The sequence below is a fragment of the Lolium perenne genome, chromosome 1 (genome assembly GCF_019359855.2).
Source record: "Lolium perenne isolate Kyuss_39 chromosome 1, Kyuss_2.0, whole genome shotgun sequence".
NCBI classification, from domain to species: domain Eukaryota; kingdom Viridiplantae; phylum Streptophyta; class Magnoliopsida; order Poales; family Poaceae; genus Lolium; species Lolium perenne.
Genome location: NC_067244.2, coordinates 9,053,952 through 9,125,816, shown reverse-complemented (window position 1 = coordinate 9,125,816; position 71,865 = coordinate 9,053,952). Strand labels below are relative to the sequence as shown.

The following is a 71,865-nucleotide window of genomic DNA, read 5'->3' as shown; positions in this document are numbered from 1 at the left end:
GTTGAGGAGGCCGGCCGGGCGTCCGGTTGGGCCAGCCCACTGGCCGGGCGGGGCGGCGAGCGTGCTGTGCGGCGGATAGCTCAGGGAGGCGCGGGGCAGGTGGGCCGCGCGGGGAGAGAGGCCCAGCCGGCAGGCGCCGGTCGGGCCGAGCGGCGCGCCGGGCAGGCCGGCACCAGCCGGACCCTGGGCCGGACCAAACCGGGTGGGCCTCAGTAGGCCGTACGGCTGGCATCAGCGCCCGGGCCGGTCTCAGCCGGGTGGGCCAGCGGCTGGGCCGGTCGGCCGGCTCGCCCCTTCCCCCTTTTTCATTTCTTTTTTACTTTGCTTTCTCTTTTCTTTAATAACTAATTCTCCCGAACTCCGATTCACATGAAACCAATTTTGTTGGAAAGATAACGACTCGTCACAGAACATTTTAGATTATTTTAGAGAGGGGGTCTCCTACCGTCAAGAAACGGTGAAGACGTCCAAACTCGAAAACACAATAGAAGATTCATGCGGATTCCGTTTTCGATGAACTTGGGCTTGTTGTAAAGCTAGCAACAAGCTCAATAACCTCGCACAGAGAAACACCAAGAAGCAATAAGGATATGCAAAGTATGCAAAGGATTGAGCTCCCTAAGACGATGTGATCAAGTTACTCAACCGAAATCCCCTCTTAATAGTGTGGCTATCTATCCTATAATCCGGTCTCCCATCAACCTCCTTGAGACCGGTAAAAGGAAAACCTATCAAGGTCATACCTTTGTCTTGCGCATCCCGCTTGATCTTGATGATAACTCTTCAAGCTCTACACAAGCCGTAATGCCACAACTTGATCATTGTTGCTTTGTGAAGACTCACAAATGCTCCCCCATACACTATGATGGGAAAGCTTCATTGATGCACATCTTCACAAGTCCATTATCATCAAATGGACGACAAGCTTCAAGCATGTGATCCACTTGAGATGCTCATCTTGAACTTGCCCAACTCAACCTTCTATCTTCTCATACTCACTTAAGATAGAGCATGGCTAATATTGAGTTCCACATAAGAACTCCATCTTCATTTCTTCTTCTTGATCATCTCACATATATGTCTTCAAACCGATGATCTTGATGCCAATACACAAGGTGTATCTTTATCTTCATGGCATCCATACTCGAATCCAACACATGGAATACAAGTAGTACCTATGGAATATTCCTTCATATAAACTCAATGAAAACATTAGTCCATAGGGGTTGTCATTAATTACCAAAACCACACATAGGGGCAATGTACCCTTATAGTATGCACGTAAACCCTCTAATTCTTTTCATTGCATTATATACTAATATGCCTTGTGTCCATAGAGATGACGTACTACGTCGTGTTTGAGGGTGGGTTCCACGAGTCTACGAGGAGTGGGAGGACTGCAAGAAACAGGTCCACAAGTTCAGCGGCAACTGCTACAAAGGATGCTCGGCTAGACACGAGGCGGTTGCCAAGTGGAGGAACCACCAGTCGAACAAGAGGAAGATGAAGATGAAGATGAAGACCTTCATTTTGCTCTCGCTCTTGCTCACTTCTAGCTATCTATGCGGCCTTTCATCCTAGTGTAGGCGGCGGCCGGTGTTACTTCATTTCTAGCTATCTCGAGATGTGATGAACGTAATTTGCATGGATTATGAGTTGTATGGAGCTATATGTATAACTCGATCGGGCTCTAAGTAATGTGATTATGATCTATAATGTTGCTATATTATATATGTTCATATTATGTCTGTCTAAGTAATGTGATGATGATGTATATCTGTATATAACATGTATACTATGTATTAAATCTGTATAATACACTAGGCAGTAGAAAATCGAGTATACATGTACATTATTCTGTGGCGCAACAAAACTAAATTTAGTGGCGCACATGGGTCATATGCGCCATAGAACCTCTTATTTATGTGGCGCACTCTCCCTGGTGCGCCACAGAAACCTTAATTCTCTGGCGCATGGGCTGGTGCGCCACATAAATCTTATTTTTGTGGCGAAGTTTCTGTGGCATACCACCCATGCGCCACAGAATGTGGTTTTTGGTGCGCCACTAATGAGTCTTTTCCTACTAGTGCACAATGGCCTCGATCTTCCCGAAGTTGATCTTCAAACCAGACATATTCTCAAAACTTTGGAGTAGCAGCTTTCGGTTCGCGATCCCCTGCAACGACGACTCAATAAGGATGAGTGTGGCATCCGCGAATTGCAGGTGGGTCACTCCCCTGGAATGAGATGCGGGATTACCCCTGGATGTGTACCGCGACGCTAGCCCTGGAGATCATTGCGGCCAGCGCATTGACCATGAAGTCAAACAGGATTGGGGATAGGGGATCACCATTGCCATTTACAGCAATCTGGCCTCCCGAGACCAGCTACATCAAATGGTGGACCATCGCCCCGGAAAACCCTTTCCGGGTGAGCACTTCCCTCAGGAAATCCCAGTTAACACGGTCAAAGGCCTTCTCAAAATCCAATTTCAGGAGAAGACCCCACATCTTTTTTCGCCTCAATTCGTGTGTGATCTCGTGAAGGCAGGGCTCCCTCATGCGGGGCTCAACCCTGATGTCTGGCTCCGATCAATCGTCCTATGAGGAAGCGACGCAAGACGGATAACATAGGCTTTAGATATAAACTTGAAGATAACACTGAGCAGAGCTATGGGGCGATATTGTTTGATAGATTCTGCTCCGCTGAGTTTGGGAACGAGACACAAAATGCCAAAGTTGAGCCTCGAGACATCCACCCTCCCTAGGGCGAAGTTGTTGAGTTGGAGAACGGGACCTTTGACAAGCGTCTAGAACTTTTTGTAGAAGGATACAGGTAGGCCGTCCAGGCCTGGAGCGGAGTCCGCCTTCATGCTAAGGATGACCTCTTCCAAGTCTTGCACGGTGAAGGATCTATCAAGCATTTCATTCTCCTCCCCGGAGATGTGTTTGTCCCTCGGCCAGAGGTTGGGTGCAATCCCCAGGACCATGTCTTCCCCGACAGACCCCATGAGGCCTCTGTAGAACTCATATACATGAGCCAAGATATCCCGTTGCTCCGAGACATCTCCCTGATCTGTGACCAGTCTCTGGATGCCACACGTCCTTCTACGCCCATTTGCCACTACATGGAAGAATGCAGTGCAAGCATCGCCCTTCAGCAGCCACTGGGCGCGACTCCGTTGACGCCAGTATTCCTCCTCAATGCGGTCACCCAGGACCACTTGATCCTCGAGGTGGTACCGCAGGGCCAAACCTTCTTCATCCCGGCCCCCGAGATCCGCGACCTGGTCAAGCTCGACCACCTAGGCGAGCAGAGCCATGCGGTTGTCCCTCTTCTCCCTCCCACTATTGCCCCCCAGCCTTTCAAAAATTGTCTGGTGCTTCTGGCGATAGAGAGACGCTACCTCTCTTGTGCCCAAAGTGGACATGAAGAAGCTGATCTTTGGAATAACGGGTTCCCCAAAACCCAACACTTCAAACAGCCAGTTCTGAAACATGAACCTAGAGGGGCGGCAGGGGGAACTATCCCCACTATAATTTTTGATGCTCCATGCTTGTTTTACACCGATTCCACTATGTTTTACTTACACTTTGTTGCACTTTTATACATTTTCTGGCACTAACCTATTAAGAAGATGCCACAATGTCAGTTCCATGTTTTCTGCTGTTTTTGGTTTCAAAGAAGTTATACAGGAAATATTCTCGGAATTGGACAAAACAAAAGCCAAAGTTAATATTTTAATGTAACGAAGCTAGAGTCCGAAGGGGAGTCGAAGAAGGGCAGCAGGGCGCCCAGAACACCCCTAGCCTCCACCGACCTTGCCCTCCTGCCTATTTACTCACGATCTCGGGAAAACCCTGAAGACCCGAGACACCATCCACTAAAAGTTCCGTCGCGGCCGCCATTGCATAACCCATCTCGAGAGGGTTCTGAAGCTCTTCCCGGCACCCTGACAGAGGAGGAGATCATCACCGAAGGCCTCTATATCGCCATGCCCGCCTCCGAAGTTATGCGTGAGTAGTTCTTCCCTGGACTATGGGCACATAGCAGTAGCTAGATGGTTGTCTTCTCCAATTTGTGCCTCGTGTTTAGATCTTGTGAGCTGCCTATAATGATCAGGATCATCCTTATGTAATGCTACATGTTGTGTGTAACATCCCAAATTTTAAAATTTTAAACTCCATGCACTGAATTTATAAGAATCATGACACCATTGCATATAGGGAAAAATCCAAATTCAAATTGTATTTCAAAACCCCGAACCTTAAAATAGCAATATAGCCACGTAGGCATGTATGCCAATTTTTGGTTTTATAAAAGATTTTATTTTGTTTCAAAAGTGTCCTCATAGTGAATGCCTTTTCACAAGGATTCCATCGATACCTTATTCACATTTTTCCGATTTTTTTGAGTGCTCAAATGCATATTCTAGTAAGAGAGAAATAGAAGAAGAAAATTTAAAAACAAAAGAGAAACGGGCCGACCCAAACTGGGCCGACCCGGTCGGACTAACTGCCCAGCCAGGCCAGGCCCCCCGCGCGCGCCCACCGTCGAGCACGTCGTCCTCAACCTCCAGCCCCGCTCCTGCCACGCACGGCGCACACACGCGCAGGGAGCACCTCGCCCAGGCCACGACCTCCCCACGTCCCCCCCCCCCCCCCCCCCCTATAAAGCCGGCCCTCCTCTCTCCGTTCCCCACCTTTTCTCCCTCGCTGCACGCCGCTAGGCCGCCCAATCTCTCGCCGGGAAAGCTCCTCGCCGCGCCGCCTCCAGCCGGCAATCGCCGCCGGAAGGGTACCCCTTAAGCCGCGCCGCCAACACCACCGCGACCGCCACGCCGCGCCCCACCCTGTCCCGTGCTCTCCCCAAGCCGAGGACGCCGGGAAATGACGTCGGCCGCCACCTGAGCCGCGCCGCCGGCGACCACCTCGCCGCCGGCCACGTCACCGCCACACGTCGCCACACGTGCGTCCAGTCAGCGCCACTGGGTATATCCCCTTTTTCCTCTTTTCTTCTTTCCTATTTCTGCCTTAGATCTCGGCCATACATTTTTTGTTGATCCAACGTCCCTGAGCGCTGATGCGCGACGAAGGGGTATCGACCAATAGCAGCACGCCACAGGTCCAGCGTCCACCCTAGTTTACGTTTAAATCGAAATTTGATTGTCCGATCGTATCCAGAGATCCTCTTATCCAAAAATCACAAACTTTATACCATTGGAATCCTAACAATATAAGGAACATTATGGAACCATAAAATGTGAACTTTAATAAGTTTTAAAATCATTCAAATTTAAATGCCTAATCGGAGTACTTTACTTATAGAATGAGATCCACACACTCTTTTTGAATGATTCCTTTTGCGTATGCTCGAAAATGGAACCCTATGATCAGTAGTACCAAAATCATTATTTATCTACTGTACCAAAACACCTTTTACGATTAATGGTAGTTGCCCTTCGCTAGTGCGACATAGACGGTTCGCAGTAAATCAACCAACCGTAAAACTTGACCATGGCATCATGCATATAGTGAAAACCAGAGAACTAAGTGTTTTGGTTTTTAATATTTTTATGCCCATTTAAATGTTGGTCAAAAACAGCGCTTTGACACTTGTAGAGACCCAATTGTCCATGCGCATAATTACTAGTATTATATAATATTTTGTTCTGAAGGGATCAAAGTTAATCAAGGAAGAGAAAATAGATTCTCAGTGCGAAATAGCTCTATAACTTCAATACACAGGAACATTCTGAAATGAAATATTTTATTAAATTCTGGCATGTGTCAACAGAAACAACAAAATGATTTGTTACAAGAATATATGTGGATATAAACGGTCAACGGGCAAGAATGACCTTTCGCAAAAAAAAAAAACTAGATTGACCGCCCCCTGAGTCCTAGAGGCTTCTTTTAATTGTTGTGCGGTAAAATGACTTTAAGCATGCGATGTTTATGCATGGCCGTCTACTCCAACCATGAAGAATGCATGGCTATTAATTTGCATAAACAAAGCTGAACAACACGCCATCAGTCGGGTCTATAAAGTGGAGGGAGTGTGAGTGTCCACATATGCAGCAATGGGGAAGATATATGTTTCAGTTTGAAGCTATGTTATGGGCTTCCAAGCATGGGTAGACTCTTTGTATAGGCTGTAACATTTGTCTCAGAGGCATACATACACATACAATGTGAGATATTAGAGGATAACTGATATGTTCCGGCTGGGCTGACTAGGAGATGCTTCGTTCGGGCAATAGGCTCAATCGAGGCGCCTCACATCCATGGCAGCTAGTTGGCAATTGGGAAGTCATGTTTTGTTCATACCGGCGCGTCACAAGCCGTTTCAGCAATCGGCGGAGAGGAGCTTTGCTAGCAAAAGCACGGACAAGCATTCCAGAAATAGCAACAAAGTGGTGCAAGACTAAGAAATGGCTGTTTGAATAAGCATTTGACGTCATCTACTTGTAAATTTCTGGTAGTTCCAAAACACTAGCACAGTATAGAGCATACGGACGTAGGTATGAAGATTGTATTATGCATGTATAGATGATGTGATTGACTGAAGTATTCCAGCCCAACAGAATGTTCACACAAAGCTTAGCGAGTTTTATGTTGTGCTGTATATGTGCATTCGTGTACAAACTTTTTGTCTTGGTTGTAATGGTGTATGAACATGGACGCTGAAACATTACAGGCTAATTGATATGTTCCATCGAGCTTGACTTCAAGGTGCTTGGACATCCATTGTTGGCTAGCTGGCGTTTGGCCAATCACAGTCTGTCTCGTCAGTGCAACAAGCGGTGAGAAATCACAGAAAATGACTTTTGTTGCCCTAATCAACAAGACCTAATCATAACACAATTACAGGTACAACCCTGAGAAAACACGGGGACCTATACCTATACAATATGTTACTCAACCCCCCCTCCCCCCCCCCCCCCCCCCACAGTCGAAGGGTCGGCACCGACACATAGACTGGAGCGAAACTCAGGAAAAGTCGTGGATGGCAATCCCTTCGTCATGATATCGGCAAACTGCTGAGACGTCGGTACGTGAAGAACTCGAACGCGACCGAGGGCAACTTGCTCACGAACAAAGTGGATGTCCAACTCGATGTGCTTGGTGCGCCGATGATGAACAGGGTTGGCGGAGAGGTAGACAGCCGACACGTTGTCGCAGTGTTCAAACAAGAAGCTAAAGCTTGGAGAGAGCTTATCATAGAAGGAGACATCTGTAGAGCCAGCCCCAGTGTGCAAGGTGTTTAGGCGCATCGATGAGGATAATACACTGACAGCTTCTGCAAGGTACTATGTACATCGGAGTTAGAGGTGATTACCATCCCCAGTCGTGTTTTACCCTGGTTTTACGGTGGGTGTCCAGAGTCCATCAACCTGAAGATGTCCACTGCATGCACCTGGATTGTGGATCTGAAGCAACAAGATGGTAATGTTTTAATGGACGCAGGATGGCCAGAGTTTGTCAAAGCACATGACTTGAAGGTAGGATACCTCCTGACCTTCAAGAAGCTTGACACCAAATCATTGCAGGTGCTCATATTTGGTTACAATTGTTGTGAGAAGGTTATATGGTGTTCAGGTTATCACCCATCGCTGGGGCAACAATATTAATCACAGTTGTATTAAGTTGTCTTACAAATGTTCTGTAGAGAGAGCTGGTCTATAATAGTATACAACTCTCTTTAATGATGCATTGTGGTGAACATGATGGTATCATTACTGGATTGTGGTCACATGTGAGGGGGGATGTTGAACTGTATAAGTGGATTGCCTAGCCCTTTCTATTAGTTCGGACTTTTGGTTGCGTTGGCTAGTGCATGAAGCTTGACATGGTATCAGAGCCTAGGGTCTCGAGTTCAAGACCCGATTTTCGTAATTTATCCTAAAAATTGTTGCTGCCCTCCGTTGCCCTCCTCGGAGTCCACGTATATGCCTCTTGAACTATACCTCTGAGTCTCCTTGTGTTGACCTCTTCCCTTCTTGCGGTCACACGTGAGGAGGGGTGTTGAGATGTATAAGTGGATTGCCTATCCCTTTCCATCAGTTTGAACTTTTGGTTGCGTTGGCTAGTGCATGAAGCTTGACAAACCTTATTTATGTGTACAACTCTCTAGTTGTACTATTAATTATTACTAGATGATACCCCGCGCTTTGCTGCGGAAACTTTGCGTGATTTCTTAGAGTGGTAATCCTATAGTAAATAAGATGAGGTGCATAGCGCACTTCATTAGCATGCCAAGCTGATTTGTGTAGTAAAAACAGAAATAACCAAAAAAATCTATTAGCATAATATCACTTACAAATGAATCTCAATAGCTGATGTGACCAGCAGTTTTGTCTAAATAAGCGAATTTTCTTGATCGGATATCATACAACAAATGTGAGGAGCCAGAGAAATAAGAATAACACACACCTAACACTTCGAAAGCTAATGAACTTATCCTTGTATTAACGTTTCTACGGAGCTTACAAAATACTTTCCTATTGAAAGAAGTCCAAATAGCCCCCATAAGTTTGAGGATCCGGACGCTACCCCCTAACTTTAAACTGGAGCAAATTACCCCCCTAACTACACAAAACCGGACAAATTACCCCCCCCAGACACTAATTGGTTGTTTTGACTCTGGTTTTGGACACGTCGGACACTGGTTTTGGTCCACGTCGGATACTGATCGAGCCGAACCAGGTCGAGGCGCACTCCCCTTCCAGACGCGCGCGATCGAGCGATTGAATCGATCAGCACCTGGTCGGCACCTTCACGCAGCCCTGCCCCGCGCAAAGATTGCGGAACTGCCATCGCGAAGCGCCGCCGCCGCGCGAGGTGGATGGCAAGGAGGTGAAGTCTGCGCCCAGCACGTTCGTCCGCCCTATCCTCTGTCGGCTGCATCTCTAACTCTGGCTGGTTTCGACAGCAGCTGCGTGGACTGGACCTCTTGGACGGCGGCGACGGTAACTTCTCGACGACAGCGACGGGGACGATCGGCGGCATGATCTTCTGGTTGCAGTGCGGCACGAGCCGTACAAGCAGGTATTCACTTCCCCAATCCTGTGGCACAAATGTTTCAGCATGCCAAACCATTGCATTAGCCGGGCACTTCTGGTTTGTGATTCGGTTTTTATTCTGTATACACGTATGGTTACAGCTTGTGTCTCCTAAACATAGTCAGGCCATACATCTTCACCAATTTTAATGGAGGATATGTAGTTCCCTAACCTGGAGATGAGATGAACAGCGAACTGAACTTTAATCTCTGTATAAACTTTGCATCTCTGAACCTGGTTGTCTTCATCAGGAAAATCAAGGTCTAGCGAATCCGGTCCAGCAAGGAGAGTAAAGGTCCACCGGCCCACTCAGCCTTCTCCTACTTGTCGCAGAACAAAACCTCCGCCGCCGCTCCTCAACTCGCCGGCATAGTAGTAATACTGTCAGCAGATGCGCAAATTCATTTGAAGTGATATGTTGACAGTAAAAGTGAGACATCTTACCCTGACAAAATCTGATCTTTTTGTAGGATAGAGACGCTTTCTGTTCGATTCCATTATCGTGGGAGAATGGAACATGATGGGAAGGAGTGGCAATACATAGGGGGAAGGACAGGTTGTTCAACCGTGCCCGTTTTAGGCCTGTCACTACGAGAGTTGAAGAGGCATTTGAGCGATCATATGAAAATTACAGTTGAAGAGTTGGAGAAGGTCAATCTATCTTGGAGGCTAATTGAGAAGAAGAAAAATTTGAAATTCATGTGCAGTATTGATGACAACACACCTGTCAACAGTATGGCTCGATATGTGATAAGAGAAGCAGATGGTTTTGTTGAAATATTTGCAAAAATGCCTGAGAAATCCATGTTTGATAGCTCAGAAGAAGAAGATGCAATTGAGGAGCAAGAAGCACAGGAATTTCAGCAAGAGCAGCAAGAAGAACAAGTAATTGAGCAGGAATTTCAGCAGGAGCAGCAGGTTGAGCATGACCAGCAAGAAGGGCGGCTAATTGAACAACAAGATGCAAGTTTTCAGCAAGAAGATTACCACCATGACCAGCAAGGGCAGCAACTCCAAGTGGTGTAGAGCCAATTTTAGGCTAGGTTCATACTGTGATTCGGTTGAAAATAATCTGTGTGAGTCATTTAACAATGCTATTATGCGAGCAAGATTTTTTCCAATAATTTCATCAATGGAAATCATGAGGAGAAAGGTGATGGCTAGAATAGCAGAGAATAAGGCAAAGTCACAGGGTTGGCATGGTACAATATGTCCCAATATTTTCAAGAAACTCAAGTTAAATGTGAAACGATCCAACATTTGCACAGTACTGTTGACAAGGTATCAACTTGTCAATGCCTATGGATTGTAGGCTAGGGTTTAGTTGGAAGTAGAGGGCAAGTAGATCTCGAAGGTTTCAGCCGAAAAGTACTCGACGATTATAAAAACTAGGGTTTGTAAACAAGGATTCGATGATCTCTGTGTCCCTCGACTCCCCCTTATATAGGAGGCGGAGCCGAGGGATTCGTGTAGTACAAGTTACATAGTCCGGGAAGATTTCTAACTCATCCCGCAAGATTACGAATAACACCTCCTATTACAACTCTATCTTTCCTTAAATACATCTTGGGCTCCCGAATCTTCTTATTCTTCGGATAGTGGGCCTTCAGTAAACCCCGGGTACTATCTTCGGCAGGCCCATTTGGGATGCCTATGTCAGTAGCCCCCGAGATTTTGCTTGAATCGTAGAGTCAGGGAAAATCTCCACTGTTTATTTTTATTCGACAGCTTCAACTTTTCTATATTTCTTCATATAAAATTCTGTGTTTATACAGGGATAATGGTAGTTGGGGCTAGTTCATCTGACGGATCAGGTACTAGTTAACTGCTCTCGTGGCAATCCGCAAAAACCTACTTCAAGATCACGTCCCTGGACATGACCTCGGGATACTGGTGTAAACTTCGACAGGCGCCGCTTAAGGTCTTACCATTCTGTCGAGTCCCAGTTAAATTTATCGGGTACCTAACGCGTCCGTTAGGATTTTTCTTCGTATCTGTTGATACGGATAAAAGTAGCAGAGCGCAGTCTTCGGCGATGCCACGCCCAGCAGAACGGATCTGGGGTCTTACCTTCGCAAATTTGCGGCATTCAGAAATTGACCGCAACTTTGGCGTTCTGAGAATATATTGTCGAGTGCTTTTTCGGCTGTTGGAATGGCACATTTTATCGAGTCAAAGATGACTTATATTGCTCTCCCGATGGGAGTATACGTAGAGTTAGTTATAACTCGAAATATACTCTTTTGCTCTCCTATCTTTCTTTTTTCTCTTTCTTTCTTTCTTTTATAATTTCATCGGGCACGCGAACAGCGTTCCCGATGGGAGTAGCCCCCGAGGCTACAATCAAGGACTTGTACTTGGGTGTAGGCTCCACGCCTTATGCCGACATATTTCCTTTTTTCTCCCGAAATTTTATAATTTCTCGGGTGCGCGAACAGCGCTCCCGATGGGAGTAGCCCCCGAGGCTATGAACAAATATTTGTATTTGGTCATAGGCTCACGCCATTTCTATTTTGTCTTTCTAGATCTTTTTCTTTTTTCCAAAGTAGCCCCCGAGCATTTGATCAGAAACTTGTATTTGATCAAAGGCTCAATCATTATTTTTCCGTGTCGCCTTTTATGAAGCTGTTGAGTCGAATTTTTCCTTCTGTCAAGATGACGTTGTTGCTGACGATAGCCACGATTGCCTGTCAAAAATTTGCGACAGGCCTTTTCTCGCCGCCATGCGGGCCCAATTAATCCACTATCTTGACACGTCGTGCAAGTGGGGGACACACGTCCTCCGCTTTTTCTGGCGCACGCACCGTAACTTCCGCGACGTTGAATTACTTTTTTACCCTTGATGCCACGTGGCTATCATCTGTCACACATTTTCCTTATCCAACGGTTCGTCGTTTCACCGCACCCCTATATAAATTCATCTTCTTCCTCCTTGGACACTTCCGCCCGCGCCGTCTTCCTTCTCTCAGCTGCAAATTTCTCCTGCGATCCACAGCTTCCTAAGCTCTTCGCCTCCCTGCTGTGAATCCTGCGCCATTATTGATGCCACCTCGTCGCTTGACAAGGCATAGCACGCCGGAGTCCTCCATGGCTGCCGTGGATCTCGGAACGGCGGAGTGGGAAAGATCGAAGATTTCCTCTCAGGACGTCAACATGCTGAAGAAGCTGGGGATCAGCAAGAAACCCCAGGCATTGCGCTTCCCCAGTGAGGAAAGCTACCCAACCCCTCCAATGGGGTACCGGGTAAGTTTTGTCGACCACCTCATCCGCGGTCTTTCCGCCCCCATTCATCCTTTTCTCCGTGGACTTCTTTTTGTCTATGGTTTGCAACTCCACCACCTCACGCCGAATTCAATCCTCCACATCTCTATTTTCATCACTTTGTGCGAGGCCTTCCTTGGCGTCCAGCCTAACTAGGCGCTATGGAAGCGCATTTTTTTCTGCCGCCGCAATGGCTCGCCCAATGTCGCCTATAATATAGGCGGCGTTGTAATTTCTGTTCAGCCCACTGTCGACTACTTCGACGTCAAGCTTCCTGACTCAGTTCAAGGATGGCGCAAGAAGTGGTTGTACATTCAGGAGGAGAACCATGGATGTGCAGAAGACAACATCCCTCCTTTTGATGGTGCCGAGAAAATTTTTCGCCGCCGCTCTTGGGACTCGGAGGCCACCGAAGAAGAACGGGTGTCGACAGAAGCCTTGATGGCTCGCATCCACGAGTTGCAAAATACTCGCGGCAAGGAGTTATCGGGTATCCAAATTACTGCATACTTTCTTAGGACTAGAGTGCAGCCGCTCCAGGCTCGCAAATACCCTTTATGGAGATATGCTGGCAACGAGGATGTAGATCGGCTGTCGGTGGATTTGGAGGTCAAAGACTTGGAAAAGCTTGTCCGAAAAATCTCATCTCTCAGCAAAAAAGATCCTGTCCCTGCTTCTTGTCGTGTAAAACCATTCAGCGCCGCCAATCCACTCCCCCAGGTAATCTTTGTCTATTGTTTTGTTGTTGCTTTGCTAACTGTTTTGTAACTCCTTTTCTGACGTCTCCCCCTATTTATTTGGCACAGAATCACCCAGACCTTGTCTCGCTTCCTCCTCTCCCTGAAAGTGGAGAAGTCGAAGAAAGGGCGATTGTCACTGATGACAATCAAGAAGCCCCCTCTTTTGTGAATGAACCCGTAGATTCTCGAAAATCTGCGGGTTCTTCCGAAGGCACTGCGTCGGCAGAATCTCCTCCTCCCGCTGTCTCCCCAAAAGGCAAAAGGAAAAGGAATGATGTCGAAGATTCCGGCACTTCCAAAGCCGAAGAAGTTGATCCTTCACGTCAGAAGGCAGCTTACGATCCTTATCTTGAATCCCTCGTCAGCTCGTAAGTCATTTTTACTTCTCCTTATTTCTGTACTCGAAATGTGTATCTTGTCTTGGATTTTATGCTGTCGATTTTTAATCACAGCGATGATGAGGAAGAAATACCAACTGTTGACGTGGCTCCTCGGACGAGCACGTCACATACTTTACTTGCCTCGGACACGTTAGTTGAAGGAGAAGAATCCTCGCCTCCTCAACGAAACGTCGTCACCACTACTCCGCCATCAAGCCCCCTTGCTCCTTCACCAAAAAGGACAAGGATTGAAACGATCATTGAGCCTGCCCCTCAATTGGGTAGCTCTTCTACTCTGCTCTTGGATGATGTAAGTTTTTTAAGTTTTTTTTTTAAATTTTCTTGCCGATATCTATATTTCCTCTATTTTGCTTTTTCACGCCTTCACTCTTTTTTCATATCGACGTTTCTCTTTCTTTGTTCTTCTTTGTCAGCCCATGATCAAAGAGCTTATCCGCATCGGCTCCCAATTCATTGGGTACCGTGAGTATGCCAGCAGAACCGAAGGTAATAACTTTTTTGCTGTCGTTGTTTTTGACTTCTTTCTCCTGTCATTTGTCGCAACTTTGTTGACCTTTCTTTTTTTCTTTTTTATTTCGACAGAGAAACTTGCAGAGGCCAACAAACGTGCCGACGCACTTGCTCAAAAACTGGAGCAAAATGAAGCGGCCCGCAAGAAAGCCGAACTTGCTGCTAGCGAAGCTAAAGCAGAGGCTGATGAAGCCAAAGCAAAAGCTGCTAGTGTCGAGGAACTGCAGAAGAAACTTGAAGATGCTGAAACTGCTTTAAACGAGCACAAAGCCGCATAGGCTGCTCGTGAGCAGGGGATTCTCAAGCGCCTGAAATCGCAAAGTCGACGCATTCAAGGTAATATTATCGATCCCTTCTATTTTTTAGTGGACTTGCTGTTTCTTGTTTTTGACCAACGTTTATTTCCTGTGGCAGGCCAAACAAACCAAGAGTTTGATCTGGAGAATCCCGACAATGATCCTCTCCTTGACGCACTTTCTTATCTGGAGCTTCATGGATCCGAAATTCGTGAAGGCGTGGCGAATGCTGATGCGGGACTATCGACGCTATTCCCCTACTTCTTCCCGAAGAAAGAGGAGCCCAAGACTTTCCTTGCCCTTGCCCAGAGCTTCAATTCATCAGAGGACCTTGGACTGAAGATGCGCCAGGAAAATATGAAGATTGCTATCGAGAGTACTGTTGCCCTGGTCGCTGACAGCCAACAAACTGTTGATTGGATGAAGGTTGGCGACACCGATCAGATAGAGCAGTCAAGATGGAGGTCGTTGATTAAGGCAGCCAAGCCCAACACGAAGAAAATCCTGGCCTATCTCGGGATCAAACCAGCTTCAACTCCTAGCTCATCAAGGCCGGAGGTCTAGTTGCATGCTTCTTTGTTTTTTCTTTCTCTGTTTCTTTTGCCCTTGTCGCCAATTTAGCTGTGGCGACAATTATCCTAGTAGTCCTTTTGGAGAAACTTTTTTTTGTAATGCCTATGTAAATATTTCTAGAATTTAATGAAATTCCCTCTGGCACTATCATTGATCCTGGCGCTTTCTTTTCCAGTTAATATTTGACAACTATTCGACCAATCCTTGCTCTGCCGATGCTTCTCCTGCTTCTTCCTTCTCGAAGAAAATGCTAACCGATGATAACCCTCTCGAAGGTTCTTCAAGCAAACATTCGTCAGAAGATTTGCAAGAACTTCGACAGCAACTTCAATCCATGAAGAAACAAACTCTTGCGATGATGGAAAAATCACGACAAGCGTCCAAGAGAGAGGAAATTGCTCTTCAACAGGCAAAAGAAGCCATCGCGGCGAAGGATGCTTTCTTTATTCTTTGAAGCTGCTGAAGCTGCTTCCCGCGAGAATTATATGCTTCAACTAATGACTGATGCCAGTTTGGACATGACAGGTATGTTTCCTGCTCGTAACTATATTGGATATTATTCTTCACCATTCGTTCCTTGATTTTTTATTCGATGTGCCAGGCTCGTTTCTGGATGCTGCTGCCGAAGACCAACGTGTTGAAGCCCGAACCACTGTTTTGCTGAGACTGGCTGCACAACATGGGTCTAATTTTTGGGTTACTCCTGAACGCACCTGCCAAATCGTCAGATTTCAAGATCGCGCGGCTCAGGTCCGCGATTTCCTTGACTTCTGTACGAAAACTTTATTCTTAGTTTACGGGACCATGTTCCCTCGGAACAAAATGCCAGAAACCCTTCCAGCCTTAATGGAGAAATTTCGAGATGCCCCTCGAATCCATGGCTTTGTGCGAGCTCAACTTTCTGCTGGCGCAAGATTTGCCATGATGATGATAAAAATTTGTCATCCAAAATTGCCCATAGATCAAATTGTTCCTACTTGTTTGGCGAAGATGGCAAAGAAAAAGAGAAATATGGGCAAGATTGACGACTTGGTGACTCCTGTTGCTGAAGATATGATGGATGAACTTCTTCGGATGGATTCTGAGTTCTTCGTGAAGGGAAGCTATGCTGAACATAGTACTTGTCCTTCTACTGAGCGGATAACCATAGATCATGTGCTAGGTTTTCCTTGAAAACTTTTTCCTCTTCTTTGCTGTATTTCTATCATTGATACATCTTTGTGTATTTGTAAACACAATCTATATTGTCAAGCTGTATTTTTGATCACTGAGCCCCCGAGCTTTTGGCTGGAGTCTATAATGTTTTTCTATCTCGGAGGTTTTTCTTCTGGCCTTTGCACTCCATAGAGTTTTCCTTCCTCTTCTCTTTCAACGACTAGCACCGTGCTAACCACTTGAGGCGTGGCTGCAATATATAGCAAGAGAGATTCCTTTTCCTTTGGCGCCACCAAGATCGGTGGTGTCGAGATTGTGCGCTTTAAATCCTCGAAAGCCCTGTCGGCCTCTTCGTTCCACTGAAATTTATCTCCTTGCTTTATTAGAGCGTAAAATGGTAACGCTTTTTCTCCCAGCCTGGCGACGAATCTGCTCAAAGCTGCGACTCTACTTGATTAGCTGCTGTATTTCTTTCAACTTTGTTGGCTTCCTCATTGTTACGATAGCTTGTATTTTGTCGGGATTTGCTTCAATCCCTCTTGCTGAAACTAGAAACCCCAGAAGTTCTCCTGCTGGGACGCCAAAAGAACACTTCGTCGGGTTCAGTTTGAGGCAGAATTTGTCAAGGTTGTCAAAGGTTTCCTTGAGATCCTCGATCAGCGTTGCCCCCTTTTTTGACGTTATGACGACATCGTCGATGTATACTTGCACGTTTTTCCCAATCTGTGTCGCCAAACACTTCTGCATCATCCTTTGATATGTTGCTCCCGCATTTTTTAGACCAAAGGGCATTGTTCTGTAGCAAAACACGTCGTAAGGTGTAATAAACGCTGTCTTTACTTCATCTTCTTCTTTTAATCTGATCTGGTTATAACCAGAATATGCGTCCAGGAAGGAAAGACGTTCACATCCAGCCGTGGAGTCGATAATTTGATCGATCCTCGGGAGGGGAAAGTGATCCTTTGGACAATGTTTATTGAGACACGTAAAGTCGACGCACATGCGAAGGACCTTAGTGTTTTTCTTCGGTACCAACACAGGATTTGCTACCCATGTGGCTTCTGTAAATATCTCTTTGATAAAACCAGCTTCTCGTAGTCGATCGATTTCTGACAGCATGGCCATGCGGTTTGGTTCCGAAAAACGCCGCAAGGGTTGTTTGATTGGTCTCGCTAGTGGATCCAAGTTTAGGTGGTGCTCGGCAAGTTCCCTGGGTACTCCTGGCATGTCGGCTGGACACCATGCAAAGATTTTCCAGTTCTCACGGAGGAACTCGACGAGCGCGCTTTCCTATGCGAGGTCCATGTCGTTTGCGATGGACGTCGTCTTTTTCGGGTCTGTCGGGTGAATTTGCACCTCCTTAGAATTTTTCTCGGTATTGAAAGTTGGTTCTTTGTTTGGCCTTCCAACGTCTGGCAGCACATCGTAGTCAGTCATACTCCTTGACGCCAGATACTCCGCTTGCATCCCGAAAGTTTCTGATATCCGGTGAAAATCCTTATCGCACTTATCGGCTAAGGCGAAGCTTCCCTTGACTGTGATTGGTCCCTTTGGTCCAGGCAACCTCCAGAACAGGTATGTGTAATGTGGCACCGCCATAAATCTAGCATATGCTGGTCGTCCCAACAGAGCGTGGTATTGCGACGAAAAATCCACGACTTCAAATTCCAGCCTCTCGATTCTATAATTCTCTCGGGTTCCAAACTGAACGTCGAGATTGATCTTCCCCAATGGATAACTTGGTTTCTCCGGTGTGATACCGTGGAACCTTGTGTCTGTTGGCTTCAAGTTTGCTAAGGATATGTTCATCTTCCTCAATGTATCTGCATACATAAGGTTTAAGCTGCTGCCGCCGTCTATGAACACTCGAGAGACATCAAATCCCGCATAATAGCTGCGGCAAAATAAGTGCTTGTTGCCACAGTCGAGGAACTTGCTGCGGATGATCTGCTATGGTGAAGCCAATATCTTGCCCTGACCAATTAAGATACTCGACAGTTGGTGGAGGCATTTTTTCTGCCATAAACACCTGTCGTGAGATTACTTTCTGAGCTCTATTGGATGGTCTTCCCTTCTGAATCATCGACACTGCTCCGTTAGAGTTAGGATCAACATAAGGTGGTGGTGGAGGTGCTGCCGCTATTCTGAGCTGATGTCGATTGTCGTCTATAATCGCGGGAGGTGGTGGCAAGTGAATCTCACTCCTGGGTTCTCTAGGATTTCTCTGTGCTGCCCGAGCGTTAGCATGCTCTGCATACCTTAGCATTGCCTGGAAATTGCGACAGTCTTTCTGCAGGTGCCCTGACTGTCTTTTTCCGTTGCTGTCGAGGAAAAAGTGCATCTGACACGGCCCATTCATCATTTCTTTGGGGGAAACGAAAGGTCTCGGGAACCTAGGCCCGCTATTTTGCCTGTTGTTGCGAGAATCGTCCCTGTTATCGCCTCGTTGCTCACTGCTTCTCTGGTAATCATCTCTGTTGTTTCCTCCTGTGTTTGCCCGAAAACCTGCCGAAATTTGTCCTGGAGCGTTATAGTTCGGGTACTGCCGAGGAAATCGTCGCCTCGGTTGATAATTTCGACCACGGTCCTCCTCTGGCGACCTGTGCCGTTTGTTGTGGACAGCATCTTCTCCATCTGCCCATCTGTTTGCTATTTCCATTAACGCGGATACTGTCTTTGGGTTGGTCCTTCCCAAGTCCTCGACGAAATCTCCACGCCTGATTCCTGCGACAAACGCATCTATCGCTCTCTCATCAGATATATTTTCTGCCGAGTTTTTGATGATGTTCCACCTTTGGATGTATTTTCTCATTGGCTCGTCCGGCTTTTGTCGACATGCTCTCAACTCCTCCAACGACGCAGGTTTCTTGCATGTGGACCGGAAGTTCTTGACGAACACATCCTCGAAGCTTTCCCAGCTGTCGATGGATCCTGGGGTAAGTTTCTTTATCCAAGATCGTGCGGCTCTACTCAGATGCACCTGGATGCTTTGCATAGCTGTTGCTCTGGTTCCTCCTGTGAGCTTTACTGTCTCGAGATAATCAACTAGCCAATCCTCTGGATCTTGAAGGCCGTCGAATTTCTTGAAATTGTCGGGTAACTTGAATCCTGAAGGGACTCGAGTTTTTCGGACTCTCCTCGTGAAGCATGGCAAGCCGCACATATCTTCGTCGTTAAGCTCCGGGGATTGCCGATGTTCCCTTCTGCTTTGCCGCGCTCTATCGACCCTTGCTTGTGCTGCCGTGTCTCTTGCTCCGCTTGGTCCTTCAGGGACTGCCGCTGTTGCTGCTGCAGGTCGTGGACTATTTTGCCTTGCTGCTCCTTCGGGAGGCGTTGATACAAACGCTGTCCCCATAGCTCCAACTCCTGCTATCGCCATATTGTATAGTGTTTCCCTTGGATCTCCTGGAGGTGGTTTAGATGCGAGGATAAAAGCTTGTGTCGCCATATACCCAGCCTCTGGTGTCTTAGGGATGATGTTCCCTCTTGTATGTATCGACATAAAGGACATGTCGAGGTTTTGGACCAAGTGCTCTCTTTCTGCTTCGGGTATGTGTTGTAACCTTGATCTTCCTCTGTTCCGAGCCTCCCTGTGGCTATCACCCGAAGTTCTAGATTGTCGACTCAAATCTGCCCTTCTCCTGCTGGATGCAGAAGCTGCCTCCTTTCTTCTGTTTAACTCAGCTGTCTATTTTTCCAATTCTCTTGCAGCTCGTGCGAGTCTATATTGATATGCTTGCAATTCCTCTGGTGTGGCTGTGGTGGCCATTGGTTCTGAACCGTTCATAGCTCTCGCGGCTCTATCCCATGCTGCTTGCGAAAGTTGAACTCTATCTCGCGGCTGTGGCCCAACGTATTTATTGCCCAGGCCTCGTCGCAGATCGGAGGGATCGACGTATGGATTTCCCAGATCGTCGAAAGCCTCAGATGTTTCCTCTTGATCTTCAATGGCATAAATCTGATGATATTTTGTATTCAGATCTATGTTGGGTTTGGTGACACCATCGTTGAGATTGATGAAGACCTTGCCCACTGTAATAGATTTGTTGATGAAGTCGTAACTGTCGACACTGCTTGAGTCATCGCTTATATATGAGTCCGCAGATGACTCAAACGACATGTCGCTGAAGATCTTGGCGAGTTTCTCTCTTGCCCTGGTGCTGACGTAGCGTGTCGACGAAGTTTCTTCTTCTCCTGATTCGGTTGACGATGTATAGCTTGAAAAATCGGAATCGACCGCCGACGATCCCGACGAAATCGGAAATTCGACACGATACGATCCTTCCTTCTCGACGCGAAAGCGAAACCTTCCGAACGTCATCTCCATAGGCTCCGCCAGATACGCATATGCATCCAAACGGGAGGGTGGGTGAGGAACAAAATCGACAGGACCAGCAGCGATCTGTTTACCTCGATCCATTGCGTTGCTTGCGGTTGATGATGTTGAAGATCTTGAACGTGCCATCGAGATCAGATCCTTACGCCTCTAGTCCCCACGGTCGGCGCCAATTGACAAGCTATCAACTTGTCAATGCCTATGGATTGTAGGCTAGGGTTTAGTTGGAAGTAGAGGGCAAGTAGATCTCGAAGGTTTCAGCCGAAAAGTACTCGATGATTATGAAAACTAGGGTTTGTAAACAAGGATTCGATGATCTCTGTGTCCCTCGACTCCCCCTTATATAGGAGGCGGAGCCGAGGGATTCGTGTAGTACAAGTTACATAGTCCGGGAAGATTTCTAACTCATCCCGCAAGATTACGAATAACACCTCCTATTACAACTCTATCTTTCCTTAAATACATCTTGGGCTCCCGAATCTTCTTATTCTTCGGATAGTGGGCCTTCAGTAAACCCCGGGTACTATCTTCGGCAGGCCCATTTGGGATGCCTATGTCAACTGTACAATGGAGATGAAGGGTTCGAGGTTCAAGTTAGCACATGGTCTATGGTTATTCGCTCATTGGAAGGACGAGTACTATGCTCGGCATAGCTTCCCTTCACGAAGAACTCAGCATCCATCCGAAGAAGTTCATCCATCATATCTTCGGCGACAGGAGTTACCAGATCATCAATCTTGCCCATATTTATTTTCTTCTTCGACATTTTAGCCAGGCACGTGGGAACAATTTGATCCATGGGCAATTTTGGATAGCAAATTTTTATAATCATCATGGCAAATCTTGCGCCGGCAGAGAGCTGAGCCCGCACAAAGCCATGGATTCGAGGAGCATCTCGAAATTTTTCCATTAAAGCAGGAAGGGTTTCTGGCATCTTGTTCCGAGGGAACATGGTTCCATAAACTAAAAATAAAGTCTTCGTACAGAAGTCACGGACCTGAGCCGCGCGATCTTGGAATCTGACAATTTGGCGGGTGCGCTCAGGAGTAACCCAAAAGTTAGATCCATGTTGTGCAGCCAATCTAAGCAAAACATTGGCTCGAGCTTCAACACGTTGATCTTCGGCAGCAGTATCCAAAAATGAGCCTGGTACAGCAAATGAATTGTCAAGGAAGGAAAAAATAGCAAGAACAACATCCAACATGGTTATGAACATGAAACATACCTGTCATATCCAAGCTGGCGCCAGTCATTAGCTGAAGCATATAATTCTCGCGAGAAGAAGCTTTGGTAGCCTCAACAACAGCAGCATCCTTTGCAGCAATGTCTTCTCTCGCCTGTTGAAGAGCAATTTTATCTCTTTCGGATGCTTGTCGAGATTGTTCCATCATCACAAGAGTTTGTTTCTTCATGGATTGGAGTTGTTGGCGAAGTTCTTGCAAATCTTGCGACAAATGTTCACTTGAAAAATCTCCGATAAGGGTTTTCTTCGAGAACGAAGAAGCAGGCGAAGTATCGGCAGAGCAAGGATTGGTCGAGTAGTTATCAAATATTAACTGGAAAAGAAAGTCACAGGATCAATGATAGTGCAAGGAAGAATTTCATTGATTTCCAGGAAATTTACATGGATATTACAGAAGGAGTTCTCCAAAAGGACTACTAAGGTACTTGTCGCCAAAGCTAGTATGGCGACAATAGCAAAAGAAAAAGAAAAAACAAAGAAAGAAAAAGAAGAGGCATTCAACTAGACCTCCGGCCTTGATGAGCTAGGAGTTGACGATGGCTTGATCCCGAGATAGGCCAGGATTTTCTTCGAGTTGGGCTTGGCTACCTTGATCAAAGATCGCCATTTCGTTTGCTCTATCTGTTCGGTGTCGCCAACTTTCATCCAGTCAACAGTTTGTTGGCTGTCAGCGACCAAGGCAACAGTGCTTTCGACAGCAATCTTCATGTTCTCCTGGCGCATCTTCAGTCCAAGATCTTCTGGTGGATTGAAGTCCTTGGCAAGAGCAAGGAAAGTCTTGGGCTCCTCTTTCTTCGGGAAGAAGTAGGGGAACAGCCTTGATAATCCTGCATCAGCATGCTCCATGCCTTCGCGAACTTCGGTTCCATGAAACTCCAGGAAAGAGAGTGCGTCAAGGAGAGGATCATTGTCGGGATCTTCAAGCTCAAATTCTTGGTTTGTTTTACCTGCCGCAGAAAATATATGTTGGTCGACAGCAAGCAAGGAAAAGCAAGTCTAAGAAAGATAGAAGGGATCGACAAAATTACCGAGGAAGCGCCGATTCTGCGTGTTCAAGCGCTTGATGATCGCATTTTCACGAGTAGCTTGGGTGGCCTTGTGCTCATTCAAAGCAGTTTCGGCGTCATCAAGTCTTTTTTGCAGATCTTCGACACCAGCAGGTTTTGCCTTGGCCTTCTCAGCCTCTGCTTTAGCTTGGCTAGCGTCAAGTTCAGCTTTCTTGCGAGCCGTTTCACTTTGCTCCAGTTTCTGAGCAAGAGTGTCGACAAGCTTGTTGGCTTCTGCAAGTTTCTCTGCCAAAATAGTAAAGAATCGTCAAAATTGCGACAAAACAGGAGCAAGAAGTTATAAACAAGGGTCATCAAAAAGTTATTACCTTCAGTCTTGCTGGCATATTCACGGTACCCAATAAATTGGGCACCGATGCGAACAAGCTCTTTGATCATGGGCTGTCAAAGAAGGACAAACAAAGAAAACGTCGGTATGGAAAAAATATGAAGGCATAAAGAAGCAAACAGAGGAAATATAGATAGTGACAAGCAAATTAAGAACTTACATCATCCAAGAGAGGATTGGAGGAGCTACCCAATTGGAGGGTAGGCTCCACGATCGTTTCCACCCTTGTCCTTTTTGGTGAAGGGACAAGAGGGCTTGAAGGAGGAGTGGGAGCGCCAACGTTTTTTTGAGGAGGCGAGGATTCCTCTCCTTCAACTGGCGTCTCCGAAAAAATTAAAGTATGTGAAGTACTCGTTCGAGCAGCCACGTCAAGAGTTGGTACTTCTTCCTCATCATCACTGCGGTTAAAAGTCGACAGCGTAAAAAGCAAGATAGACAAAAATCTTCGAGTACAAAAATAAGGGGAAATAAAGGTGACTTACGAGCTGATAAGGGATTCAAGATATGGATCATAAGTTGCCTTCTGACGTGAAGGACCAACTTCTTCGGCTTTGGAGGTGCCGGAATCTTCGGCATCATTCCTCTTCCTCTTGTTCCTTGGAGAAACAGCAGGAGGAGGAGATTGTGCCGATGCAGTGCCTTCGGAGGCAGCCTCCTTTTCAGAAGATCCCGCAGATTTGTGAGAATCTACGGGTTCATTCACAAAAGAGGGAGCATCTTGATTGTCGTCGGTGACAACGGCCCTTTCCTCGACTTCTCCACCTTCAGGAAGGGGAGGAAGCGAGATAAGATTTAGGTGGTTCTGTACAAAAAACAGGGGAAGATGTCAATAAAGGAATTACAAAAAACAAGGAGATAGCAAAGCAAATAACAAATCAAGCGACAAAGTTTACCTTGGGAAGTGGATTGGTGGCGCTGAATGGTTTTACACGGCAAGAAGAAGGGACAGGATCTTTTTTGCTGAGAGACGAGATTTGTCGGACAAGCTTTTCTAAATCCTTGACCTCTAAATCCGCTGACAACCGATCTGCGTCCTTGTCGCCAGCATATTTCCAGAGAGGGTATTTGCGAGCCTGAAGCGGCTGCACTCTGGTTCTAAGAAAATATGCCGTGATTTGGATACCTGATAACTCTTTGCCGCGAGTATTTTGCAACTCATGGATGCGAGTCATCAGGGCCTCTGTCGACATCTTTTCTTCTTCGGTAGCCTTTGCGTCCCAGGAACGGCGGAGAAGGATTTTTTCGGCGCCATCAAAAGGAGGGATGTTGTCTTCAGCACATCCATGGTTCTCCTCCTGAATGTACAACCACTTCTTGCGCCACCCTTGAACTGAGTCAGGGAGTTTGACGTCGAAGTAATCGACGGTGGGGCGAACGGAAATTACAACGCCGCCTATATTATAGGCGACATTGGGAGAGCCATTGCGGCGACAAAAGAAAATGTGCTTCCATAGCGCCCAGTTAGGCTGGACGCCAAGGAAGGCCTCGCAAAGGGTGATGAAAATGGAGATGTGGAGGATAGAATTTGGCGTGAGGTGGTGAAGTTGCAGACCATAAACGAAAAGCAGTCCGCGGAGGAAAGGATGAATGGGGGCGGAGAGACCGCGGATGAGATGGTCGATGAAACTTACCCGATACCCCATTGGAGGGGTTGGGTAGCTTTCCTCACTAGGGAAGCTCAGCGCTTTGGGCTTCTTGCTGATCCCTAGCTTCTTCAACAGATTGATGTCCTGGGTGGAAATCTTGGACCTTTCCCACTCCGCGGTTCCCAGATCCACGGCAGCCATTGATGATTCCGGCGTGTTGTGCTTGATCAAACGACGCGGTGGCATTAACAATGGCGCAGGAATGCAGCTTGGAGAAGATGAGCTTAGGGAATTGTGGAGCGCAGGAGGAGGTTTCGCAGAGGAGAGCAGGAGAACGGCGCGAGCGGAAGTGCTCGAGGAAGAAGAAGGAGATCTTATATAGAGGTGCGGCGAAGCGGCGGACCGTTGGATGGAAAAAGTGTGCGGCAGATGATAACCACAGGGAAACAAGGGTAAAGAAGTATTTTAACATTGGAGAATCTACGGTACGTGCGCCAGGAAAAGCGGAGGACGTGTGTCCCCCACCTGCACGATGTGTCAAGATTAATGGATAAACTGGGCCCGCAAGGCAGCGGGAGAAGACTTGTCGTGATTTTCGGATTTGCAGTCGTGGCTATCGTCAGCAGTAACGTCACCTTGGCAGAAGAAAAAATTCGCCTAAACAGCTTCATAAAAGGCGACATGGAAAATATTTGTGAGCCTTTGATCAAATACAAGTTTTTGATCAAATGCTCGGGGGCTACTTTGAAAAAATGAAAAGATCAAGAAAGACAAAATAGAAATGGCGTGAGCCTATGATCAAATACAAATATTTATTCATAGCCTCGGGGGCTACTCCCATCGGGAGCGCTGTTCGCGCACCCGAAAAAATTGTAAAACTTCGGGAGAGAAAGAAAATATAGCGGCATAAGACGTGGAGCCTACACCCAAGCACAAGTCTTGGCTGTAGCCTCGGGGGCTACTCCCATCGGGAACGCTGTTCGCGTGCCCGATGAAATTATAAAAAAGAAAGAAAGAATGAAAAGAAGAAAGATAGAAGAGCAAAAGAGTATATTTCGAGTTATAAATAACTCTGCATATACTCCCATCGGGAGAGCAATATAAGTCATCTTTGACTCAATAAAATGTGCCATTCCAACAGCCGAATAAGCACTCGACAATATATTCTCAGAACGCCAAAGTTGCGATCAATTTCTGAATGCCGCAAAACTTTGCGAAGGTAAGACCCCAGATCCGTTCTGTGAGGCGTGGCGCCGTCTCTGACGTCGGTTTGCTATTTTTATCCGTATCAACAGATACGAAGAAAAATCCTAACGGACGCGTTAGGTACCCGATAAATATGACTGGGACTCGACAGAATGGTAAGACCTTAAGCGGCACCTGTCGAAGTTTACACCAGTATCCCGAGATCATGTCCAGGGACGTGATCTTGAAGTAGGTTTTTGCGGATTGCCACTAGAGCAGTAAACTAGTACCTGATCCGTCAGATGAACTAGCCCCAACTACCATTATCCCTGTACAATATAGAAATTTATGTGAAGAAATATAGAAAAGTTAAAGTTGTCGAATAAAAATAAACAGTGGAGATTTTCCCTGACTCTACGATTCAAGCAAAATCTCGGGGGCTACTGACATAGGCATCCCCAATGGGCCTGCCGAAGATAGTACCCGGGGTTTACTGAAGGCCCACTACCCGAAGAATAAGAAGATTCGGAAGCCCAAGATATTATTAAGGAAAGCTAGAGTTGTAATAGGAAGTGTTATTTGTAATCTTGCGGGATGAGTTAGAAACCTTCCCGGACTCTGTAACTTGTACATCACGAATCCCTCGGCTCCGCCTCCTATATAAGGGGGAGTCGAGGGACGAAGAGAGGATTGAATCATTGTCTCTCAAACCCTAGTTTTCATAATCGTCGAGTACTTTTCGGCTGAAACCTTCGAGATCTACTTGCCCTCTACTTCCAACTAAACCCTAGTCTACAACCCGTAGGCTTTGACAAGTTAACACCTTGTCAAACACAGAAGGTTCACTGTGAACTTGGAGAGATTTACATGTAGCTGCAGATATTGGGAGCTCTCTGGTTTGCCATGTTGCCATGCTATTAGTGCTATTTACACACTGGGCAAAGAATTGGATGACTTTATTGCACCTTGCTACAGAATTGATTTGTATGACCAGGTGTACAGCCAAGTACTACAACTAGTGGAGGGGAAAGAGAGTTGGCCAATAGCTCCAAACCCTAGGCCTTTTCCACCAGTAACAAAGAAAATGCATGGGAGGCCAAAGACAGAGAGAAGAAGAGAAGAGCAAGAGAAACCCAAGAGTGACAAATTATCAAGGAAAGGATGCATAATTAGGTGCTCAACATGTGGAGGTGAAAATCATAACAAAAGAAAGTGTACAAGTAACCCAGATGTTGTCAGGGAGCATGCTCAGCAGAAGAAAGCAGCCATGAGTGCTAAGAGAAAGAAGGATAAAGCAGCAGCTAAGGTTAGTAATATTTTTGTATTATCTCTAGGTTGTTGTTTGTTGCCTGGTAAAATGATTGCTAAAATGATTGTTACAGGATTCTACTACTGTTGCGCCGCAGGAACCTACTGCTCAGGTTCCAGAGAAGCATGTGTTGTACTTTGAGAAGAAATCTAGATCAAGGAAGAAAGGCACTGCACATCAAGAAGCTCCTTCCATGCACCAAGATCCTGGCCAGCAACCAACTCCAGCCATGCACCAAGATCCTATCCGTCGACCTTTTGTTCCACCAAAGAAAAAGCAAATGAAATCGTCCCATGCAATTGGACAATCCACTTCTCAACCAGATAGTCAACCATCTACTCAACGAATGAGAGAAACAATTCCAATGACTGATGTTGTGACAGAATCAGTGCCAAAGGAAGAGAGACTTAAATGGTTCATATTGGGGAATGAAAAGAGAGGTCAACAAGGAGGAGAAGAATAGTGCATTTTTCTGTTTAATTTTGTCACACAATTTTTGTGTTTACTTTGTGTTTAGTTTTGTCACAGAAGTTATGTTTAATCATAGAATAATACTGTTTTCCCAGTGTGCAATCATACTTGAGTATATGCGTTCAGGCCGAAATTGAGGTAGTCTTAAATGTTAGTGCAATCATACTGGATGGACGACATTGTTCCTGTCATTCTCTACTTCTCTAGTTTGTGGTTATGCAGTGAAGACATTTTATTGCATGGTGAACTGCTAATATCTGCCCAAAAAGAGTTCTTTTGTTGGAATCAGGGGCTTTCGCTCATCTTTTTACAATGGAGCCATCATTCATTAATTAGTAGCAGGATTACAATAGATACTGTTTCAATTTGCACAAGAGATAACTTGAATACAAAAAGTGTAGGATGCTGAATACAAAGTTGTAGAAACTAGCCGGGATCATACAAAGTTGTACAAACTGTAGGATGCAATCATACAAAGATCCAGAAGTGTAGGAAGATAGAGAGTACCTGACAGAGATACATTGAGCAGTGTTGTAGAAGAGGTAGAAAACAGGGGCAGCTCGGCGACACACACACTGCTGGCAGCGCCATCACCACTGGAATATAAACCTGAGACAAGTCGAATCAATTGTGATGTAATACTATATCAAATGAGGAATAGAAACCTGAGACACATCGATTTCGACAAAGCTGTGACATATATTCACACCAAAAGGTGACAACATTACATTGCTTGTCTGATTACAGAGTACAACTTTGGTTCATTTACAAAAGAAAGATGAGCATTGCTACTAACTACACTACTGGTGCTCATCTGCTAATCTACTCCAACCATCTCCAAAAGCTGATCATTGGATAGTACCAACTGCACATAGCTACCAAATACTGGTGCTCATCTGCTCAAATAGGCCATGGTAGAAGCCTTTGCCGCACCATCCCTCAAAGAGGCCATGGTACAAGCCTGCATTTCCATCAGACAACGAACCTTCAAATCGGAATCCCACCTAGTCATTATCTCGGTTCCCCTGTGCCTGCACTCCACACCGAGACGATGCATATCCAGCGGGGATCGAGGCGTAAATAGCTGCTGCTTCTCCACCCCCGCAAGATCCAGCAACGCCGCCGCCGCTTCCTCGATTTCCGCCGCTTCTTTCCTCGCCGGCATGAGGTACCACCTCCCCAGGACCTGAGATCCCTCAGCCTCCATGCGGTCGGATTTGGGGGGATGAGGAGGAGGTTGGCGGCCGGATTTGGGGACGAGGGAGGGCGCTCGCGGCCGGACTTGGGGACGAGGTGGAGGACGGCGGCGGGATTTGGGGACGAGGTGGACGACGGCGACGGGATTTGGCGACGAGGTGGAGGACGGTTTGGGGACGAACTCGACCAGGTGCGCGTCTGGAAGGGGAGTGCGCCTCCACCCTGGTTCGGCTCGATCAGTATCCGACGTGGACCAAAACTAGTGTCCGACGTGTCCAAAACCAGAGTCAAAACAACCAATTAGCGTCTGGGGGTAATTTGCCCGGTTTTGTGTAGTTAGGGGGTAATTTGCTCCAGTTTAAAGTTAGGGGGGGTTAGCGTCCGGATCCTCAAACTTATGGGGCTATTTGGACTTCTTTCCTTTCCTATTATATTAACTATGAATAGCTTACACAGGAGAAGGTCCATCGCCCGGTGAGCTCCAACTACATCACATATGAATCTACAAACATTATGAATTTGTATGTGGAAGTTTGACAAACAATTGATTTTGCTGCTAACACCATGAGGAAACTACACACATGACATATCAGCTCGAGAAACTGCACATGAAGCAAAATAGCATGTTAAGAATATAATCTCGCACAAAAGTGGTGAAGATGACAAACTGTTACTCAAGAGCCAAATTGATTATTAGAGCTAGGTACGTAGAAGGCAAAATCAAAGAGATCAATCAAAAAGTTATTAGTACTTTAAGTGGAATTCATATCAAAGGTTTAGGGACAAATGTACTTTTTGTACGAAAAAGTTCATGCCTAGTAATTCTTCATATAGAAACAAAAGAATATGCCAGACTTAAATAATATGGTAAATTCAAATATAAATTGGTGATGGAAAACTACACCAGGTTACATTGTCCATTTGATCTGTTCTTTGGAACTTAATATTACTTATCAAATGTCACTTCTACACTCAAGATCAAGTTTGAAGTCAGATCATCAACATGTATATATCTCTTGCCACATCATCATCTAAATCTACAGAATTGCATAAGAGACTACTTCCCTTACATGATGTAAGACTTTTTTGGATGGAGATTGTGCGATGTTGAGAAATATCACACCTTCCGCATACTGTGCATAAACAGCTACAAAGCAAATTGATTTATTGACAGCAACTGAAATATTAATATTGATGAAAATTAAGAATATAATACTGTCATTAAGTTAGAATTACCTAGCCTGGTACTTGGGAATCAGCAATGTCAAGATTTTGGTGAAAATGCACATAGAATAAACAGTCTAACATCAGATAAATTGACGGTGCTAGATGATTCGATGTCAGCGTATATTTCATTCTTGTTGAATCTGAATGGGCCGACTTGCTGCAGAGAAATACCCGGTACAACACATAGAATGATAGCATATGGTACCACTGTAATCTTGTACAAATGTATAAGACCTTATGGTGCACTGACATGTCTCTTGCATAACATAAAACCCTATAACTGTATAACCTGCAACAAAAACATCAATTTCTGAATGTGCCCAAAGATGTCTATACATCAAAGTTCAAACGCAGGAAGACTAAAATTATACCTTAAACATCAATTGCAGGGAAATATGCAAAGCTCGATTGCAGAAAACAGAGGAAACAATTTCCTGCAACATACCCGAGTCTTAGATTCCTTTCTGTATGATTAGTTTGGCAGATGTTTTTCTGCATTTTAAACTTCCGAGTTTCCATCAAAAGGAAGTGCAAAGGTACATGAAAATACTCTCGAGAGACATGGGAAAATAATAATAGCCCAGCTATAGAACATACTGGTCTTAGATTCCTTTCTGTATGTTTAGTTTGGCAGACGTTTTTCTGCATTTTAAACTTCCGAGTTTCCATCAAAAGGAAGTGCAAAGGTACATGAAAATACTCCCGAGAGACATGGGAAAATAATAATAGCCCAGCTGTAGAACATACTGGTTATTAAGCAGAAATACAACTGAGGAGTACTGGGATTGGGGGAATCGGGAGTTCTGGACTAACCTCAATTATACACCGGAGGTGAAGATGGCGTCACCAGATCCATCCCATCTAGCATGTGCGGCACCATTAAGTGATAAATGTGAATCAGATGGTGGAGATGGAAAACCATCTAGCAAATTAGCTCTCCAGGGGTGGACTCTGACGGATCAAAAATTACCTTAGGGTAGAGAGAGTTGTTTGGAGAAGAGAAGGGGCGGCTCAAGGTGCTGTGAGATTCCGATCAGGGGAGGGTCTCAGCCACGCATAATACAATCAATTCGGACGGATTTGACCAAGCGGTAGCTACAATCCAACAAAATCAAATCAAATCGGGTGGGTGTGAGCAAAATTTCGAGTTGAACCTATCATATTGAGAGACATGTCTTCGGGGAGAAGTAAATTGGGAGCGGCCAGCTCCCAGAGTGGAGGCGCAAGCAGGCGGCCGCTCTTGCTGTCGATGGCAAGGGAGTGTAGGCTTTTAACATGGAGGCGGCGACGTTTTAGTTGAATCGAGTTGTTTCTGGTCGATGAATGTTGGATACCTCGAGCCATTTTATGAGCATTTGTTGCAAGGAGTAGTGGGGAAGCCGTGTGTCAAGGCGAAGGGCTTCAGCCGTGTCGGTCCGCCGAACAGAATCACCCCGTACGACTAGGAACAATGCGGAGGAGGTGAAATTTGCTTAGAAGGCTACGTGGCTCAATGTGAGATCAAGAAAATGTGGTCATCTATTAAGAAAGAGAAGATGTGCTAATGTTGGCTGGATTGTGAAGAACATGAGATGTTCTGTTGTTTCCGTAAAGAAAAAACGTTATGTTTTTTCGAATCCTGCGTTGGATATGTTTTGCACAAACTAGTGAAGTGCCCGCTGACAAAACATATTATGCGCAAATAGGCAACCCTCAGTAACGATCATGGGTTCAAGTATCCAGGATCCAGTGCCTTGACATAAGCAAGGCACAGATGAACAGTACAGTGACTTGTAGATTTGGCCGTTGGATTGAAAATAGATAGCTAAGATCTAACTACCGTAGCATGTAGCATATGTACTGTTCATGGTTCTAAAGCACATGCATTGTGGACGACGTACTGTAGCACATGTCATGTACATTGGTTGGTCCTGTAGCAGTTACTAGTTCATAGTCATCTGTCCAATTATTTTTTATCCAACGGGTGAAAGGGAGGGGCAAGGCATGGTACTGTTTATGTGTGCCTCGCCTTCATCAAGGCACTCGATCTTATTCCGGGTTCAAGTGCTACCCCATGTAGCACCACTTTTTTTTTGGGTTAACCCAGACAACCTTCCCAATAAAAAAAGTACTACCTTCCCTGCATGGGCAAATTGGTTGTACTTTTGGGCTGCCGCCGGCCATGTACATGGTGATTGTTGTCAGCCTGCTTACTTCGCTGATAACAATCCAAAAACATTTAATGGGCCATCCGACTTATGCCATTGGGGCCCTTCCTAGTTTAAACACGGAGATCCTATGATTGGCCCTCAAGAAATCGAGATTCTACATATAAAGTTATTTTTATTTCGTATCAATTATGATTCTGATTCTTTTTAAATGCGCATAGCCAGTATGCGCATTTACATGGGCTCTATATTTTGATATATTCATATAGTCGATTTCAAATTTTTCATAAATTATATAAAGTTCCAAGATTTATTCTATCAGTTTGCAAGATCTTAGAGTGTATTTGCAGTTTAAAAAAATGAGAAACCTCTTCGTCAGATTGTTGTTAACAAGTGCAGTGTTGTGAACCTAAAATATATTACATTTTTTCGATAAAGGGAATATATTAATATCAAAAAGATACCAATTACACCCAGCCTCTGCAACAACGCACCACCCTAATGCACTACGGATGCACACAGCCAAAAACAAGAAAAAAAAACTAAGAAACAAAAGTCCCGCTACAGTATCTCGGGCCTAACAACAGCAATACATCCACCGCCAAGACAACACTTGAATTACAGACTAGTCCCCGCTCTCAAAACAAATGCCTCCACCAAGGACATTGCCAGGCACAACCAATTAAGGCCAGACCTTGGGTTTTCACCCTGAAAGGTAGGACTCTGCACTTCACCTGTGTTGTCGCCCCCACTTTCATACCGCTGCTGTGAAGCCCGGAACACCAAGCAAGTCCCTCAACATCGCAAAGATTTGAACCTCCCTTAGCTAGTCCTCCCCTCCGGCCTTCATGAAATTCTCTTCTTCTGACTTTCATCATGGATCCATAGTCACTTAATGTCAATCAAAGAAAAAAAGCTTCGCGCCGCTCCCTCAGAACCAATCGGTCGGAATAAAAACATGGGTGCGCACGACCGAATACCTCCGATCCAACAAACTCCAGGCAAAAGCACTGTTACATTCATCGGCGGAGCCTTCCGGAACTCAACACTCCGGCCAGATCACGAGTTCAGGCCTCCGGTAGGTCCTCCTCTTCACGCAAGAGAGGCCCTAGGACCGCCGCCTTTATTCAGGTCGGACCCCCATGTCGGCGACCATCCTGGGCTGGCCACTCCAACCCTCCACCGGCGACACCATCGCCGACTTCCAAACTCCTCCATCTCGCCGCCGGAAAGAGTAGGTTAGCGATAGTTGCTTGACGATGCCTTCAACAAGATAACGGCGCAGACGCCGCCATCGCCCGCCGGAGTCGGCTCGGTTTTCACCGGCTACTATGCTTCCCCTTCTCGCTGCCGGTGCTGAAAGTGGGATGAAAAATCCAACACAGCCAGCCTGGCCAACTGCCTTCGGTGGATGAAGTCAGCCACCACCACCATGCCCGGGCCGAAGACCCGGACGTCCTCAAGCCGCGAAGAAGACCCAGCGAAGCCTCCTCGTGCCATTGACGAGACGCAGCCGCGATGGATCGCGATCCGAACCTCCGGCCCAAATCCGACCACACCGCAGCCAACATCCGCCGCCGGCCGCCGGAGATCAGCCGACCACCGCCATCCCGCTGCGTTCAGTCGACGGAGGAGGAGGGTGTAGGCCGCCGCCCCCACACGCTCCCGCAGGCCGCGCTGCGCTCTGCCGACGGAGGACCGAGCCGCCGCCGCCGCCTCACCACAGGGGTTTTGCCCCGCAGCGTCCTCGGCGACGGCGGCGGAGGAGGGGGGCCTGTAGGGGAGGGGAGGAGGGCTCGGTGGAGGGGACCCTCGTAGATCAAATTTGAACTAATTAAGTTGAACTAAAACCCGGATCAATAATTAGTATGGATTAGATGCATGGAGTACGAAAAACAAATGAATAGGCAATATTTCAGTTTTTTCTTCAGTTGAGAATGCTAGAGCAGGACCCATTTGCCAGTAGCATCCCACAACATTTGAAGGTAAAAACAAACAGAAGGGATCGGAAAAAAGCAAGTATCCTACATATCTCAGGTTAAAATATATCGAAAAATCACATATTTCTTGTACATAGAGGCTGACATCGGGGACCCATCAGCCAGCAGTGGAAAAAAATCCAAGAAAGGAAACAATTATCGTACAGAGAAGCTGACATGTGGGACGCATTTTGCAGCAGCGTCCTCAACTTTAACAAAGGCGGCAGGGGATCGAAAGAAAAAGCAAAATTGCCAGAAATTGCCAAAAATAAATCGAAGAAATGAAATGTTTATTGTTCATAGAGGCTGACATGTGGGACCCACGAGCCAACAGCGTCCTCAATGTTTCAAAGGCGGTAGGGGATCGGAAAAAAGGCAAGTGACCATATATCAGGTGCCAAAAAAATTCAAGAAAAGAAAATTTTATTGTACATAAAGGATGACATATGGGTCCCATTTTGCAGATGCGGTCTCACCGTTTCCAAGGCGGCACGGGATTGAAAAAAAAGGAAAGGTTTATCGTTCAGAGAGGCTGAGATGTGGGACCCATGGGCCAGCAGCGTCCTCTTAGTTTCAAAGGCGGCAGGGGATAAAAAAAGGGCAAATAGCCAGTAATTAGGGTCAAAAATAAATCCAACAATGGAAAGTTTTACTGTTCATAGAGGCTGATATGTGGGACCCATGAGCCAGCGGCGTCTCAACGTTTCAGAGGCGGCATGGGATCGAAAGAAAAAGGCAAATAGCCATAAATAATGGGTCAATAATAAATCAAACAAAGGAAATGTTTATTGTTCATAGAGGCTGACATGTGGGACCCGTGAGCCAGCAGCGTCCTCAACGTGTTAAAGGTGGCAGGAGATCGAAAGACAAAGACCAAAAATCAGTTGGTAAAAAAATCCAAGAAAAGAAATATTTACCGTTCTGAGAGGATGACATGCGGGACCCATGAGGCAGCAGCATCCTCAACGATTCCAAGGCGGGAGGGAATCAAAAGAGGTCAAAAATAAATCCATCAAAGGAAACTTTTATTGTTCATAGAGGATGTGGGACCGACCTGCCAGTAGCGTCCTCATCGTTTCAAAGGGGCAGGTGATCAAAAGAAAACGGCAAATAGCCAGAAACTAGGGGTAAAAAATAAATCCAATGAAGGAAACTTTTATTGTTCATAGAGAATGACATGCGGGACCCATGAGCCAGCAACTTCCTCAACGTTTCAAAGGCGGTATGAGATCGAAAGGAAAAGGAAAGTGACCAAATACCAGGAGCCAAAAATAATCCAAGAAAAGAAACTTTATTGTGCATAGAGGATGACATGCGGGTCCCATTTTGCAGCAGCGGTCTCAACGTTTTAAAGTCGGCATGAGATCGAAAGAAAAAGGCAAGTCAAATATCAGGAGCCAAAAATAATCCAAGAAAAGAAACTTTTATTGTACATAGAGGATGACATGCGGGTCCTATTTTGCAGCAGCGGTCTCAACGTTTCCAATGCGGCACAAGACCAAAAGAAAAAGGAAGTTGCCAGAAATCAGGGGGTAAAAAATCCAAGAAAAGAAATATTTCAATTGGGCTGCTTCTGGCCATCTGGGCCTTCAAACTATCCCGCTGGACGCCTTTTGATTCATACAATGTCAACCCATTCCAAAACAGGAAAGTCATATGCTTCGCAAAAACAGAAAACAAGGAGATTCAACATATAAGTTTGTTTATGTAAAAATAAAGATTTAATTTATCCCTTTGCAATAGCTCAGAGCGAAATACACTGTTTATTGTCTGCAAAATAATCAAGATATCACATGTTTCTTATACAGGGAGGCTGACATCGGGGACCCATGAGCCAGCAGCGTCGTCAACGTTTTAAAGGTGGCAGGGGATGGAAAGAAAAAATAAACCAAAAATCTGTTGGTAAAAAATCCAAGAAAAGAAACATTTATCGTTCTGAGAGGATGACATGTGGGACCCATGTGGCAACAACATCCTCAGCGTTTATTGTTCATAGGGGCTGACATGTGGGACCCGTGAGCCAGCATCATCAACGTTTTAAAGGCGGCAGGAGATCGAAAGAAAAAATAAGCAAAAAATCATTTGGTAAACAAAATCGAAGAAAAGAAACATTTACCGTTCTGAGAGGATGACATGCGGGACCCATGAGCCAGCAGGTTCCTCAATGTTTCAAAGGCGGCATGAGATCGAAAGAAAAATGCAAGTGACCAAAAATCAGAGGGTAAAAAATAATCCAAGAAAAGAAACTTTTATTGTACACAGAGGATGACATGCGGGTCCCATTTTGCAGCAGTGGTCCCAACGTTTCAAATGCGGCTTGAGATCAAAAGAAAAAAAAAAAGTAGCCAGAAATTAGGGGGTCAAAAAAAATTCCAAGAAAAGAAAGTTGATTGTACATAGAGGATGACATGCGGGTCCCATTTTGCAGCAGTGGTCACAACATTTCAAATGCGGCAGGGGATCAAAAGAAAAAGGAAATAGCCAAAAATCAGAGGGTGAAAAAAACCTAAGAAAATAAACTTTTATAGTACATAGAGGATGACATGCTGGTCCCATAAGCCAGCAGGTTCCTCAACGTTTCAAACGTGGCATGAGATCGAAAGAAAAAGACAAGTGACCAAATATCGGGAGCAAAAAATAATCCAAGAAAAGAAACTTGATTGTACATAGAGGATGACATGCGGGTCCCATTTAGCAGCAGCGGTATCACCGTTTGAGAGGCGGCACGGGATCGAAAGAAAAAGACAAGTGACCAAATATCAGGTGCCAAAAAAAAATCCAAGAAAAGAAAGTTTTATAGTACAATGAGGATGACATGCGGGTCCCATTTATCAGCAGCGGTATCACCGTTTGAGAGGCGGCACGAGATCGAACGAAAAAGGCAAGTGACCAAATATGAGTTGCCAAAAAAAATCCAAGAAAAGAAATTTTATAGTACATAGAGGATGACATGCGGGTCCCATTTAGCAGCAGCGGTATCACCGTTTGAGAGGCGGCACGGGATCAAAAGAAAAAGGCAAGTGACCAAATATCATGTGCCAAAAATAACTCCAAGAAAAGAAAGTTGATTGTACATAGAGGATGACATGCGGGTCCCATTTAGCAGCAGCGGTATCACCGTTTGAGAGGCGGCACGGGACCGAAAGAAAAATGCAAGTGACCAAATATGAGGTGCCAAAAATAACTCTAAGAAAAGAAACCTGATTGCACATAGAGGATGACATGCTGGTCCCATTTGGCAGCAGCGGTTTCACCGTTTGAGAGACGGCACGGGACCGAAAGAAAAAGGCAAGTGACCAAATATGAGGTGCCAAAAATAAGTCCAAAAAAAGAAACTTGATTGCACATAGAGGATGACATGTGGGTCCCATTTTGCAGCAGCGGTATCACCGTTTAAGAGGCGGCATGGGATTGAAAGAAAAAGGCAAGTGACCAAATATGAGGTGCCAAAGATAACTCCAAGAAAAGAAACTTGATCGCACATAAAGGATGACATGCGGGTCTCATTTAGCAGCAGCGGTCTAAACGTTTCTAAGGTGGCACGGGATCAAAAGAAAAAGGAAGTAGCCAGAAATCAGGGGGTCAAAAAAATCTAAGAAAAGAAAGAATTTTCGTTCATAGAGGATGACATGCGGGACCCATGATCCTGCATCATAAACGGCTCGATCGGAGAGCGTTGAACGAGATGACGCAATCGAGAAAAAAAAACAATGCTAGAGAGGCTTCCATCTGGGCCCTACATCCCTGGGCGGTGCGGATTTGCGTTGACTCGGCCGGCGAACCCGAGAATTCGTGATGCACCACGTCCCGGGCCACCATACGCGATGTTTTGGACATTTTCGTCGGGCTAGGTGGCCTCAAAAATGAGAAAAAAAAAGTTTTGACATGCACCATGGAGAGACCAAAAATCGTAGGCCATGGTGCAGCAGCAACCACGTCGCGACTTCAACTTCGTCGGCTATGGCAACTTTTCTTGTAGTGTTAGTCCATGGCGCCAAATGACATGAATGACGCCAAATGCGAACATGAGGCATCAAACACTCCAAAAACAGAAACATGCACTCCTCTCTTAGCAGCCCATCTTGAGATCAGCTACAATTTTGTCGGCTAAGTGTGTTGGACTAGGATGATGATGTGTGTTCCGGAACACCTTTGTCTGTTCTTCCAAAGAGCGTGACCGGCCAGACAAACAAGGCCATCAAACCACTTCATGTCCTCCTCAAACCACTTCCTGTCCTCCTCAGCACATAGCATCCTTTTAGTGCTTCACCATTCCTCGATCGTCTCGTCGTTCGTGAGCGATTGTGAAGACGAATAGAGGAGCGCGGTTTTTTTTATTGTGAATCTGTACCGGAGACGAAAGCCATGATGGAGAGAACGAAAAAGACATGCAGAGACGAAAGTGAGGAGAGAGCACGAAAGCGACCTGAACTAGGGTCCACCCACATGTGAAATGTGATAGCAAAGTTGACCGTTTTCTTCCTGTCGATCGGGCGACTTTTTCTGCCCCAATCGGGCGGTGGAGCACCTAAGGGATCCGGGATTTGATCCCCCGGGACGCTCGGTGATTTTCTTCACATATACTATTTTTTCCACCAGATATATCTTTAAACATATGGAGTTGTCTTGGATGAAATAAATAAAGTAAAAAAAGTTCCGCCGACCGGTGGGTGCATGCATGTTTAATTCACACTAAAACCGTAAAATAATTTTAGAAAGGTCGCATAGAAAATTCCTCCATAATTTCTCAAAACATGCTAACTTTTTATATTTCCGATTTCTACAAAAATAAAGAATCTCGCACCGAGAGCTGCAAACATCAATGTTGTTTTCTTTTGGGCCATGCACGCCCGCAATTGCTTGCAACATACTACTGCCCCCAAAAAAATGGAGGGAACCATCCGTTGGTAAAAGAGGTTCAAACTGGCACCTACCATTTGGAGAAGAAATATAACGAAAGCTATGTGCCATGATGCAACGATCTGCACCCACCAACACCAAACCATACCATATCGTACCAAACCCCACAAGTGTGTCCAATTATATCATTTCTCCCACACATTATAAATAGCATGATTGCCTCCCTGTATATAAATTATAAGAGTCTAGTCATTCCGAAACATGATGGATCTAGTGGATCAACTTCTTTGGCTAGATTTACATTATCTTTTGATATGCATTTTTTTTGAAAATTCTGAAATTTTAGCTGGATTATATATAGCTTTTTACTGGTTTCATAATTCAAATCTGAGTCCGAATTTCCAGAATAACTATTCTGTCACCAAAACGAAAGAGACAAATATTTCTGGAGTCAAATGGGTGGGTCCACGTAACAGAAGACTTCCATTAGAAGGAGTAAAGGCTAGAGAGAGGGAGAGAGAGGGGACAAGGTGTTTCTACACCTGGGTGCATATGCACCCTTTATTTGAAATGCATATTAAATATATTTCTAAATGTCAAAAAAATACAAATAAAAATGCCTCGTGTATATCTTGACATGTTACATATTCACAAAGTTGTTTCAGAAAAAACTGATATGTTTTGTGTCTTGTACTAAAAAGACAAATTTTTTGTGTTAAAATAGTCTATTTCTCGAGACATTATTTGTCTTTTTTACATAGGGTACAAAAATTGTCGGTTTTACGTGAAACTTTACGTGTACTCATAGAACGTGTCCCTCTACATGCTAAATTTTTGTTCCTAATTTTTTTACTTTTTGAAATATCTTTTATACATATAGGGTGCATATGCACCCATGATCAGTTTTGGTTTTCTGAGAGAGAGGAGGCTTCCCATGGAAGGTAGAATAAGAGAAGACTTGGGTTTCTAGTAAAATTAGTATTTGAAAATGAAGTAAATAACAGGTTGTATTTCAAAAGTGTAGTTATTTGGCTAGTTAACGAAATTCCAATGAGAATGATTCATGTTATTAGGCTGGTGCCAATGCATCACAGGCTATAGCCTCGCCACGTCAGTTGTTACCCTCACTCTCACCCCACTCTCACCCCACGGTGCCAGTGCACGGGCTATAGTGCCAGCTCTCACTTCTCTCTCCTCCACATCATCTTTTCTCTCTCCTCGACATCAGCATTTCTTTTTCAGATTACAACATTCAAAATAATGCAAGAAAATTATTTTATTCAACTAAAATTGTTACCGATTACATTATAAAAAAAATTACATAAAAATTTGAAAAAATTACATAATCTAGGCATTAGCCCACACATGCTCAATCAAATCATGCTGGAGCTGTGTATACATCGGTGAGTCCCTCATTTCGTTGTCCATCTGAATCCTGGCTACTAGGCTTGGTGGTGCATTGTTGTGTATCGCAGGGCCGACATTGGAATCAACTGTCTCATAGATGTTCTCCAAATTTGTATCACGCTCATCGTCGATGATCATGTTGTGCAGAATGACACATGCACGCATGATCAACCCAAGAGTACGCCTCGAGTAGGAGCGTCCCGGAATTGCTAGAATGTTGAACCTAGCCTTCAGCACTCCAAAGGCACACTCGACATCTTTGCGCCAAGCTGATTGAGCAGCAGTGAACAGTCGATGCTTTTCACTTTGTGGAAGAGTAACACCTTTCATGAACACCGGCCAGGAGGGGTAGATGCCGTCGGCAAGGTAGTAACCATAGTTGTACTCATGTCCATTCACCGTGAAGTTCACTATGGGTGCTTCTCCCCTAAGCACATCAGTGAACAATTGGACCCGGCCACTCCAAAAAAGGCATGCCAGATCCAACGATCATACGACGCAACGGCTTCTAAGATTATGGTAGGGTGTTTGATGTCTCCCCTTGTGAATTGACCGGCATGCGCCACTGGGCAGTTCCTCCACTGCCAATGCATGCAATCGATGCTCCCTAACATGCCCGGAAAGCCACGCTCCTCGGCTTTCGCTAACAGACGCTGAGTATCCGCGACAGTTGGTCGACGGCAAAACTGTTCCCCGTAACCGTCAATGATGCCTTCACAGAATCTATCTAGACAATCTGATGAAGTTTGTGTAGCTAACTTAAGCCACTCATCTATCGTATCTGCAGCGGCTCCATAAGCTAATAAACGTAAAGCCGCAGTACACTTTTGTACGGGAGAAAAACCAGCACGGTTGAGAGCATCAACTCTTTGGGTGAAATACGGAGAGTATTCACCCAACCTATCCACAATGCGTAGAAAAAGGGATCGCCTCATCCGATACCTTCGCCGAAAGAAGCTCGGAGGATAATTACAGTCGTCGGCGAAGTAGTCCTCGTAGAGCCGATCGTGGGCACCCAGACGATCACGCCTGATGAACTCTCGGCGGCGTCGCGGCCGTCTTGGCTTCGCCTCGAGGTTGAGCATCGCCTCCTCATACTCCGTCTGGAATGCACCGATCATATCACCCTCCATTCCGTCGCTCGAACTGCTGCTAGACGAAGACATGACGTTGAGAGGAGTGGAAATGGAGAGTGGAGGAGAAGAAGTGAGGTGTGGAATGAGTGAAACCATATGGGGGGTATTTATAGGGGGTGGGGATGAAATTTTGGGGTTTTCGGCTTTTTTTTCGAATTTTTTGAGCCAGCAACGCCTACCCCAACGGCTAGCTGACGTGGACGAATCAGATCGCGCCACGTCAGCTAGCCGTTACCCCTCCCTCTCGCCCGCGCTCTCGCCCCGACCTGCCAACGCACTCGCCTCGCTCTCGCCCCCTTCTCGCCCCGCTCTCGCCTACCTCTCCGCGCCAGCGCGGGCGGCAGCCGGGCGGTAGCGGGCGCTACCGCCGGGCGGTGGATCCACCGCCCCGCGCTGCCGTCTCGCCCGCCTCTCGCCCCGTCGCGGGCGGTACCGCCCCTCCTCTAGCCCGCGTTGGCACCAGCCTTATGTATAGTCGAATTTGTGTTTTCTCATCACATGTTGGCTGGCTGATGCCTGATGGGTTGATCCCAACGACCAGCTTGAGTGAAATCACGAGATATTTCGCTCTCTTTTTGTTTCAAAGGAAAAAAGAAAGAAAAAACAGGCAATCAATCACGAGGAGAGAGAGAAAGCTCCATAATAAAACGGCGTAAAGACTGTCCGCCTCTCTTTCCCCATTCCCACTCCAGTGTCCCCGGCCGGCGCCCACCTACCCCACTTCGCCGGCGGCGGGAGGAGTCGTCGCCGGAGCCTCCCCCGCCGCCACCGCCTCCGCTGCCGAAACCGGGGACATGGGGCACGGGGTGAGCTGCGCCCGCACCGGCGACGAGCACGACTTCTTCCGCGCCGCGCAGCTCGGGGACCTCGACGCCCTGGCCGCCCACCTCGCCGCCGACGGCTCCCTCGCCCGCCGCGCCACCCTCTACGACCGCCTCTCCCCGCTCCACATCGCCGCCGCCAATGGACGCCTCGAGGTCAGCACCCGACAACCCTACTCCTCCTCGCCTCCTTGCCACACGCGCCATGGATCCATCCCATCCGCGTGCTATAACTTGTCCCTGAGCTTTCTTCTTCCCCGTAGGCGCTCTCAATGTTCCTGGATCGCGGGGCGCAGGCGGACGCGGTGGATCGGCACAAGCAGGTGGGAGATCCCGTTCAAAATCTAACCAGCGTACGTAACTGCCAACAAGCTTCCTAAAAGATCTCACCTTTTCTTGCCCTGTCCTCTCCAGACTCCCCTGATGCTCGCGGCCATGCACGGCAAGATCGGCTGCGTGCTCAAGCTCCTCCAGGCAGGCGCAAATGTGAGCAAGCAAAACCCACAGATTTCTTGTACTACGAATTTCGCTTGCAAAATCCACTCATTAACAATGGAGCTTACGTCTCTGGATCAGATCTTGATGTTTGATTCGGTGCACGCGAGAACCTGTCTCCACCACGCGGCGTACTACGGCCACGTCGACTGCCTGGATGCCATCCTCTGCGCCGCGCAGACCACGTCGGTGGCCGATTCATGGTGAGATCTCGCTCCATTTCGTGGGTTGCGTACAGCTCGATGGCTTGTTTGCAAGACTTGCTCACCTGCTGCTGTGGAAGCTTCGCAGGGGTTACGCCCGGTTCGTGAACGTCAGGGACGACAACGGCGCCACGCCGCTGCATCTTGCGGCCAGGCAGGGGCGGCCAGAGTGCCTGCAGGTGCTGCTGGAGAATGGCGCCATTGTGTCTGCTTTGACCGGTTCATATGGGTAATGTTGCTGCTGATCAGTGCCAGTCCTGTCATTTAGGGACCAGATCAGTTTGTTTGTAAGATTGGGCCAATGCTGATTCATGTGTTGCTGCTGCAGCTTCCCTGGTAGCACGTCGTTGCATCTGGCCGCTCGCAGCGGGAGCTTGGATTGCATCCGAAAGCTGCTCGCTTGGGGAGCTGATCGGCTACAAAGGGACTCGGCTGGGTGAGAACTAGCTAGATCCCTGTCATGGAGCTCATACTTTGTTGGTGTATGTGGCTGGAAAGTTTTGGTGCTCCATTAGTATATTATCAAATAGTCCCTGTTGTTTGTAATCAATAGAACTCAACTATTCTACAGTAGTAACTAGTGAACTCACTAAGCATTTGTTCAATCTACAACCAGTAAGTTCACCTAGCCCAGCAACAACCAATAATTTTATATGTTGTTTAATATACTTGTTTCATGAATTGCCATAGCCATCCTACTGAAATCTTAATGTCAAATGTTGTTGTGCTTAGTAGTAACAAATGGTCCCTGATGTTCGTAATCAATAGAACTCAGTTATTCTAGTAACTAGTGAACTCAGTAAGCGTTTGTTGAATCTACATTTGGTAAGTTCACCTATGCCAGCAACAATCAAGAATTGATATATTGATCGTAATCAATTGAACTCAATTATTCTAGTAACTACTGAACTACATTTGGTAAGTTCACCTAGGCCAGCAACAATCAAGAATTGATATATTGTTTTCATGAACTGCCATAGTCATCCTACTGAAATCTTAATATCAAATGTTGTTGTCCCCTCAGGAGGATACCATTTGCGGTTGCACTGAAGCGCAAATTCGGGGCATGTTCAGCATTGCTAAACCCTTCTTCGGCGGAGCCAATGGTGTGGCCTTCCCCGCTTAAGTTCATCAGCGAGCTTGATCCAGAAGCAAAGGCTCTCCTGGAAGCAGCTCTTGTGGAAGCTAACAGGGAGAGGGAGAAGAAGATCCTGAAGGACACCAAGTACTCCCTGCCATCCCCTTCACACTACGATGATAACATTGACAATGACGCATTCTCGGAGGTACAATGATGTTTGCTTTCCCATCAACACATGAACAATTTATCTTTGCATGTTTGGCCATTGGAAGAATGACTGATGGATAATTTGCACACAGGTGAGCGACACGGAGCTGTGCTGTATTTGCTTCGACCAGGCGTGCACCATCGAGGTGCAGGACTGCGGGCACCAGATGTGCGCGCCCTGCACACTAGCTCTATGTTGCCACAACAAGCCCAACCCGACGACGCTAGCCCCGCCCTCGCCAGCCTGCCCGTTTTGCCGCGGCAGCATCTCGAGGCTGGTGGTGGCACATACAAGGACAGACAATGACCCTGAGAAGGCAGGGTCCCCGCAGCTCGCCCCTAGGTGGTCTCGGCGCTCCCACAACCTCAGTGGGGGCGGCAGCAGCAGCTTCAAAGGGCTGTCCTCAGCCATCTCAAAGATTGCCCGTGGCTCGAGCCGAATGGCTGGCAGCAATAGCGGCGAAACAGACAAGCCCGAGCACGATCCGTGATGCAGAACAAGCGTACATTGGCAAGTAAGCTAAAGAAAAATGGCATCCATCTTTTGGAAACCCCAGATGAGAAATCCAATACCTTGTTGGGGTGCTTTCAGGTTGATCCATGGAAGCTCTAGGCAGTAACTACATAAGTATCTCCTTAGGTTATATCTATCCTATATATTTTTGGAATCGCCAGGCCAATCCTGAAAGGCTAGGGAGAGGATGTATTCATCATAGAGGCCAATCTTGAAAGGTCCTGGTAAGTCATCGATCCAGAAGCGTGATCGTTGCTACTGCTGCTACAGATGCTTCACGGTCTATCTCTGAAGTGCCATGCCATGGCATGTGACCGTGTCCCCGCTACCCTGTGTGATGGATCACGCCCATGTCTGGCGCGGTTCGTGTACTGGTAGCAGGGTCAGGTGGTCCTTGGATCGCCATGAATTTGGCTGCTGCGGTAGCCTTGATTAGTAGATGACAATGTGGATCGTACCGGCTGTCCTCCGGGTTTCACTGCCACTTGCTCTGTCAGTGTCCGGTTACTGCTTGTAAGGTTCTCCCCTGTTGTACTACCTCCAGTAATCTGCGGGATTTACGGCATGTCGTTTACTGAAAGATTCAGTTCGAGTCACAACCTGGTCTAAGAGCATCTTTAGCAGACTCCTTAATTAAAATATTATCCTTTGGAACACCTATACATACAGTGAACCTAAAAAACTTTTTCAGTGTGAAATTACCTCGGCAAGAACAGAACAGATATATAATTTTTTTAAAAACGTGGCAGAATTTGACATTGCAAAGATGATAACAATTCATACATTCAAAGTTGCAACGAGATTTTTATCACTGCTAAACCAAAATCAAAACCCTAACTACTAAAATGCGGCTCTGAGATAGTACCTCCCAAAATCTAAACCCTGACTACTAAATTGCGGCTCCGAGATACCTCACTGTTGTAGGTCAGGTCGATGAAGTTTTGCAGCTTCCGGCGCTGCTCCTTTTCCCGCTTCTCTGTAGCGACTTTCTTCTGGAACTGGAAGAGTAGTTCCTTGAGCTGGTGGTCCTTGCGCTGCTTCTTCACTTCGGTGGCCTACGTCAGTGTCGCTCCCCTCTACTTCCTCGTCGGTAGACCGCCCTCCAATTCGGTGGGGAGCTTCCCTCGTCGGTGGAAGAAATCAAAAGTGATGGGGGGGGGGGTAACGGCTGACCAGTGCGAGCTCGAGCTCCCTGCCTCTACGTCGTGGGCGCCATAACGGTAGGCCAGCCACGGCTCGAGACCTCTGTTGGTCCAGCGGCCTCCAAACGGCCATTTCACGACGCGAAGGAACAGGCTGCGTCCGAGACCGATAGAGATGTGCCCCGACTTTATCACACAACAGGAGATGCCAGATCTGGAGGTGGGGGTGCCTGATTTTTTCATCGGCGGCGAATTGCATGGTGAAGGATTGGCTGAGGAGTGGATGAGGCAAGGAGAAAAGCAATAATTCTCAACTTGCAAATCACCTTTCAATAGGTACATTGGCGACTCGGGGCTACGGTCTTTGGTGGCCTATGAAATATTTATAGGGCCGCGCCGTTTTACGGCTTCTGATCGGAACGAAAAAACCGTGCAAAATTTACATGTTAGCCCGGCTTTTTAAGGGCTAGGTTGATATTTTTATATAATGTTAGAGGTCATCCCTCTTTCGGTTCAGGTTTTTGAAAAAATTAACCATTGTATCAATCTTTTATGGCATCCGAGCCATGAGATCTTTAGTGCATTAAAACCCATCCCAAGTCATTATTCATACGAACCATCCAAGTCATGTATATACGGCCCACTAGAGTCACCGGAATTAAACAACTAAACAGAATCATAGGCCATCTATTTTGACATGTAGAAAGAGACGAGCCGTAGGTGTAGCTTTCATTCATCTGACCAGGACATAACGACGGAGCTCAAAGGTGAAACAGTGTTCACGTCAGGCGAGTAGAATATTGGTGGAACTCAGCTCGCCATCATCATATACTTGGCAGTGGAGAAACTATCTGGGTGATGACGCAGCTCTGAGAAAAGTTGGAGTCGTCTGTTTAAGTAATGTCATCTAGTGGGGTTGATTGATTAGTGGCCATGCGTTCGTTAGTGACAACAGCTCACCAGAATTTGCAAAGCTTCTAAGGGAAGACTTGTCTTTATCTAGTTTTTTTTTTGGGTCTCTACTCCTTTCATCTCTTCTATTGAGTGCAAAGTAGTAGTATGTGTCACGACACATGGACTCCGGAACACTCTCCAATGCTACTCTCCAAAATCCACCAAACTACAGCCACCAGAAAGCCAGGTTTGGTAAAAAAATAATACACAAAGCAGGTACTGTATAAGTTTTTATTTTTTTTGAGAACTCACAGGAGATCCGCGAATCTTTGAATCAAGCGGAAAGGAAATCAACAGTTTACACATTTACAAAAGCTAGAAGAGGCCTAAAACCCTAACACCACCACACACCACTCATGATGACTCATTCTGAATTTCTTGCAGGTTATACACAAGGCAGGTTCCTCAATTCATATACTCCTTCTCATGTGGCAATGGGGATCTATGGATACTGGTTGCAATAAACTGATGGCGGTCGTATGGGGCTATCTTTAGCTAGGGTGGCTAGCAGCATTCTAGACAAATACAAGAGGCATAGATGCTACTTGTATTTTTTTTGTTTAGATGGCTGATATTTGCTAAAAATTTGAGTGATCCTTGAGCTGTAAAAGAGATACAATGATACATTCTTAATAAAAAGGTTGCGCATCCCTTCGATGCAGAGGTTGGGGTGATACTCCCATTTCAAAAAATATATAAATATTTATTCTTGATAAGCTTATGGAATTTTTCTTCGTTCATGAGATTTAACAAGTTGTGCCTGAACCATTTTTTGTTGGAATCTAGGTTCTTGACCCCAATACCACCCAGGTATTTTGTAAAGAAAATAATACTTCATTGATTGGCCGATACTTGATATTTTGCTCAACAAACTGCTAGGATGATCTGGAATGGTAGTGGTCTATTATTTTCCGCATCCCTTTGGGGAACTTTAGATAAAGATCACATAAAGATTAGAAGAGATCATAGAGGACAACACTGAAAACAACAATCCATCCCCGTAGACTCGGAGCTTTTTCTCAGCAACCTTCCAACTCATTTTTTTTCTGAACGATCCTCAATCTCTTACCATACCCATGCGATAATGAATTGAGATACCCGGATAATGAAAATGGAGGAACCAACCACATATTACTCTATTAGATGTGCATTTAGAAAGTCTATACACTGAGCCGACCCTGGTAATGAGACTTCGCAAAGGTATTGTGTAGATATATTTAGGTAAAGTTAGGAAATATCTATATGTCAAAGATCTTAATATAAATTTATCTCGTACTTCATGGAGGGGGCTCAACGAGAAGAAGGCGAGGAAGAAGGTGATACTTTGTGCTGAAATTTGGTGGTCCTTCGTTGTAACCCACACCTCTCCAATAGTGAGTAGCCTTCGTCTCCCAAAGAAGTGAACACCGGAATACATCTTTATCACGCTGTGCCTCGTTTATCATCTTGTAATTGTTGTGATAGCCTTGACGCTCGAAATATCTTATATCATCATATAGTTTTTAACACATAGTTGTATTTAGCTTACCTTTCTTATCTGCAAAGCTTAAAACTTCTAAAGAAAAATATTAAAACGTGTAGAAATATATTATTCCTCTCCCCTCTTGATTATCTATCTTGGTCCTTCAGACGTTTCGTTCAAGACCAATCCAAAAGCCAAAAATAAGGAGTTCCGAGGAATCACGATTTACATCATGCAGAAAAATTGGAAGGTGCGAACTAGAAAGATTTTGAAGGGGGGCCTCGCCTCAGCGGTGACCGCCGCTTCTCTCATCCCCAAAGCTATATACCTTAGTAAGTGGGACCTTCGCCGAACAGTGACACCTTAGGTGTTTTCCTGCTAGCGACCAATTTTTGGTCACCATCCGATTTTGTGCTCTTCTCATCCTCTTTCTGATGTATATCATGAGTTAGGTCCTTCCTTTTTTTGGCAGAACAAAATTTATATCAAGAACACACATAAAAATATAGTTGGGGTGTTTTGGTGCAGGAGAAGAATAGCCAAACCAACCGGGTGGAACACACATGAGGAGGAAGTTGCATAGCATCCATCGGGTACAAGAGCATATGCATGTAGAGCTCTCTCTCCTTGCTCATTTACAACTTGTATCGATATGCAAAAGAAACCACATAACCTTTTTACCATCTGCCATCCTTTATTGACTGAAATGTTTTTTATATATAATTCATTAGGAAGTGTACAATGAAATTATGTTGATCATCCAACCAAGCATCCGGTGGAGACCTTTGTCCTAGCTTATTGATCATGTGCACAACATTTGCTTCTTGTGGACAATTTTGAAATGATGTATATTCACAAACTCTCTTGGTCTAACTCCTTATTTGATGGTAGCAACAATATATGGTTACATCCAACGCTTCTATGATCAGGCAGAACCACATGACCCTGACTTTATGGGCCCACTAACCCTTGTACATGATATGGGCCTTCTCATTGTACTTGTGGTCCAAGAGATAGAATGTTAAGTGTTCACGGAGTCCTTTGGCATCAGACTGAAAATCAATGACCTATGTTATAAAGAGTATGAAGAATAACCAGATATTTCCTCCAAGAATCAAATAAGAAAAAAAATATGTATGTAGCCCATTTTAATTATGAAAAATATTATATTTTTTAAAATTATATATATATATTATGCCTACTCATCTTGAAAAAGGATATCCATCTAGTATTATATGGAAGAAAAGGAAGAGAGATGAATGGCACTTACATCTTTAAAGAAGATATGTTTCTCTAAATCATATAAATCCAGTGCCTTCATGATAAATATACCACTGTCGGATCTATTGAAATAGATAAAGAAAAAGATAATGGGATATAGTTTAATTAATTGCTAAAGATTAATTCATTTAACATGTATGAGAAACAAGAAAGATATTTAAACAAAAGTATATAGCAATAAATGTGAGCCGGAAACTCAACTCGTTGCATGAGTTTGATATGGTATGGAAGGTAATATCCATTGCTTTGATTTTTAGTCTTCTGGACCCCGGATATGCATTATGAAATGCTTTCTGGAAGTTGTACACCATAGACCGTGCCTCTCTTATCAATTCGTTAGTGTACCCTAATGGGCTCAATACCTCAAATCGTTTCTTCCAAAAATTTGCCACAACTAGGTACCAAGTCTTGCACATTTGCAGTGGCATAAAAACCTGTTGATGTGATTATTATGTCATAAAGAATAGCTTTAAACAAGCATGGAAATAATGAAAATAAAAATTACATGGAAATAAAAAATGATGATACAAAAAGAGATAAATGTACACTAACTGCATCCATATTGTCGAGTTTGTATCCCAGATTTTGCTCAGTTAGATCATCCGAAATGTTTTCTTGGTATTGAAAGGGGTCTTGTAGCATTTTCTGTACGAGAAACAAAGATATATGGAAATGTGGGTCATCTAAAATGAATCCACCACCAAAAAAACAAGTGCATTTGTAGTCCAAAGAATGTAACGCTGTAACGTGTAAACTTCAACAAAATGGTATATGGAGCCTCCAGTTTACACAAGTTTATTTGAATCACATGTTAAATTGATGATGAGGATGAATGAAAAGAAATGCACTCACTGCATACTCGGAATGCAATACATGCATGGAGAAAGCTGCATCACTCCCTTTTGACATAATAGCTTGACCCATCATGTTCATACAATGTTCTGATATATGACCATTCACGCGCATTGATAGTCCAAAAGTTCTGTGGTCCACCCATATTTGGTCTATCTGCACAACTCTAGGGCTTCATGCCCATAATTGTTTTTTCAAATAAAAAGGAATAAAAAGGTTAAGTGATCTCAATCAAATTTCAGTTTGCAAATGCACAAAATAGAAATGTGTTTAAATTATAATGTGCGTTTCAAGAATGTGCTCCATTTACCAAGATTACCTCTTTTCTGAGAATGGTGGTATTCGTCTAACAAAATCTGCATAGACTTCCTTGTCTACGGATGTTGAGCAGAAATTGATGCTTACTGGCACATTTTCTTGTGGTGTGCGTGCTAAACAACGTTCCCTTACATAACTCAGTTCATTGGCAAAGTTTGGGGGAGTTGTAGAAATGACCCACTGAGGCTGGAGAATTTGCAGAGCTTGCTCTAATTCATCACGAGAGGAGTGAATTGAGAAACAAACATGCCATACCCCAGAATCATCCTGCTCGGCTTCTGTTAGGCTCGGTTTCTGGTTTTGACCAAGGGCATACCACATTGTTGAAGGACGGATAAGTAAAGAATCTGGCTGGCGACTAGCCCTTGTCTCTTCAAGCTTGGTTTCTTTGATCTCTTTGAATTGGTTCCATCCAACAATCTGCAGAGAGTTAACAAGTTATAACTTTAAACCAAAAATGACCATACAAAACTTTGTGTGTAGAGTACCAGCAAAAAAAAACTTGATAAGAACATATAAACCGGCCAGTTGTGCATAGAAATTAAAAAGCTCTATCTGCCAAATATGTGTACTTGAATCAACAAAAAAATCATAGTCCGTCAGCCAATGTAATATGTTCTATATCATAGTTGCCTGATCTGAGCTGGAGTTGATTTTAAGTACTCCATCCGCCCCAAATTAATTGACGCAACATATATATATTATTTGTAGTAATGAGATGAAATAGAGTCCCGGCAATTAATTTTGTCTGGAGGCAGTATTATAATTCGGCCACCCCAAATAGATGGTGAGATGTTTTCCGTTCCTCTGATTAACGTGGGGATATCTAAAGAATCTAATTAGATTTGAGTAATTGATTGATATATATATATAATTAGATTTGAGTAATTGATATATGTATATATATAGATAATTAAATAGATTTGTACAATGAAATAATTCATAGTGACTGTACTTCATCTATGTACATCGAAACCAATCTTTCCCCCATGGAAATAATTTGAAAATCTTGAAAAAGTAGTGCTATTAAAACCGAATGATTTATTAACACACCTGGAAACGACAAGTTGGATCATCAGTGATTATTTCAGGGACTGTAAGTGACAACGTGTCAAAATAATCCAAATTCCATCCTCTGTCAAGATAAATTTTGGTTCCAAATTCCCTTGATACCTCAAGTAGGATCTCTTCGTGCCCAAGTCTTTCACAGTGAAGATAAACGAAAGGTGTGTGTGGATGCTTCAGTATGCAAGCTATGACCTGCAGTCGCCGAATCATTTCACAGTTAGTGGTTGAATCTCCTTGCAATAAGTAAGATGAAGCACATTTATATCCTCGAGGAAAACCTGCTGAATTGCCGACTCCTTGCTTGGAAACAAGGGGAGTTCAGAAAATGTGCAGTCAAGGTACACATTGTCTAAACGGCAATTATTTTCTTCCCATTTCAGTGGCAAATTCAGTACAAAATTTGATGTGAGCCGACAGTCACCTGTGTGCAGTATGTTACCGAATGGACCCTCAAATAGAAACATAACTGCTCCTGAAGCCACAAGAAACAGAAAGCATTAGCCATGCCCAAGCGCGCAACTAATGGAGTTATCTATTAATATTTGCCGCAGGTAAGAAATTATTAAGAAGCGAGCCTAACTCACTTGGTTTAGGAAAATGGATGTACGAATCAGCCATCCAGGTTCAAGATTTTGGTTCTTTTTATCAGAAAGTCATTGCAGGGGCTTCCCTTACCACAATCATTTATAATAAACAACGCAATGAATTCCCTTAAAAAATATTTAGATACAGTTGAAAGCCAGGTGTGGTATGTTTTTGGATAATGGTGTGTGTATGTTTTTTTCAGTTGTGTGTATATATGATACATGCAATGTGGAATTAAGTTTGTTGATATTTTACTCTTTCAACGGCGGACACTATTATGTACTACATAGTGTGTCGGAGCCACGCTTTCCCCGGTTGCCTCCTCGGTGTGGAAGTTTTGGGCACCGCCTAAGTTCAAGTTCTTTATGTGGCTTGCGCTTCAAAATAGACTTTGGACTAATGACCGCTTGGAGAAGAGGGGTTGGCCTAATGGTCGGGATTGTCCTCTTTGCAAACATGCTCTTGAATCCGTTGATCACCTTCTTGTCAATTGCCGTTACACCATCCGCCTTTGGGGCCTTTTGAACGCTTGGCTTGGCATCCAACCCCTTGACCCCAACCTTTGGCCGACCACTTCTCTTCACCCATGGTGGGACAAGATGACCAAGCGCAAGGACGTCGCATCGTTAACCTTACTTGTGTCTTGGGAACTTTGGAACGAAAGAAACGCTCGGGTTTTTAAAGGCAAGCAAGCGCCACCCTCCGTGCTCTTCAATAAGATCATGCAAGAGGCTAAACTTTGGATTTTGGCGGGTGACAAATGTATGAGTAACTTGATGCCACGAGAGTAGATCCTTTTTGTTTCAAGAGTGTAATCGGGTGCCTTGTAAAACTCATTCTACTTCTCCTTAATTAATGGAATAGGGCAAAGCTTTTGCCCTTTTTTCAAAAAAAAAAAATGCAGTCTAATAGATTCTATGTACGTAAAAATATGAGATCTAAGACGTGCATAATTCGTTAAGCATACCTTTTTTTTTTCCTTTACTAGAGGACATCAAATATTTTAAAGCTCAAATGGCAAAGAGAGCCAACGTAGATCCAAAGTAGGTAACTGAGGGACGACACAAGGTCTCATGATGGGCTATGTTGGTCTACATAAGTTTTGTATTGATGCAACAAGAAAGCATCTTCTCATGATCGATGGGCTGGTTGTCTATGTAGGTTTTCTGTTAATGCGTTCAACAAGATGTACTTGCTAGTTGAAAGCATCTTTTCTCATCTAAATGAAACATCAATATGTGTTTGTAAAGATTACTTTGAATCTTTACAGAGATGTACTTGTTACCTGGGCAATGGTTAGCATCGTAGGCGGTGACAGAAAAGTCCCCGTCGGGGTCGCGCACCACCAACCTCTTTCCCAGTTCCATCTCCACGAACACCCCCCGCTCCAGCTGCAGTACAACCAAACCTCAAGAGAGATCTCGATTAATTAACAGAAACAATCTTCCGGAGCAAAGTTAACCGTGGCGATCTGGTAGATGGAGCTACAGCTGGGAGTAGTAACCTGGGGAAAGCGTTGGAGAGCAAGCCGCATGGTGAGCTTGGTGGCGTAGACGGTGTCGCCGGGGTAGGCCTGGGCGTTGGCGAGGTGGTCCGTGTGCGCGTGGGTGAGGAAGTGGTGGTGGCGCCGGCGGCGGGAGGACGAGCCCCATGTGTCGACGACGAAGGGGAGGCCCAAGGGCATCTCTGTCGGCATCGGTACGGTTCTCCACACTCCACTCCAGTAGCAGTTCGCTGTCGTGTTGGTGCAGTATGTACGTAGGTTGCGTCCGTTTATATACCCGTCTTAGCGGGAGCAAATTAAGTGCCAAAGTGGTGCCTTCTGGAGGAAGGAAGGCAGATCATGCAACGTGTACGTTCGTGGATTTGCTTGCACCTTTAGCCTTTAGATGAACGATAAGGCTTTACACCTTTAGTTTTTAGCCGGTGCATTTGCAACTTTAGTCTTTAGGTGAATCACAGCAACCTCGGGCAAACGACATACTCCCTCTGACCCGGACTTTTGGCTCTCGGGTACAGGCGCACCCTATATACTCCAGAAAATGTAGTAATTTCAAATAAAGTCAAAAAAATTCGAATCCTTTTGGGAAACAAAGATAATCAAGTATTGTACTCGTATAAATTTGTTTGGCCAAAAAATGTTTCACATTGACTTCAGGCAAAAAAAAAAACAAATCTATGACGAATATAGCGTGAATAGTACTTTAATATAGGACCTCCAAGTCTGTTTTTTTCACCCAGGAAACAAGAGAAGTTATTCCATGGTGAATCTTTCGTATACAAGTACAATACATGATCATCTTTGATTCCCAAAAAGATTTGAATTTTTTTGAGCTTTTTCTGAATTACTAAATTTTTTTTTCATATAGGGTGCGCTTGCTCCCAGGTTCACCCATGCAATTTCGATACTCCCTCCCTCTATAATAAGGTGACTTTTTACGGTACAATTTACTTGTCCCGAGGCGAGTAGTATTGAGGCAGGGATAATTTAGGAAGGTAACGTTTTGATTTTTTTTTCCTGAAAGGGTAGCTTGGTCCTGGATTTAGGGGTCGGTCGATCCTTTCCAGTTTCCACGCAGCGCCGACGGAAAGAGAGAGAGCCATGGTCGTCTTGCACGATAATCATATAGCCCTGTCGTCGCTCACACAACCTCGCTCCCGCTCTGCCATCTATCGCCGATCAGTACCACTCACGCCTGCAATAGTAGTTCTCCTCATGGGGATGTCAGTGGAGTGGAGTGTTTTGCCGCCTCGAACAGCTGATAGTATCCCGTGCTATATCTGCTAGAGGAGCAGACGGCGGAGTGGCCGTGGTGCTGCGGTGATGAGCAGGCGTACGCGATGGCGTGCAGCCTGGCGGAGGAGCTCACCCTCAGGCCCAGCGCCAGCAGCCTCGCCGGGGTGGTGTGCAAGCGGTGGATCCGCCTTCGGCTCCTCGCTAGCAGGTCGGTGTGCAGCCTGGCGGAGGAGCTCGCCCACGCACCCAGCACCAGCAGCCTCGCCGCGGAGGTGTGCAAGCGGCGTCTAGTCCACCTCGGGCTGTAGGGATTCGTTGCATAGAAAACAAAAAATTTCCTACCGCGAGAACGCAATCCAAGCCAAGATGCAATCTAGAAGACGGGAGCAACGAGGAGATGATCGAGACTCACCCTTGAAGATTTCCAAAGCCTACAAGATGAGGCTCTTGTTGCTGCGGTAGACGATCACTTGCCGCTTGCAAAAGCGCGTAGAAGATCTTGATCACGGTGCCACGATCGGGCAGCACCTCCGTACTCGGTCACACGTTCGGTGTTGATGAAGAAGACGTCCTTCTCCCCGTTCCAGCGGGCAGTGGAAGTAGTAGCTCCTCCTTGAATCCGGCAGCACGACGGCGTGGTGGCGGTGGCGATGGAGAACTCCGACGGAGCTTCGCTAAGCGTGCGGGAGAGGTGGAGGAGAGAGGGGGCGGCTAGGGTTTGGGAGAGGGGGTGGCCGGCCTCCTTGGGTGCAGCCAAGGTGGGGTGGTTGTGGTGGCCAGCCCCCTCCCCTATACCCCTCATTATATAGGTGGATCCCCAAGTGTTGGACTACAAGTCTTCGAATAAGACCCCAACACAAGAACCTTCCATGTAGTAGGGAAACCTACCCAAGGTGGGACTCCCACTTGAGGTGGGATTCCCCCCTTCCATGTGGGGGGGGTGGCCGGCCCCCTTAGGTGGAGTCCACCTTGGACTCCCCCACTAGGGTTGGCCGGCCATGGGGAGGTGGAGTCCCTCCGGGACTCCTCCTTCCTTAGTGATTCCTTCGGACTTTTCTAGAACCTTCTAGAACCTTCCGTAAAATCACCGGATCATTTTCAAACTTATAAAATGACTTCCTATATATGAATCTTATTCTCCGGACCATTCCGAAACTCCTCGTGATGTCCGGGATCCCATCCGAGACTTCGAACAATACTTCGAACTCCATTCCATATTCAAGTTCTACCATTTCAACATCAAACCTTAAGTGTGTCACCCTACGGTTCGCGAACTATGTGGACATGGGTGAGAACTCTCTCCGACCAATAACCAATAGCGGGATCTGGAGATCCATAATGGCTCCCACATATTCAACGATGACTTTAGTGATCGAATGAACCATTCACATATGATACCAATTCCCTTTGTCACGCGATATTTTACTTGTCCGAGGTTTGATCATCAGTATCACTCTATAGATTGTTCAACCTCGTCTCCTGACAAGTACTCTTTACTCGTACCGTGGTATGTAGTCTCTTATGAACTTATTCATATGCTTGCAAGACATTAGACGACATTCCACCGAGAGGGCCCAGAGTATATCTATCCATCATCGAGATGGACAATTCCCACTGTTGATCCATATGCCTCAACTCATACTTTCCGGATACTTAATCCCATCTTTATAACCACCCATTTACGCAGTGGCGTTTGATGTAATCAAAGTACCTTTCCGGTATAAGTGATTTACATGATCTCATGGTCATAAGGACTAGGTAACTATGTATCGAAAGCTTATAGCAAATAACTTAATGACGTGATCTTATGCTACGCTTAATTGGGTGCGTCCATTACATCATTCACACAATGATATAACCTTGTTATTAATAACATCCAATGTTCATGATTATGAAACTAATCATCTATTAATCAACAAGCTAGTTAAGAGGCATACTAGGGACTCTTTGTTGTTTACATATCACACATGTATCAATGTTTCGGTTAATACAATTATAGCATGGTATATAAACATTTATCATAAACATAAAGATATATAATAACTACTTTTATTATTGCCTCTTGGGCATATCTCCAACAGTCTCCCACTTGCACTAGAGTCAATAATCTAGATTACATTGTAAGGTACCTAACACCCATGGCATTCTGGTGTTGGTCATGCTTTGCCCTAGGGAGAGCTTTAGTCAACGGATCTGCTACATTCAAATCAGTGTGTACTTTGCAAATCTTTACTTCTCCATCTTCGATGTACTCGCGAATCGAGTGATAACGCAGCTTGATATGCTTCAGCCTCTTGTGTGACCTTGGTTCTTGTGCATTGGCGATGGCACCCATGTTGTCACAGTAGATGACTAGTGGGTCCAATGCACTAGGAACCACACCGAGCTCTACAATGAACCTCTTCATCCATACCGCTTCTGATGAAGCCTCTGAAGCCGCTATGTACTCTGATTCTGTTGAAGACTTCGCCACCATGCACTTTCGAGCTTGCCCAGCTTACTGCAGCACCATTCAATATAAACACGTACCAGACCGTGACTTAGAGTCATCAGGATCAGTGTTCCAACTTGCATTGGTGTAACTTGTTACAACGAGCTCTTGGTCACCTCCATAACAAAGAAACATATCCTTAGTTCTTTTCAAGTACTTCAGGATATTCTTGACCGCTGTCCAGTGTTCCATTCCTGGATCACTTTGATATCTGCTAGTCAAACTAACAGCATGTGCTATATCCGGTCTAGTACATATCATGGCATACATGATAGAGCCTACTGCCGAGGCATAGGGGATCTGACTCATCCTTTCTCTTTCTTCTGCCATAGCCGGTCCTTGAGTCTTACTCAAGACCTTGGCTGGTAACATAGGTAAGAACCCTTTCTTACTTTCGTCCATTCTAAACTTCTTTAGAATCTTGTCCAGGTATGTACTCCGTGATAGCCCTATTAGGCATCTTGATCTATCTCTATAAATCTTGATGCCTAATATATACGATGCTTCACCAAGGTCTTTCATTGAAAAACTATTATTCAAATAACCTTTTACACTGCTTAATAGTTCTATATCATTCCCAATTAATAATATGTCATCTACATATAATATCAGGAATGCTACAGAGCTCTGATACGTCCAAAACGTATCTACTTTCCCGAACACTTTTGCTATTGTTTTGCCTCTAATTTGTGTATTTTGGATGCAACTAACACGGACTAACGCTGTTTTCAGCAGAACTGTTCTGGTGTCTCGTTTTTGTGCAGAAATCCAACTTTCGGGAAAATCCTCGGAATTTATGCGAAAGGTCCTATTTTTCCAGAAGACTCACAGAGCCAGAAGGGCAAGTCAGGTGGAGGCCCGAGGGCCCCACACCATAGGGCGGCGCGGCCCAGGAGGGGGGCGCGCGGCCCTAGCGTGTGGCCTCCTCGGCCGGCCTCCGACGCCCTCCTCTGGACTACTTAAAGGGTTCGATCTAAAAATCGCGACCAAGAAGTCGAAGTCGCCAGAAACCCTCCAGAACGCCACCACATTGCGAAACTCCGTCTCGGGAGCCAGAAGTCTCCGTTCTGGCACTCCGCCGGGACGGGGAATTGGAGGAGATCATCGCCATCATCACCACCGACGCCTCTCCATCGACCAGCCATGTTTCCCCCATTCATGTGTGAGTAATTCCCCCGCTGTAGGCCGAAGGGGATGGTAGGGATTGGATGAGATTGGTCATGTAATAGCATAAGATTGTTAGGGCATAGTGCCTAGTGTCCGTAATTGGTACTTTGATGATATTGTTGCAACTTGTTATGCTTAATGCTTGTCACTAGGGCCCGAGTGCCATGATCTCAGATCTGAACATGTTATTGTTTCATCATGATATTCATTGTTTTATGATCTTACCTGCAAGTTGTATACACATGTCGCTGTCCGGAACCAATGGCCCCGAAGTGACAGAAATCGGGACAACCGGAGGGGATGGTAGTGATGTGAGGATCACATGTGTTCACGGAGTGTTAATGCTTTGCTCCGGTACTCTATTAAAAGGAGTACCTTAATATCCAGTAGATTCCCTTGAGGCCTGATACGTCTCCGACGTATCGATAATTTCTTATGTTCCATGCCACATTATTGATGATATCTACATGTTTTATGCATACTTTATGTCATATTTATGCATTTTCCGGCACTAACCTATTAACGAGATGCCGAAGAGCCAGTTGTTGTTTTCTGCTGTTTTTGGTTTCAGAAATCCTAGTAAGGAAATATTCTCGGAATTGGACGAAATCAATACCCAGGGGCCTATTTTCAAACGAAGCTTCCAGAAGACCGAAGATGATACGAAGTGGGGCCACGAGGTGGCCAGACGCTAGGGCGGCGCGGCCCAAGCCCTGGCCGCGCCGGCCTAGTGTGTGGGCCCCCTGTCAGGCCCCCTGACCTATCTCCTCCGCCTACTTATAGCCTTCGTCGCGAAACCCCCAGTACCGAGAGCCACGATACGGAAAACCTTCCAGAGACGCCGCCGTCGCCAATCCCATCTCGGGGGATTCAGGAGATCGCCTCCGGCACCCTGCCGGAGAGGGGAATCATCTCCCGGAGGACTCTTCACCGCCATGGTCGCCTCCGGAGTGATGAGTGAGTAGTTCACCCCTGGACTATGGGTCCATAGCAGTAGCTAGATGGTCGTCTTCTCCTAATTGTGCTTCATTGTTGGATCTTGTGAGCTGCCTAACATGATCAAGATCATCTATCTGTAATGTTATATGTTGTGTTTGTTGGGATCCGATGGATAGAGAATACTATGTTATGTTAATTATCAATCTATTATCTATGTGTTGTTTATGATCTTGCATGCTCTCCGTTACTAGTAGAGGCTCTGGCCAAGTTGATACTTGTAACTCCAAGAGGGAGTATTTATGCTCGATAGTGGGTTCATGTCTCCATTAAATCTGGGGGAGTGACAGAAACCTCTAAGGTTGTGGATGTGCTATTGCCAATAGGGATAAAACATTGATGCTATGTCCGAGGATGTAGTTATTGATTACATTACGCACCATACTTAATGCAATTGTCTGTTGTTTGCAACTTAATACTGGAAGGGGTTCGGATGATAACCTGAAGGTGGACTTTTTAGGCATAGATGCATGCTGGATAGCGGTCTATGTACTTTGTCGTAATGCCCAATTAAATCTCACAATACTCATCATATCATGTATGTGCATTGTCATGCCCTCTTTATTTGTCAGTTGCCCAACTGTAATTTGTTCACCCAACATGCTATTCATCTTATGGGAGAGACACCTCTAGTGAACTGTGGACCCCGGTCCATTCTTAACATCGAATACAATCTACTGCAATACTTGTTCTACTGTTTTCTGCAAACAATCATCATCCACACTATACATCTAATCCTTTGTTACAGCAAGCCGGTGAGATTGACAACCTCACTGTTACGTTGGGACAAAGTACTTTGGTTGTGTTGTGCAGGTTCCACGTTGGCGCCGGAATCCCTGATGTTGCGTCGCACTACATCTCGCCGCCATCAACCTTCAACGTGCTTCTTGGCTCCTACTGGTTCGATAAACCTTGGTTTCTTACTGAGGGAAAACTTGCCGTTGTACGCATCACACCTTCCTCTTGGGGTTCCCAACGGTCGCGTGCTGTACGCGTATCAAGACTGTTTTCTGGCGCCGTTGCCGGGGATCTGAACAAAAGTTACACCACAAAGATCTCTAACTCCCACGTCAACTACACGCCAGCAACTGTTTTCTGGCGCCGTTGCCGGGGAGATCAAGACACTCTGCAAGGGGAGACTCCACTTCCAATCTCTTTACTTTGTTTTTGTCTTGCTTTATTTTATTTACTTCTTTGTTTGCTGCATTATATAAAAATACAAAAAATTAGTTACTTGTTTTACTTTACTTAATTCCATGCATGTTTTTATTTCACTAGTTAGGCTTAATGGAAAACAACAAAAATATGAGAGATCTTTATGAACTTTATCTTGAATTAGGACATGATGTGTTTGAAGAGAGAATTAAAAAACCCATGGAACTTTATATGCATGCTAATGGGAATGTTATTAATATGAATGCTTTGAACACTATTGTTGCTAATGCTATGGAAAATTCTAAGCTTGGGGAGGTCGGTTTTGATGAGCATGATCTTTTTAGTCCCCCAAGCATTGAGGAGAAAATTTACTTTGATGATACTTTACCTCCTATTTATGATGATTATAATGATAGTGGTTTTTTGGTTCCGCCTGTTATGGAGGATAAATTTGATTATGATTACAATATGCCTCCTATATTTGATGATGAGAATAATAATGATAGCTACTTTGTTGAATTTGCTCCCGCTACAACTAATAAAATTGATTATGCTTATGTGGAGAGTAATTATTTTATGCATGAGACTCATGATAAGAATGCTTTATGTGATAGTTATATTGTTGAGTTTGTTCATGATGTTACTGAAAGTTATTATGAGAGAGGGAAACATGGTTATATGCATCTTAATAATATTAAGTTTCCCCTCTTTATGTTGAGAATCTTGAAGTTGAGCTTGTGTTGCCTTCCTATGCTTGTCACTTTGTTCTTCATGAATTTGTTTATTTACAAGATTCCTTTTCATAGGAAGTGGGTTAGGCTTAAATTTGTTTTGAATTTGCTTTTTGATGCTCTCTTTTGCTTCAACTCTTATTTCTTGTGAGTGCATCACTGAAATTACTGAGCCCATCTTAATGGCTATAAAGAAAGCACTTCTTGGGAGATAACCCATGTGTTGATTTTACTACTGTACCTTTATTTTATATTTGAGTCTTGGAAGTTGTTACTACTGTAGCAACCTCTCCTTATCTTAATTTTGTTGCATTGTTGTGCCAAGTAAAGTCTTTGATAGTAAGGTTCATACTAGATTTGGATTACTGCACAGAAACAGATTTCTTTGCTGTCACGAATCTGGGCCTAATGCTCTGTAGGTAACTCAGAAAATTATGCAAATTTACGTGAGTGATCCTCAGATATGTACGCAACTTTCATTCAATTTGAGCATTTTCATTTGAGCAAGTCTGGTGCCTCGTAAAAATTCGTCTTTACGAACTGTTCTGTTTTGACAGATTCTGCCTTTTATTTCGGATTGCCTGTTTTGCTATGCTTGATGGATTTTTCGATTCCATTAACTTTCAGTAGCTTTGTGAAATGTCTAGAAGTGTTAAGAATTATTATGTCACCTCTGAACATGAAAATTTTAATTGTGCACTAATCCTCTAATGAGTTGTTTTAAGTTTGGTGTGGAGGAAGTTTTCAAGGATCAAGAGAGGAGAATGATACAATATGATCAAGGAGAGTGAAAGCTCTAAGCTTGGGGATGCCCCGGTGGTTCACCCCTACATATTTCAAGAAGACTCAAGCGTCTAAGCTTGGGGATGCCCAAGGCATCCCCTTCTTCATCAACAACATTATCAGGTTCCTCTAGTGAAACTATATTTTTATTCCGTCACATCTTATGCACTTTGCTTGGAGCGTCGGTTTGTTTTTGTTTTTGTTTTGTTTGAATAAAATGGATCCTAGCATTCATTGTGTGGGAGAGAGACACGCTCCGCTGTTGCATATGGACAAATATGTCCTTAGGCTTTACTCATAATATTCATGGCGAAGGTTGAATCTTCTTCGTTAAATTGTTATATGGTTGGAATCGGGAAATGCTACATGTAGTAATTGCTATAATGTCTTGGATAATGTGATACTTGGCAATTGTTGTGCTCATGTTTAAGCTCTTGCATCATATACTTTGCACCTATTAATGAAGAAATACATAGAGCTTGCTAAAATTTGGTTTGCATAATTGGTCTCTCTAAGGTCTAGATAATTTCTAGTAAAGTGTTTGAACAACAAGGAAGACGGTGTAGAGTCTTATAATGCTTACAATATGTCTTTTATGTGAGTTTTGCTGCACCAGTTCATCCTTGTGTTTGTTTCAAATAGCCTTGCTAGCCTAAGCCTTGTATCGAGAGGGAATACTTCTCATGCATCCAAAATCCTTGAGCCAACCACTATGCCACTTGTGTCCACCATACCTACCTACTACATGGTATTTCTCCGCCATTCCAAAGTAAATTGCTTGAGTGCTACCTTTAAAATTTCCATTCTTCGCCTTTGCAATATATAGCTCATGGGACAAATAGCCTAAAAACTATTGTGGTATTGAATATGTACTTATGCACTTTATCTCTTATTAAGTTGCTTGTTGTGCGATAACCATGTTCCTGGGGACGCCATCAACTACTCTTTGTTGAATATCATGTGAGTTGCTATGCATGTCCGTCTTGTCTGAAGTAAGGGAGATTTACCGCTAGAATGGTTAGAGCATGCATAATGTTAGAGAAGAACATTGGGCCGCTAACTAAAGCCATGATCCATGGTGGAAGTTTCAGTTTTGGACAAATATCCTCAATCTCATATGAGAAAATTAATAATTGTTGAATGCTTATGCATAAAAGAGTAGTCCATTATCTGTTGTCTATGTTGTCCCGGTATGGATGTCTAAGTTGAGAATAATCAATAGCGAGAAATCCAATGCGAGCTTTCTCCTTAGACCTTTGTACAGGTGGCATAGAGGTACCCCTTTGTGACACTTGGTTAAAACATATGCATTGCAATGATAATCCAGGTAATCCGGGCTAATTAGGACAAGGTGTGGGCACTATTAGTATACTATGCATGAGGCTTGCAACTTGTAGGATATAATTTACATAACACATATGCTTTATTACTACCATTGACAAAATTGTTTCTTGTTTTCAAAACCAAAACTCTAGCACAAATATAGCAATCAATGCTTCCCTCTGCGAAGGGCCTTTCTTCTACTTTTTATGTTGAGTCAGTTCACCTATTTCTCTCCATCTCAAGAAGCAAACACTTGTGTGAACTGTGCATTGATTCCTACATACTTGCATATTGCACTAGTTATATTGCTCTATGTTGACAATATCCATGAGATATACATGTTACAAGTTGAAAGCAACCGCTGAAACTTAATCTTCCTTTGTGTTGCTTCAATACCTTTACTTTGAATTATTGCTTTATGAGTTAACTCTTATGCAAGACTTATTGACGCTTGTCTTGAAGTACTATTCATGAAAAGTCTTTGCCATATGATTCATTTGTTTACTCATTGCATTACCATTGTTTTGATCACTGCATTCATTACATATGCTTACAATAGTATGATCAAGGTTATGATGGCATGTCACTCCAGAAATTATCTTTGTTATCGTTTACCTGCTCGGGACGAGCAGGAACTAAGCTTGGGGATGCTGATACGTCGCCGACGTATCGATAATTTCTTATGTTCCATGCCACATTATTGATGATATCTACATGTTTTATGCATACTTTATGTCATATTTATGCATTTTCCGGCACTAACCTATTAACGAGATGCCGAAGAGCCGATTCTTGTCTGCTGTTTTTGGTTTCAGAAATCCTAGTAAGGAAATATTCTTGGAATTGGACGAAATCAACGCCCAGGGGCCTATTTTCACACGAAGCTTCCAGAAGACCGAAGATGATACGAAGTGGGGCCACGAGGTGGCCAGACGCTAGGGCGGCGCGGCCCAAGCCCTGGCCACGCCGGCCTAGTGTGTGGGCCCCCTGTCAGGCCCCCTGACCTATCTCCTCCGCCTACTTATAGCCTTCATCGCGAAACCCCCAGTACCGAGAGCCACGATACGGAAAACCTTCCAGAGACGCCGCCGCCGCCAATCCCATCTCGGGGGATTCAGGAGATCGCCTCCGGCACCCTGCCGGAGAGGGGAATCATCTCCCGAAGGACTCTTCACTGCCATGGTCGCCTCCGGAGTGATGAGTGAGTAGTTCACCCCTGGACTATGGGTCCATAGCAGTAGCTAGATGGTCGTCTTCTCCTAATTGTGCTTCATTGTTGGATCTTGTGAGCTGCCTAACATGATCAAGATCATCTATCTGTAATGTTATATGTTGTGTTTGTTGGGATCCGATGGATAGAGAATACTATGTTATGTTGATTATCAATCTATTATCTATGTGTTGTTTATGATCTTGCGTGCTCTCCGTTACTAGTAGAGGCTCTGGCCAAGTTGATACTTGTAACTCCAAGAGGGAGTATTTATGCTCGATAGTGGGTTCATGTCTCCATTAAATCTGGGGGAGTGACAGAAACCTCTAAGATTGTGGATGTGCTATTGCCACTAGGGATAAAACATTGATGCTATGTCCGAGGATGTAGTTATTGATTACATTACGCACCATACTTAATGCAATTATCTGTTGTTTGCAACTTAATACTGGAAGGGGTTCGGATGATAACCTGAAGGTGGACTTTTTAGGCATAGATGCATGCTGGATAGCAGTCTATGTACTTTGTCGTAATGCCCAATTAAATCTCACAATACTCATCATATCATGTATGTGCATTGTCATGCCCTCTTTATTTGTCAATTGCCCAACTGTAATTTGTTCACCCAACATGCTATTTATCTTATGGGAGAGACACCTCTAGTGAACTGTGGACCCCGGTCCATTCTTAACATCGAATACAATCTACTGCAATACTTGTTCTACTATTTTCTGCAAACAATCATCATCCACACTATACATCTAATCCTTTGTTACAGCAAGCCGGTGAGATTGACAACCTCACTGTTACGTTGGGACAAAGTACTTTGGTTGTGTTGTGCAGGTTCCATGTTGGCGCCGGAATCCCTGGTGTTGCGCCGCACTACATCTCGCCGCCATCAACCTTCAACGTGCTTCTTGGCTCCTACTGGTTCGATAAACCTTGGTTTCTTACTGAGGGAAAACTTGCTGCTGTACGCATCACACCTTCCTCTTGGGGTTCCCAACGGTCGCGTGCTGTACGCGTATCAAGGACCGGCTGCCACCGGCTGGTAGGACAAAAGATGTTGTGCAAGTTTCTCATTGCGAGCACGTACGACTATATATGGAACACATGCCTATTGATTGCTTTGTACTTGGACACCGTTTTATTATTATCTGCAAATGCCCTGCTTTGATTGTTACATGAGTTTCTCTCATCCATGCAACGCCCGTTATCCGTCCCCGTGCCTACAGTATTTTAATCCTGCTGTTTACTATAATTACTACTGTTGTCTCTGTTACTCTGCTGCTGTTATTTCACTACTGCTACTGCTATAAAACTGTTACTACTGATAAACTCTTGCGAGCAAGTCTGTTTCCAGGTGCAGCTGAATTGACAACTCCGCTGTTAAGGCTTTCAAGTATTCTTTGTCTCCCCTTGTGTCGAATCAATAAATTGGGTTTTACTACCCGTGAAGACTGCTGCGATCCCCTATACTTGTGGGTCATCAAGACTGTTTTCTGGCGCCGTTGCCGGGGAGCATAGCTTTATTTGGAAGTTCACTTGGATTGATATTGTTCGCTGCAAATTCTCCATAATGGGTAAACCTCGCGATTCTAAAGTCGCCATATTACCATCCACTACAAGAAAAGGTACAACTCTGAGTACCTCTGCTACTCTTGATTCACCGTCTGTGATAAGTCAACTTGTTTCACCGCCGCAAGCTTTACTTGCTGGTACTTCTGCTGAATCTGAAAATTCTCATAATATTGATAATGTTTCTGCTGTGCTTGATGATAGTGGTTCATTGGGATCCTTTCTAGATGCTACAATTGCTAGGTCTAGACAAATTGAAAATGCTGAAACTCCTAATGAGAATGCTACTACACCTGTTAATTCACCTGAACTTGATTATTCTAGTGATGATCCTGATGAGGATTATGTGGAGCTTAATGATGATTTTATTAATAGATGCAATGCTACTGCTGATGCAAGAAAAATTAAAAAGTTTCTCACACAATATACTGTTAGACATAAGCTATCTCCTGATCCTAAATTTGCCACATCTCCTATATGCATTAAGGATAAAGATTATGATTTTTCTCTTGATCTATCTCATATAGCTATTGTAGAGAAAGCACCCTTTTGTGGTACTGAAAAATAAAGTGTTGTAGAACACATGATTGAACTTTCTTCTATGAGTAGCTTGTTTTCTGATGATGTCAAGATGCGTACTTACTTTGTCGCTAAAAATTTTCCTTTCTCATGAAAGGATGATGCTAAAACTTGGTATAATAATTTGCCTCCTGGTTCTATTAAAAGTCCAACTGATTTGCGTGATGTTTTCTTTCGAAAATACTTTCCTGCTAGTGCTCAACATATTGCTTTACAGAAAATTTATAGATTTGACCAGGGAGATGAAGAGAAATTGCCTGAGGCTTGGGCAAGATTTTGTTCTCTTATCAGAGCTCGACCTAGACATGATTTAGAAAAGAATGATCTACTTGATATATTTTATAGTGGACTAACCATTGAATCTAGAGCATATTTGGATAGTTGTGCTGGTTGTGTTTTCAGGAAAAGAACTCCAGGCAGTCAAGAATTATTGGCTAAAATAGGCCGGAATCATGATGATTGGACTACACCTGAACCAACTCCAACACCAATATTGAAGAAGAGGGGTTTAATTAAATTGAATGATGAAGATATGAGGGAAGCCAAGAATTCTCTCAAGGAGAAAGGTATTAAATCCGAAGATGTGAAGAATCTACCTCCCATAGAAGATATATGTGAGATAATTCCCCCTTCATCCATGATTGAGGTAAACTCCCTTCAACGCTTTACTAGGGAAGATATTCCGTATTCAAAACCTCCTGCTCAATGCTTAGATGAGTTTGATAATTATATTGTTAAGCAAGCAAATTTTAATATGAGAGTAGAGAATCATCTAATGGAAAATTCTCAAGCTATTAGCAATTTGCATGATATTGTGGAGAGAACCTCCAATGATGTTAAGATGCTTGTTAAACATTTTCAAATGATTCAAACTCAAATTGATCAACTCACTAAAGTGCAAAATGACTTGTTAAAAAATAATTCTAAAGAGAAACATGCTTATGAAGTAACAACTAGAGGCGGTGTCTCTACCCAGGATTCTCTATATCCTGAAGGGCATCCCAAAAGAATTGAACAAGATTCTCAACGAATTGAAACTAGTGCTCCTTCTAAGAAAAAGAAGAAGAAACATAAAAATGTTGTAGAATCCTCTGAACCTGTTAATGATCCTAATAGTATTTCTATTTCCGATGCTGAAACTGAAAGTGGTAATGAACATGATAATGGTAATGATAATGATAAGAAAGATGCTTCTGATAAAGAAGAAGTTGAAGATGAACCTGAAAAGCATGCTAAAAATAAAAAGTATACTAAAGAAGATTTTATTTCTAAGAAACATGGTAATGAAAGAGAACCTTGGGTGCAAAGGCAAATGCCTTTTCCTGCTAAGAAACTAAAATCAAAGGAAGAAGAACACTATAATAAATTTTGCGATTGGATGAAACCTTTATTTTTGCAAATCCCTTTGACTGATGCTATTAAATTGCCTCCTTATTCAAAGTATATGAAAGATATTGTTACTAACAAAAGGAAAATCCCCAATGAGGAGATTTCCACTATGCTTGCTAATTACTCTTTCAATGGCAAGGTTCCAAAGAAGTTGGGCGACCCAGGTATACCTACTATTCCTTGTTCTATTAAGAATAATTATGTTAAAACTGCTATATGTGACTTGGGAGCCGGTGTTAGTGTTATGCCTTTTTCTCTTTATAAGAGACTTTATTTAGATAAGTTGATACCTACTGATATATCTTTGCAAATGGCTGATAAATCTACTGCTATTCCTGTTGGTATATGTGAGGATGTTCCTGTTCAAGTTACTAATAACTGTTTGATATTAACTGATTTTGTTGTGTTGAAAATGCCTGAAGATGATAATATGTCTATTATTCTTGGGAGACCTTTTCTTAACACCGCAGGGGCTGTTATTCATTGCAATAAAGGAAAGGTTACTTTCAATGTTGATGATAAGGAGCATACCGTCTATTTCCCCAAGAGGATTGATAAAGTATGTGGAGTTAATACCATTTCTAATGTGAGAACTATCAAAGTGGGAACTATCGATTGTCCTATATATGAGCCTAAAGAAGGTTATCAAAATCTTATGATTGGATCCATATCAATACAATTCAAGGTAACATGATTGATTTGAGGTTTATTTCTTCATATGCTATGTAAAATTTATTTGGTGGCAAGACTTGATCAACCTTGTTAACAAATACTTTTTATATGCATAGAGGAGGTAAACAACATTTCTTTCTCCCTCCACTTGTCTTACTTGCTGTAGCACTTTTGATTTGCAAAGTTCCTTAGTGAATTAAAGATTTCAAAAAATTTCCTGTCCAGTAATAATAAACTTAATGCCCAGAAATGTGCATTTTTCAAAGTTTTCAAAAATTCACAAAAATTATACCGTTGGTCCTATTTTTCGAAAATGCACCCGGGAGCACCTGGGGATGACCAGTGGGGCACCCCAGGGTGGCACCCCACAGGCCGGCGCGGCCGACAGAGGCGCGCCACCCTGGTGTGTGGGTCCCCCTTTGCCCCACTTCAGCATCTCTTCCTCCCACACTCTTCTCTCTCCCAAAAAAATCAACACCAGCTTTCTCTCACTCGCGTTTTTGCTCAAGAGCTCAGGATTTTTCGATCTCCTTGCTCAGCCCAGATTTCTGTCTGAAATTTGGCACATTTGCTCTCCGGTATGTGCCTCCTCCGATTATCCAAGTAGAATTTTGTTTGGTTGAGTATATCTTGAATATTTTGCTGCTGTAGGTAACATGTTTAGTGAGCTTGCATGCTTGTTCTAAGTTGTATAAACTAGTTTTGATGCATGATTAGTACTCTAGCAAGTTCCTATGGTAGTTTCCCTCAATTATATGTCACCAAATCAAATTTTATAATGTTTGTTGAAAAATTTCAGAAAAGGAAGATGGATAATTTCAACTTTGGAGAAGTGTTTGAGAGAGAGACAACCAGCACCGGAAGGCCCTCTAGGACCGCCACCCGATTCAGGCGATCCTACAATGAGGATGTCATCGCGCCAAGCTTCGAGCCCGAAGAAGACAATGGAGTTCCTAACGCTTCATCTTTCCCATGTTATGATTTTTTGAGTAATGCAGGGTTGTTGGATGATTTCTTTACCCTCATCAACAAGGCGGGCTTAGCCGCCTACGTGGGAGATGAAAGGGAGCAATACTACATGCTCACCAAAATCTTTGTCGAGAGCTTCAAGTTCCACAACAAGCACTATGGCCCGACAGTTGCATTCAAGATTTATGGTGATGCTATTACTATGAAATTGGAAGACTTTTGTGTTGCATTGGGTATTGCCCCTGTAGGTACAGCAAGGAAGATTGAGGACAACCCCAGGGTCTTGTTGGAGCTCTATCGAGGGATCGCCAATGATGATTGTCGCACCATTCAGCGTGGCAATATAAGGAATATCCAACTCCCCGCCATTAAGTATTTTGCCTATTACATTGCTACTAGCATTCTTGGTAGGGAGAACACTAGCAATATTTCTAGTTACCATCTTGCTTTCTTAATTGCTGCACTTACTGGAGAGACACCTTATCATCTTAGTTCCCTTATTGCTCGCCGCTTGTCTAACAAGGGGCCTATTTTTGGAGGAACTATTGCATTGCGCATTTTAACTCATTTAGAACTTCCTCTTGACTCTAATGATGTGCCATTAACTCCTAGGAGGCTTGATATTGCTGCAATGAAGAGCCATCATTTTGTTACCGCTGATTCCACTTCAGATAATTTGGTCTATAGAATGTTGTTTGCTGACGGGGATGAGAAGGAAATCCCTTTGCCCCAACCAGATTTGTTCAGTATTGACAGGAAACCATGGTCGCGCTCTAAGGAGGAGGTGGAGGAGAAACTGAAGATACAAGGCTTCCACCAGCAGCATGACTCCGAGGACGCCGAGCCCTCCTACGACTACACCGTCACGTATCCGGGTGCTTCTTCTAGCACATACCCGGAATATGATCCGTCTTCGTACTACGGAGGTGCTACTTCCTCGACACCATGGGATTGAACTCCACTTAGGCCAAAAGCCTAAGCTTGGGGGGAGGTATACCGGCATCACTCATTCTTTGCATATTATGGTTGCTGGATACTTGTATATACTTGTTTAGTTTGTTTGAGTGGTTTTCTAATGAGAGGGAGATGATATTTGGGGAAGTGCTGCCTGAAAACAGATTCTGGACTGTTACCAAAAATTTCTCAAAAATAGCCAGGACGGTATTTTGCGAAGCCAATTTTTGTGCATGTTCCCCAGGTTGTTATCTAACTTTCATTAGTTGAACACTTATCGATTTGAGCAGTGGAAGAATTTCTTAAAAATCGAGTACTGTACTGCTGTCAAGTTTGACGAATTCCTGCTGCTTTGTGTTTATGTGACTTTTCTAATTTGCCATTTCTTGTTTTTGCTTTGTTTCTTTCCTAAAACACAAAAAGACCAAAAATATTTCTGTTGTTTCTCTTCACCATTTGTTTGTTTTGGTTTCTTGCATTTATTTTGCTTTATTTGCTATCGTTGGTTTGCTATGAGAAAATCCAAAAAGATTTTGCTTTGTTTGCTTGTTTCCTTTTGTTCTTGTTTCCAATTCGAAAACTCCAAAAATATTTTCTGTTCTTCTTTGGTTTGTAAATTTCATTATGATTTCAATGGTCTTCGGTGGCTGGAGCGTGGTTTTCATATTAT

The 71,865-nt window shown here is 44.5% G+C and overlaps 3 protein-coding genes across 4 annotated transcripts; 1 reads left to right on the top strand and 2 right to left on the bottom strand.

Moving 5' to 3' along the window:
* Positions 1–40,282: 40,282 nt before the first annotated feature.
* LOC139831327 (uncharacterized) lies at positions 40,283–41,475 on the bottom strand. Its single transcript, XM_071820624.1, has 2 exons — positions 41,285–41,475; positions 40,283–40,769 (listed from the first exon to the last, which is right to left on the bottom strand). The coding sequence occupies exons 1-2, from the start codon at positions 41,473–41,475 to the stop codon at positions 40,283–40,285; spliced, it is 678 nt and encodes a 225-aa protein (XP_071676725.1).
* A 654-nt stretch (positions 41,476–42,129) lies between these two features.
* Positions 42,130–45,398, top strand: LOC127326030 (E3 ubiquitin-protein ligase XB3). Its single transcript, XM_051352859.2, has 8 exons — positions 42,130–42,455; positions 42,563–42,622; positions 42,714–42,785; positions 42,876–42,997; positions 43,086–43,226; positions 43,326–43,433; positions 44,022–44,283; positions 44,378–45,398. Exons 1-8 carry the CDS (start codon positions 42,273–42,275, stop codon positions 44,774–44,776), a joined length of 1,347 nt encoding a protein of 448 aa, XP_051208819.1. The 5' UTR covers positions 42,130–42,272; the 3' UTR covers positions 44,777–45,398.
* Positions 45,399–48,910: 3,512 nt separating this feature from the next.
* On the bottom strand, positions 48,911–54,204 carry LOC127325985 (uncharacterized). Of its 2 annotated transcripts, none has more exons than XM_051352826.1 (10): positions 53,966–54,204; positions 53,747–53,852; positions 52,155–52,348; positions 51,862–52,068; positions 50,810–51,228; positions 50,491–50,662; positions 50,185–50,283; positions 49,840–50,072; positions 49,628–49,700; positions 48,911–49,409 (listed from the first exon to the last, which is right to left on the bottom strand). In XM_051352826.1, the coding sequence occupies exons 1-10, from the start codon at positions 54,155–54,157 to the stop codon at positions 49,320–49,322; spliced, it is 1,785 nt and encodes a 594-aa protein (XP_051208786.1). In that variant the 5' UTR covers positions 54,158–54,204; the 3' UTR covers positions 48,911–49,319. The 2 variants fall into 2 exon arrangements, with proteins under 2 accessions (XP_051208786.1, XP_051208787.1); XM_051352827.1 differs by having other exon boundaries at positions 50,191–50,283.
* Between the last annotated feature and the right edge of the window lie 17,661 nt (positions 54,205–71,865).

Coding starts and splice junctions, on each gene's coding strand:
- LOC127325985 (XM_051352826.1), bottom strand. CDS start 54,157: ATGCCGACAGAGATGCCCTTGGGCCTCCCCTTCGTCGTCGACACATGG. Junction 53,853..53,965: donor CTCTCCAACGCTTTCCCCAG/GTTACTACTCCC, acceptor GTTGTACTGCAG/CTGGAGCGGGGGGTGTTCGT. Junction 50,284..50,490: donor TATTGCATTCCGAGTATGCA/GTGAGTGCATTT, acceptor TTTCTCGTACAG/AAAATGCTACAAGACCCCTT.
- LOC127326030 (XM_051352859.2), top strand. CDS start 42,273: ATGGGGCACGGGGTGAGCTGCGCCCGCACCGGCGACGAGCACGACTTC. Junction 42,623..42,713: donor CGGTGGATCGGCACAAGCAG/GTGGGAGATCCC, acceptor TGTCCTCTCCAG/ACTCCCCTGATGCTCGCGGC. Junction 42,786..42,875: donor TCCTCCAGGCAGGCGCAAAT/GTGAGCAAGCAA, acceptor TCTCTGGATCAG/ATCTTGATGTTTGATTCGGT.
- LOC139831327 (XM_071820624.1), bottom strand. CDS start 41,475: ATGGAGGGTGATATGATCGGTGCATTCCAGACGGAGTATGAGGAGGCG. Junction 40,770..41,284: donor CCGAGCTTCTTTCGGCGAAG/GTATCGGATGAG, acceptor TGATGTGCTTAG/GGGAGAAGCACCCATAGTGA.